Here is a 71923-nt window from a genome sequence, read left to right on the forward strand (position 1 = left end):
TGTAAAACACATTTTAAATTAATTCTTCTATTTCTTCCCCTCAAATGCGTTTCTCCCACCCAAACCTTCAAAAGTATCCAATATCCAAAGAATTAAAAAAACCTGTATTACCCATGTGTTAGAGCTTTAATTTTTCCTACACAATTTGAGTCCATTTCTCCTTTTCCTAAAATAATCAGCAGTCTTGCCAGAGTAGGGTTGGGATCAAATCCTTTAATTAAAAACAAGCATTTATTTACTGAAGTTTGGAAACAATTAATACTTTCATATTCCCATTTGTATTGGCTAAATAATTGCTTTGTGCACATAAATTAATACACTCTAAGTTAAAATACTATCCTATGTTCTGCTACCCTTCTCCAAAGATAATATGATCTACTAAGAAGAACTATTGTTTCTACAGGAAGTCCTATGACAGGACAGATTTTCATTGCTGGCTTTCATTTCTCCTGGATGTTCAAAGGCAACACCCTCTTCTTTCCACCTCTTATTCATTTTTAAGTACCTCTCAACAGTTTGTAATCCAGGAACTTGTGTACATCAGCAAATCAAGTTGAACTAATAGTAGTGAATATGCAAAAAAGTAGACGAAAAGATTAGCATTTTTCAGTACTGCTTTCGTTTCATTTCAACATCTGCATACAGCATTTCACTAGAGTGGATATTTCTTTATTTTTCTACCATGAACCCAGCATTTTGCCATGACTATCAGTCCCAGATTGCTCGTGTAAGAACATAGCATTAAGGCAACTAGTGACTATTTATCTTCATTTAATAACAATGAAAATTGGATAGCATAGAGCAACAGGGGATGAATTGTGCCATCCATTTCCAGGAGAGAAGCAGCAGGAACTCATTACTTCTTACAAAGAGTTTCTGGCTTTCAGAAGATGAAGGGCCTAACACACTGTCATTCAGTAAGTACACTTTTACATTTATCCAAAAATTTTTAGAGGCAGCTGTTTCTAAGAAATAATGAATTTCTATAGGATACTTTGAGCATTTGTATGTCAATTAAACAAAAAAGGAATACATAGTTTTCTTAGTATTTGAAGTTATGCTGTACTGAGGCTTTTTAAAATAATTTCTTATTAAGGTATTTCAAGAACAATGAGAGTTTAATTAGGATGCTGTCCACAGACAATCACACAACTTAAAGAACACACTGTGTATCTACAACAAAAATGCCAAGTGACTCTGTCATTGCTAGTTAACTATACTCTTTCCTAAATGGAAAATACAAGTTCTGAGTATAATGGCAGTACAACCTTCAGGAGCATATAATTGTTCTCTTATGTATCTTTTACAGATAGCTTTTTATCTGTGCTCCTCAGTCCATTTGCAGACAGGGAAACAAATGCACCAGGAGGTGAGGTGAATTGTTCAGAGTAGCAGAGAACGGACAAGAGCCCATTCTCCTCACCCAGCCGGTAGCTTGATCCCCCCGCTACACACTTTAGATGATGCCAGCTCAAAGCAAGCATTTGTTCAAGTAATATCTTAGCAGAAGTGGGCTAATTTTATCAGTTCTCTTCTTTTAAAATATGTACATATGTTCCATTGTATGAACTGACATTCAAAGCTGACTAAATTATACAGTGATCTTAAGATATTTTTAGTAACAGTTATTTTACAGCTGGAACATGCCTCACAAATAGCCTGCAGAAGCTTTTCAGCTCAGACCTTACTGTAGTCCCCCATAGTTTTTTTGGCTCCTTCTTACCCTTTATGTCCTTGTGTAACATATTCAAAGTCAACTGTGTTTGATTTAAAAAAAATAAAATAAAATTAAGAATCCAAATTCACACACGGAAAAGCTTAATTTCTAATGCTCAGCCTGAGTACCTTTTTAAACCCGGCAAAGAGCCTAATTCTCTTGGGTTTCAATAAGATACAGCATACAGAGTGCTCAATATTCACCAGGCTTTTTAAAGACACAGATTATATCCATAAGAGCTTCCTGGTTGCTCACCCACTCTTGGGACAGAGGGTGGGAGATAAATTTGAAGGTCTGCCTATTACTATTATCTCCATGCTCCTGGGTGGTCACCTGAAAGGAAAAGAACCAGGCAAGTATGCTTCCAGGCACATAGTGGAAGAAGCTGGTGTCAGAGAGCGAAGGGGGCATTTTCACTCCTTCCAAGAATGTCCAATAATTCCAGTCTCAATCTGTCACCATGCCTCGCACAGTTTTAATGTTGCTTTTTTAGCATCTTTTTTCCCCCCCTTTTCCTTCAATTTATTGTAATGGAAGTAATGCATTAAGAAGCAATATTCTGACAAGAAAAATCAAGACAAGACTATGGAACTGTTCCTTTTAAAGTAATTATCAAAGTCCAAATTCATTTCAGCAAGGAAACCTGAGCTTTAACCTGGTAATTAATGGAGATGATTCTAGAAAGAAGACTCATTTTTCACATAGTATAATGACAGATCTTGTTTTCCATAAAAAAAGTTGAGAAGGTTTGTGAGCATTCTTCCAGGTTTCAGCCAACAGACTGTTTAACACCAAGGCTTCTAAGTAGTAATTTTATTTCCTATCTTTACATGCAGCTGAATTTTCTCCAGGGCAGAGAATGCAGACAGACTGTCAAAAGCTGGGAGTTGCAAAATCCAGACACAGCACATTTTGCTGTATTCAATTTATAACCCTGTTTTTAAAAAAAGAAAAAAATGTTGCTGAAGGTGCAGGCAGATAATTTAGTTTGTGCTATTTTATTAGTTTCACTTTTAGTTGGGATTGTCAGTTATAAATGTGTACAAGGTCAAAAGGTGAAACAAGTTCGTTACTTCTGTGGAGTCAGCAAAAGAATTTTCTAACTATACATTAGAGCAACAGCCATCAAGAGTCACATAATGAGTTCACATATGTCCCAAGAAGAAAACAGCAGGTTATTAACACATTTAGTTTTAGTAATATTTTCTTACATCTACTTTTATAATTGAAGTCAATGAAGTTTAACTGCAATGCAAGACCTACATGGAACTGTCACCTACAGTTGCTATTCTCCAGAACACACAAGTAGGTAAACAACTGAAAAAAAAGCCAAGAAAAACATTTCTAGTCCATATGAAAATTCAGGTCTAATGTTCTAATGATAGTGTCCCCATTGCTTTGATGCCATTAAAAATGAGAATGTTAGAAACCAGTCCACTGCAATCAGTGGAGCTCTATCAAAGTAAAATGTCTCTGAACATGGAGTTCATCAAGCACTCTGCATGACACAAAGATCATTCAAGTTTATACCTGTCCTATAGCAATTCTCCCTGGACTGGAAAAGTCCCATTAAAGTAAATTGCAGAAGTGATTTCTGCCACGAAGAACTGGGGAAGAGAGGGAGAAGAGAAGACATCAGTAAAGTACTTAATAAGGATTTCATTGTGTTACATACTTCTAAAGTGACTTGAAATGATGTTCACCACCACATTTCTCTTACAAAAGCAAATTCAAGACAGAAAATTTCAAAACATTAAAAAGCTCAAGTCAGATCTCTGAATGCTTAGAATGATATTGTATTTTCCAGAATTGAGGGATCTTGCAAGAGATTTAGGGCTGTATTAGAAGTTATTTTATCCCTGAAGGAGAGTACACTAACATCTGTTCAATATGCTTTCATGTGGGCATACTGATTTTACACTTCTAATTGCTTCATGCTAAGCTTTCTGAATAAGTCTTAAAACATTTTGGGTCAGATTATATGAACTATTATAAGTGAACTCTTAGCATATTTCCCTGCAACATTCTTTCCAGACTCTCTTCCCCATACTATTCCCTAACAAAAGCAGAATGCAAATTGTACATAGCAAGCCAGGCAAAGGAGATGAGCAGCATCAATAGTGGGGGGAAAAAAAAACCCCAACAACCAAAACCTCACACAGATCGTAACTCTTGCTTCTGCCCTCAAGAGCTTGAGCTCTTCAAGCAAGAGCTGTGTGCATATGTAGAGATGGAAGGATGGCTGTGAAAAAGCTCTCTAGGCAACTTGGCCTTCAGAGCCTGCCTGAACTCCAGCAGTATCTCCAAACCAGGGTACGGGTTGCAGTGATGCTTAGAGTTACCAAAGTTCAGTGTTCTGCCTCCAACCTATGACGCTTTTATACAGTGCAGCATAAGGAATCTCCATGGGCAACCTTCCAACTACCACCCCAGTTTCACGCTTGAGAAAATTTGCCTACTCCCACCTCTACTCTGGCAACATGGAAGAGACAGAGCAGAAGGGCAGTGGTCTCGTCTTGAGTCCATGCACTCAGTCTATGCTAGTGACCTACAATTTCTAGACAAAGGAAGTTGAGAAAGCAATCTTTACTTTGTACACACAATCAGATAATGATGTTCTCACAGGGACTGATTATCCTCCCAGGAGGCCTGGGCACTTATACATACTGGAAAAAGTGAACATTAAATGCTGCCTTTCCATTTTGGCAGTGTTTTTTTCCCCACTCTACATTGATGGAAATATTGGCCATAGCATTAGCCCATACAGCTCTCATTGCCTTGCACTAAGTGCAGAAATGAAATTCCAAGAGACTTCATTACCATTTATCCTTAAAGCACTCCATGCTTTTATTTGTCTCTTATTATAAGCTAAGGAAATGCATAATCAGTTGCCTGGTACCTGTACCTTGCAGAGAATTGCATCGGTAAGTATACACTTTAAAATGCTACAAATAAATAGAAGATGCTAGAACACAGTTTGGACACATTAGACCACAGACTGGAAAAAACAAGCATCAGCTTAACACCAGAAAACAACTAAAGAAAATTGTAAAGGGTCTCTAGAAACATGGATATTTCTTCACATAGATTTGGAAGCAAGCATTCACAATGAAGGGAGAAAGAGCCACTCATCCTACTTGCTGCTGTAGACGTGCCTCATGTGCATCTTAGAGACAGCTGAACACTTGGGAGTAAAATCTTGTGGAGACAAAGACAAGTAAAAGGACTCAAAAACCTACAGTTCTACTAAAGAGAAAGCACATATGCCATTCACGTATAAGCTCACACCACACAAGAAATCTCAGTCAAGATCAAACCTCCCCAGGGTTGTGGTAGTCACCACAACTGGAGGTTTTCAAGATGCAACTGGACAGGGTGCTAGATAATCTCATCTATGTTCCCTTTTCCATGAAAGGCTGGACCAGATGATCTTTTGAGGTCCTTTCCAACCTAGGCTGTTCTACAATTCCATTATTAAAATAGCCCCTTCACCTTCTGTGAAGGAGAGTATTTTCCCACAGTCTTACAGTGACTTAGGGCTTGATTTGTCACAGTTCAGGGCCAGAGTTAATTCCTTGTCATTGTGAAGGAAAATTGAGAAAACCTTCAGAGTCTCAGGAACTGCAACAAAGCTGCTGTTCAGACTGAGGCTCTGCACAGCAAGAGAGGCTAGCAGTACCAGCAAGGAAACCAAGCTCAGTCTAAAACAGAGTGTCATTACTAAGGTGCCAATAACCTAAGAGAAGCAAAACCTACTTAGCAGGCGGTGCTATCTTAATTCTGCTATCCTGTAATCAGCTGTTGACAAACTGTTAATTGACTGAGCACAGCATCCACTAACACAAGCAAGCATTGAGGAGGACATGGGTTGTCTAACTGGATGCATTCCCAATCTGTCATCACATTTTCAAAAGATAAGCACACAACTGGTTCATCACACAGAAATGAAAATCACACCTGCTCCAAGCTGTCATTAACATACTACAATGCCAAGTAACTGGGAGAGACACAGGAAATGCAAGTTGCATTTGCATCTAGAGCAGGCATTTGCTTCCACTTCATAAATCAGCAACCCAGATTCCACCACAGTCAGTGAAGCAGCACTTAGTCTACAGAATGCTAAGAAGGAGGGGGAAGGAAATAATTGTCATCTGTTTCTTACAGTACTAGATCTAAGAGGCAACTCGCTGGTTATGAGGCCACATGTCTTAAGCAAAGGAACTATTTTTGTGCTACAAAGCATAATTATTTTGTGGAACTTACTGCTAAAGCATCAAAGAACTATGGACAAGTTCAAAGAGGGGATAAGCAAATTCACAGAAGTCCATTGCTGACAATTAAAGGTAAATTAAATGCTTCAGAAACCCGTATTGGTACCAGGTGTTTCCAAGACAGAAAAAGATGGTATGCACAGCCTGAGCTTGTACTCTTTCCCTAGGAATTTGTTGTTACACAGCATTAAGACAGGACCCTTGGTTTGAAAGAAATCTGTCTGATCCAGCCTTGCAATTCCTATATTTAGGTTTAGCCAGGAGCCCAGTCTCAGAGTCCATAAACAGGTAACTGAGGGAAATCCCACAAATTCACTTAATCTTAGAAACTTTTTTCAACTCCATACATTCAGGATGAGTTGTCACATGGTATTTGCTATAATTTAAAGTTTGTAAGCAAGCACAACAATAATATTAACATCTCTCACTAGGGTATTCTGATACACAACTGTTTTTAAAGGCATTCAGCTGTACAAAGTGTTAGTGATGTGTACAGTGTTAGTGACCAGTAGGAATGAAGGGGAGGTATTGGGAAAAAAACCCTTAACTCACTTGTAGCATCATACAGCTTGTCAAGTACATCAGAACATAGAGGTAGAACACCCCCCAAAAAAGCCAGTATTTTTCAAACCAAATTCCTACATCCGCCAGGAAAACCTTTCCTGAGGACAAAATAAAAAAATAGGCTGCAAAAATCCTATTAGCAAACACAACAATACAGCATTTGTCCTTACATAAAGGATGGCTATTTGGAAACTGAAGAGCAGTAGGTATTTGTTTTGTCCAAATAAATAAAGTACTGAGAAGACATGCAGAAAACACTACTGGGTTGTTAGAACAATACAATGAAGGAAGAACATTTAACTCGGTTCTACTGAGATGAGCTTGGTGACCTTGGGCTGCATCAGTCATTCTCCATCTACATCAGCTTCACTAACCTTACTGAGATGTTCAGGTTAAAAGTATATTTAGGGTGTGTGTTGAGGATTTCTTGGCTGGGCGAAGGCATGTGAGCAATCCAGCCGTTAGGTGGGAATGAAGCATAAGTTTACAAAGTGCTGGAGCAGACAAGGACACTGTGTCCTTGTACGCTGGGAAAAAGGAAGATAAGAAGAGCCTGACAACACCTGGATGCTGAAGAATGAGATAAGTAACTGCTGGACACCTCGTGAAGAAGCTTGCACAGCCAATAAAGGATAAGATAGTGTCGCGTGAACCGGGGTATTGTACCAATTAGAGTATTGTATAAGGCGCGTGCACAAGCACGTAAGATATATAACTGTGTCAAACGTTGTAGTAAATGAAATTCACTTGATCACATTGGGCTGTGTGTGATGTCCCCTGTGGATCCTCCGCAACAGGTGTGCACACAGTATTATGGGTAAGAGGGCTTACACAGAGCTTTGCAAGACTCTTAGAACCAGAAGCTACAAAGGAGACTGTTTAATTTGCAACTGTATCTTCATTAACATTAAACCCCTCACAATGCTACTCTCACCTGGATGCTTGAGAAACAGACAACTGAACAGAGACTGCAAAGCAACTCAAAGATAGCAAGACATACTGCTAACTCCTACAAAACAGCAAGATGTGCTGTAAAATGTGCTGGCAAGAGGGAAAGATACTTGTTTCAAGTCAGAGAGGAAGGAAATTTTGATCTGAAGAGATGTTTTTACTAGGCAGTCACCCTTAGAAAGTAAAGGCAACTTACACACTCCCATTGTTTTCTCATGCATCAGGAAAGCTCAGAAGTCCAAATAGCCCCTCTAACTTTTTTTTCCTCCTTCCAGCTTGTATTTTAACAGTCTTTCCATTTCTTCAGAACAAAAGTAGGTTGACAGTTAAAGCTGTGAAAGCAGCATGGCAATCTTATTAAGCATGCCACGTTTGCTATGCTACCCTGCAGAAAAATACAGTGATGCTAATTAGATTTCAACCACAAGTAGCTGGGTGAATCCAATTCAATGCATACTGAAACTGCAACACTTTCAAAAGCTTTAACTGCATCTGGCTAGAGATAGCAATATATATACATTCCTTATCTGATTTCTCCAGGAACCTGCTGCTGGCCATTCATGGAAACTAGATATTCCGCAAATGGGTGTTTGGTCTCAATATGATACTTGTATTCATACTGTCCAATCAAGCATACAAGATATACAAAAAGCTCGTGCTACAGACAGCACTAAACACCTCACTTCTCAGCTCTCTTGTCATGAGGAAAAGTCAGTAACCTCCATTCCTCTCCAAACTGAAAGTAAGTGGGTTCTTTCAGAAGATTAGTTTAGCATCCAGTAATCTGTTTCTCTAAACAGCCTATTCTGAACTACAGAAGCAAATCCCACTCTCTATAATCCTGTTGGTTTCATTGACAGGAGCCTGTAACAAGCATACATCCTATTGTAACAAAATACCATGCAACATTTGCCATTTGAGAAATACTACTTTCTTCCCTTGTTTCTTAGGCCAATTAACCACTAAAAATTTAATGAGGAAAACTAACTTTTAAAAATGACACTAACTTTTGCTCTCTGCAGTTTCATTCCAGCCCTAGTCTACCCATCTTCCCACTTAGCCCATCAGATAGCAGCAAAACCAATGCAAACCCCATTGGTAGGGCTGAGGCAGGACCTGAAGATGATCCCGGTGCAGACCTAACCAGAACATCAGCCTGCAGGATCTATCTGAACACAGCATACAGTACCAGTTGTAGACAACAAGATCCATCAACAGCCCCAGACACAGCAAGAGAATGAACCAAACCTGTAAGCCATCCAGGCAGCCCAAACAAGAGCAATACAAGACAAAACTACAATATAAATACTGAAGGCAACCATAAAACACAACTAAAGACTAGCACTCCTACAGCACAGCACAAACCAGCACATGGTGCCCAGGCCTGAGCTTAAATGGGGCCCAAGGGCCTATGGACAGGGATCCCAGGTAAGGCTGATCAGGGCCAACAGAGCTTATTAAGTGCCCTCAGGGCCCTGATATAGCTGTTTGTAAGAGGTGGACTCTCTGGAATAGTTGGTTATCATTTAAGTTTGTAAATATATAAACCTGAAAGGCCCTTTTTATCTGGGGAGACAGAATTCAGGCATGTAGGGAGCAATTCAGTGTATGGTGGGCTGCAGCTCATAATAGGTTTTTGATGTGTTTTATTGAAGTGTAATTGAGGCTTGCTTTTTTTCAGAGCTGTGTTCACTACTGCATTCAGTGAACTTTCACCTATGTCAGTAGTGATGAGCTCTTGCCAACAATCTTGGTTCTCACTGTTGGTTGAACAAATGTTAATTAATTTTATAGCTCTGGGTAGGAAAAAGCTATTTTCTAACTGCTGTGGTTCTTCACTATATCTGTTGCAATAGTTTTAACGTAGGGTTTTTTTAGCTTGTCCACCTATCTACAGTGGTCTCTGCCTTTCCATGGAGCCTGGATTAGCAGATAATGCTCTGCATATTTGGAGCCTGTAATTCTAAGGCTCTCTACCTAGTCAAATAGACTTTAGGAAGCTAAAAGTAGTGCTTGGATTTGTTTGTTCTTAAGCCCTTTCTGTAACATACTTTTTTTTTCTGTCTATAGAAGGCTCTGGTGGTTACTTTGCTGATAAGCAAATACAGCCTACAACATGAGGACTGGCCATTTACAAGCCATCTGTACTTCTACTAGAAACCCTTGGAAAATAAGAATAGAATGTAAAAACAGTAGAAGATTAGTGCTGTGGTAATCTCAAGGGAGGGGCTACACCTTCCCTGAAGCCCTTGAGCATCACTGAGATTTGATATTTTGTTTGATATTTATGTTAAGGGATAGTACTGAGCCTCAAAAGAAATTTTAGACATAAACCCCACAATCCTTGGGTGGAGGAAGCAGTCAGCACCTCTTAATAGCCAAAAAGTTGTTCTAATTGTCTGGCCTTTTGTTCATAGTACAGATTTTACTGGGAAATTACTGAACCACAAGTAGCAGCAAATGGTGGGCAGAGAGTTAAGAGGACTTAAAAAATGTCTGATACATTTCCAAATGGCAGCCCTCTGTTTTAGAAAATGACAGCAGAGTTAGTTTCTTAGGGTGTGGTGGCACTTGGGTGACTCCCTGCCATTCTTATGGCTTTTTTCTGCCTTCTGCAACCGAAATCATAGGGTTGCATTTAAGAAATTACTTGGAGGGTTTAATCATTTAAAATCATTTTTACTGTTTTCTAAACTGCAATAAAGTATTTTTTTCTTCTACCTCAACAAGGCATGTATGAATTACATGCTTCTTCACAAAGATGTGTGAAAGGAAGAACAAGAGTGCTGTCGTGTTAGAAGTTGTGATTTAGCAGGACATATTCTATAAGTATGGATCTGTATTTGGATCAAAATGAAATAGGTAACTTATAGCTATATCCTAACAGTTTGCCAAAAGTGCAACTCTCTATGAAGCCAAATCAGAAAGTAATCTTTCTATTATTACGGCCAAGGCTTTGTTAGTGTTACAAGTATAAATGTCTGCTCAGCCATTTAACATGGCTGTTCCAAGACAACTTTGGCTTCAGTTGCCTTCAGGTTTACAGTCTTGGTGGTTTTCTTACATTAATGCATCTCTGAGACAGAAGAAAAATATCTGCCTGTGGGGTTTAGTTGTAAACTGAGATGACATATTAGGAGGTCATCACTGTCTTATGCTTTCCCATTTTTACCTATTCATTTATCATGGAAAAATTCACAGAAATGGGAGAACAAAACATAAAATATCAGCTTAAAGAATATCAGTCACTTATGCTCCAGAAGAAGTTGGATCAAAAGCTGTTCTGCTGGGCAAGGCACAGAAATATGAATTCCACCGCTTCCCAGTGTTTTGAGCAGTGGGACAGTTACATTCCCATTGGGTAAGAGAGTTGTGATATAAGCTGTAATTAGGGTCAAGTATGCCAAATGGTATACTTGCTTCACAGACAGGGCTCTGTGGGAGTGACCAGAGAGTCACAGGACTAGAATGCAAGACTTAGATCTACAGTCATCTTGTCAGAGACAGGAGGGTCTAAAACCCAAGAGGGACTCGCTTTGGCAGTTGCTACTTAGAAGGTCCCTACTTTGCAACTGCCTCCTTTCTGTGCTTAACTGTATGCCAATAGCAGTTTATTACAGAGTCAGGTCTGGGCCCCCGAAAACTACTCTTCAGTAATTTTGATATAATAAAATACATGCCATTTGCAAAGCAAGATAACTTGTTTCTTAGTCAGCTGATATGGCTGGAAAAGAGATGTTTCAGGATATGTAAACCTTTATAAGTGCACAATATGTTTCAGGTTTCTCTCAAGGGAAAAGCTATCCAGGAAAGTCAGGCTTAAGAGCTTATGGATGAAGCTGAAAGACCAGGAGCACTTTTCATGAAATGGTTCCCATGTAGAAAGCTGCACCATGGCTAGGAATATTTCAGCAATAATAATGAACTTTCAGTACAGGGCTCTTCTGGAATGAGCCATTTAAGACTACATATTTATATACTTAAAGCATCCTTTAGATTGTTACCTTACATAATCCACTTACTGATCATATCCGTTTTTTATTGTCTACTTGTGGACCTGAACAGTACTTAACAGGAAAAGGCTGGCAAATAAGGTTCTGAGCACTTACCAACTTCAACATTCATATTTCATACAAAACATGCTATTTCTAGATATCTGCTAGTGCATTCTTTGGCAAAAGGGTAGCTTTGAAAGAAACTTTTAAATTAGCCCTATCATCAGCCCACGCTTCAAATAAATGTGCACACCCTACAGTTTTTCTTCTTTTTTTCAAAAGAAAAATATTATCTTCACTTTGTGCCTGACACCCTCGTATTCTAGGGCTGGAACACACAAGTGCTCCGCACAGGAGCCCCCCAGAGAAAAATCAATAATTTTCTTTACACTGATCACCTTAATTATCAAACCACATGTCTGAAAGTTGTAATAGACTTAAATATTTATGGACACTTTGGAAGTTGCATTTAATCACAGGATGATAACTGGTTGCTGATTGTATATTTGAAGATTTTTGTAGCCTTGGCAAATAAAAGACTAGAATTTCAGCTTCCTGGAAGCTTGAGTAGTCTTTTTCTCAGATAATTTGCATTTAAAAAGACTTCTGCTTTCATATGTCCCAGCAACAAGATACAATTTCTCAATCTAACAATCTGTAGCCTAATCCAGCAGTAACTCTTCAAGCAAAACTCCTGCCAAATCTAACAAGAGTTTTGCCTGAACAGGGACTACCCCAGCAGGCCCGTGATCACTGTCCCACTACCTGAAAGGCAATTGCAACCCCCAGATGACAAACTGCCTAAAAGGGTCTTTCAACAGCACCAGCATATGAGCCTCTGGCAACTGTCACACACAAGCAGCTGCAGTGAGCTATGGGGATGTTCTGTACCAGATGGAGACTACGCTGGAAGCAGAGTTATGTGGGTGGCCCATTTTCTTTGACACCTGTAAGAGCATTTAGTCACCAACAGCAGAGGCCCATTCATAAATATGTCTTTGCAGAGGCTTATTGATCTATATGCCACCTCTTTTTGGAGCAGAGAGAAGTACTTCTATAGCCACGTAAATGACTACAAAATGTAAGCAATCTTCTCATTCCATTTTGTAGCAATGCTGCAAATCACCTTTGTTCGGCAGGCTCTTCATTCATCTGGATTTTTGGTTATGAAAAAGACATTGTCAGGACCAAGAATTTTGAACTCAGCCTGCTTTACATTTCAATACAGAAAACTTTTTGGATTGAATCCAATTTTCATTCAAGTAACTAACCTCTGTAAAATCAGTGGGGTGATTTTATGACTATAACTGAAAGTGATCTTGTTCCTACTACTCTAGGAACAATTTGAGATTATTGTCCAAAGGATAAAGGGCCTGAAATGTCTGTTGGACACTACTGAAGCAAGATAAGTGATGAGATAAACTCAGATGATATTGCAATGTAATTCTTCTTTCAAGTAACTTATTTTAAACTGTCCCTGGGAAAGGGAGAGCAAGGAGAATTACACTGGCAAAGCTATGGCAGAATATAGTTACATAATTACATTTCTTACATTCATTGTGCATTTCAGGAAGTTCCTTTGTACAGATAGATTTTTCCAGTGTCTTGCAATGTCTTGTGTAGTTGTTTACCTTCTTTAAATGGTTGCCAGGAAAAAAAAAAAAAAAAAAGACTGAGCATTACTTGTCCATTGTCCTTGGTCGACATAATGCACAGGTCAATGGGAAAGGAACAGGAGAAACATGCCCAGGGTTGTAGGTAATCACTGGTTAAACAGAAGGTCAAGGGTAAGGATTTTATACCTGTTTTGTAATACTAAAGGAGAGAGATGAACATTACTTTACTAAAAGTTGGAAATTATTAGAGACTACCCCCAAAGCCTCAGAAATACTGGCATAAATATCAAGCTGGCATACCCATTAATTGTTCTGATGGGGCCAGAAATATTATTTTTCTCTGAATTTAGATGAAGACATTTTCTTAGCGTGGGAGAGAATGACTAGAAACTCTGAAAAGGTACTGCAGATACAGCAATACTTTGGAAAATATTTGTTTCATGTATATCCTGCTGCTTTCATCAGAAGTTGCTTATCTCAGCACTAAATTCAGATTAATATATAAAGATATTTGCAAAGGTTGGAATTTTTGGAAGCTTGGCTTGAGAACTACATGCAATGGCATCTGGATTTATGGCTCCGCTGCAGTATGTCTTTGAGACGCTTATCCAAAAATTGACTACAAGCAAGAACTTAGCTTATGACATGACACTTTTCATATTCTCAAACATACCATCTTTTCAGGTGAGCTTTTATTCTTTTTGCAGGAAGTCTTGAAGTATTGCAACCTTTAAAAAAAATTACAGCATATATTTTGTGTGTTATAGACTGCACAGTAGATACTCCGCCATAGAACATCTGTGAGCTTAGCCTGGGTTTACATCTGTGCCTTTGGGCAGCCTGCTTCACTGCTGAGCTCCTGCAGCATTTGGAGCAGGTTTAAAATGAGTGCGACATGCTGTGAAGAGAGCTGCCTACTGTTAGTGAGACTACCACTCTGCCTGGAATGGAAGAAGCACTTGCTGTGTTCGCAGTACCCAGTGCAGCTTTCAGATACCAAATTCTTGTGCAGTCCCTGCTGAAGTCAGTAGGAGAGCATCATGTCTACCTGACTTTAACACAGTTTGATTCACTTTTTTAACACAACATGCTTCACTTTTTTAACACAACATGCAGCTGCCAGAAAGGAGCCAAAAAAGGGTTATTTTTGAAACAAGAAGTCACTGATGGTAAAAAGCCATGTATAAATAAATATCCATGCCATATTTAACAAATCTTAGTCTTGTGATAAAGGCCTGAATTTTGGATTCATGTATTGTATAAGGAAGAATAACTCCTTTGCCTTTAATAGCATTATTTCTGATTTAATTTGGGAGCACAGTCAGAATTATTCTATGTCAATGACTGTTTATGTTGTAAATCATGCCCTATGTACACCCATGCCCTTCTCACAACTGATAGAAAGGAACCAGTATCACAGTAGAGAAGAATACTGACCACAAACAGAAACACGTATGAGAGTTGTATTTGGCCACAGATGTTTGTACTAGATTTACTGGCTGACAAGCTAGCCAGCTTTAGCTTGCATCATAATCTAATAAAAACCTAGTAATACCTTTTCATCTAACTTAGCCATATTTATCAGGCTTTGGAGGTGTCAAGTCTAAAAAAGAGAATTATACTTCTGCCTTGGAGATATTTTTATTGCTGAGGAAAAAATATATTGCAAGAAACAGTTCCTTGCACAGCAGAAGAATTCCACTTTGGAAAATAAAAAAGTCAGGCAATAAAAATTCCCATTTCCTATCAGATCTGTCCTGATCAGATGCACTCAAACTTGAAAGTTTCTTCTATCTCTTGCAACTTCTTTCTTTTAAATTCTGAAGAGGCTTGACAGGCAGAAAATGAACAGATGCACATTAGAGGTGGGAGATGATCTTGTAGGAGGTCTATGCTTGATTTATGCAAAGATGATGATGCGGAGGCATGCCTGCATGGTGGAGCACTGTGTGGGTAGAGGAATTGCCCAGCACGCACCTCTTTACAGGACTGGATATTACATAAGGTTTGTAAATTACTTCCTGTCCCTCCATTCTGTACCTTGGAAGATATGTAAAGATACCAGTACAGAGACATTTCACCAGAAACAGGCTGTCCTTCAGGTTCCAAATCTCATTCTTTCTGTCCCAGTTTCCCTGCTGAGCAGTCTTCTTTTCAAAGCCAGCAAGCAAGCTGTACCTCTAGCTCCCAGGTAGGTATCGTATGCTTCCAGAACCAGGTTCTCTCCGGCATCTCTGCTCCCTGGAGGTTAGGGATGCCTCTGGCTGCAGGAAGTACACTGAGCACTTGTATTGGCTTTGTGTGGCAAGGTTTTGGTAGTGGGGGGGGTTACAGGGGTGGCTTCTGTAAGAAGCTGCTGGAAGCTTCCCCTGTGTTCGAGAGAGAGAGCCTATACCAGCCGGCTCTAAGATGGACCCGCCGCCGGCCAAGGCCGAGCCAATCAGTGATAGTGGTAACGCCTCTGTGATAACATTTTTAAGTAGGAAAAAAAGTGGGGACAGAGAGAAACAGCCACCGGAGAGAGGAGTGAGAACACGTAAGAGAAACAACCCTGCAGACACCAAGGTCAGTGAAGAAGGAGGGGGAGGAGATGCTCCAGGCACCGGAGAAGAGATTCCCCTGCAGCCCGTGGTGAAGACCATGGTGAGGCAGGCTGTCCCCCTGCAGTCCATGGAGGTCTACGGTGGAGTGGATATCCACCTGCAGCCCGTGAAGGACCCCACGCCGGAGCAGGTGGGTTCCCGAAGGAGGCTGTGACCCCGTGGGAACCCTGTGCTGGAGCAGGCTCCTGGCAGGACCTGTGGATCTGTGGAGAGAGGAGCCCACGGAGCAGGTTTACTGGCAGGACTTGTGACCCCATGGGGGACCCACGCTGGAGCAGTGTGCTCCTGAAGGACTGCACACCGTGGAAAGGACCCATGGTGGAGCAGTTCGTGAAGAACTGCAGCCCGTGGGAAGGGCCCACGTTGGAGAAGTTCATGGAGGACTGTCTGCCGTGGGTGGGACCCCACGCTGGAGCAGGGGAAGAGTGTGATGAGCCCTCCCCCTGAGGAGGATGAAGCGGTAGAAAATAACGTGTGATGACCGTAAACCCCATCCCTGTCCCCCTGTGCTGCTGGGGGGGTTTGGTAGAGAAATCCGGGAGTGAAGTTGTGCCCGGGAAGAAGGGAGGGGTGCAGGGAAGGTGTTCTGAGATTTGGTTTTATTTCTCATTCCCTTACTCTGTTTGATTTGTAATAAATTGAGTTAATTTTCCCCAAACTGAGTCTGTTTTGCCCATGACAGTAATTGGTGAGTGATCTCTCCTGTCCTTATCTCAACCTGCAAGCTCTTTGTTATATTTTTTTATATTTTGGTGGGCACCTGGCATCCAGCCAGGATCAACCCATCACAGCACTGTTGTACTCTGGTGCACTCCAGTCTCTGTATGACAAACTTCACCTTGATAGCCAAGTGTCTTCTGTGGTTGGACATGCAGGCAAGATGAAAAAGCATATTTTTCCTGTTATATTATTTAGTACTACAAGATCACAAGAGCAGCCACACAGGAAGGTAGGGTAGAACTGTTAGTGCACACTAACATACCTATAGTGATGCACGTTAACTTCCCTGTGTAAGAAGCATAAATAATAAATGAGCAGTGAGGTTTTTTGATAATAAGATACATTTTTCGATGCTGAACACCTTTGATAACTTATCTTCAGATTGGAGTGCTTGACAGGACAACTCTAGTTCTTCACACTTACGCAAGACAGCAAAACTCAAAGTTAGTCAGAGATGTTCTTGAAAACTACATTTAACTAGAAGCGTTATGGTTGCAGTACCCTGACTGGCTTTCTTTATGAAGGTGCAAAGTATGATTTCCTCCTGTCATTTTATACCTATCTGTTGGTAGGTAGTCATTAGATTCATGTGAACTTGCTTTATATGAACAAGAAAGCTCTTTATATAGTTCTTTTAATATTCCAATGAATTTTGTAGTCTTATTTATGAAGGACAGATATGAACATTCCTGGTCAAAAGTCAAACTGTTGTATAAAAGGTTTTGTTCATTTGAAATAGATATCAAGGGCAGAGCAGTGGTGAGTTTCCAAGTTAGTTACAGTACTGTGTATTTACTAATCTACCTATTTGAAACTACAGCATTCTCCTTAAATAGAACAAGCTTTAAGGTTAATAAATCCATGTTAGAACATGCATGGAATACTTATTTCTGGCCATATATTGTTTATTCTCTACTACATTATTTGTCTGAAATTATAAACCAAGTTTCAAATGCTTTTGCCATTCTCATAGTAAAAAATATTTGCAACTATTATTGTGTTAGGTGCATGTACAGATTAAATGAAAATTGGAAGTATCAAAATTGCTATTGTCTGTGTGTTAATAACCTCTTATTTTCTGGTTTTACAAACAATCCATCAAATACAAATTCCAAAAGTTTTTAGGAGGGTAGTTCTAGAAATCCAGTATAGAACTGAAAAAAATACATAGATGGTGATATTAGGTATATTCTAGGAAAATGAGTGTTACAATAATTTATTCTGCTCTAGGCAGTGTTATGAATCCATCATGGCCCACAGTGAAAGAAAACATGTCAAGAATTCTGGAATACCTTTCTTTACCATGAGACACCCACACAAACTAATAATAGGACAACATTCAATAAAGTACAAAATAAACCTAATAGAAACAAACTTACAGAAAAAGTTTTCTAACTATACCCTCTATACCACACACCTAAAATCAATGAGTTTTTAATTCCCTTCTTTTTTTCCAGTGGAAAGCCACACTATCACAGGAGGCTAAATTTTATTTCAGTGAACATAAAGACTTGACACAGAGAAAATACTTATGGAGCACAAAGCACAGTCTTGTGCATGTCTGTCAAGAGAAACACTGAAATTACTGCTAGGGAAGTCTAGGAAACAATGTATTTTGGTGGTGTCCTCTGTGCAGAGCAGGGACTGGTCACCAAGGTAAATTGTCATTCCAGTGTAGAAATATTTGTGACATGAGTGCCTGCAGTATCAGAGAACAGGAGAAAGACAAGTTATTGGTGTCTTGCCCTTCATTCAGGTCTACCACACTTATTTGTTCTTTCCATACTATAGTTGAACTTTCCATTTTATAACCAAGATTAAAACAGCTACAGAAGTGAACTCATAAACCTTTTTTTTCCAAATTCTGTCCAAAACTTAACTGTGGCTAATGGATACACTTCCATCAACAGCTGTCAAAACCTAAACTGACTGCTTAATTCCTAAACCTTTTCTCTAACAGCAGTGGGACTATGGAAGTTGGAAAACTCTAACTCTCAAGATCTGTGCAAAGCCAGCAGAGCAACACACACATATAGGGTGAAAGTTGAAGATGTACAGATTTAACAGAAGCCCAATGAAGCTAAAGGAGAGTAAGTTTTGTAAGGGACAGAGTAATTGATGTAATCATGAAAGCAATAAATGGTCTGGCCCAGACAGCTGTCTTTTCTAAGTGGCCTTCCTTGTTTTCTCTTTTTATCCATTTCCTGTTTCATGCTCCTAATCAGGTTCAAATGAGGTGTATCTTCTCCATCTTTGCAAGCCTGACCTACTTCAGAGGGATTAGCAGCACAGTGACATGTCTCCCCTGTTTTAGGAACACCCTGTTCTGTTTTAGGGATGAAAGCAACTCTGCATTGTTCCTGAGCAGCCTTTGCCTGAACTGCAAACCTCCTCTGTGTTGAATGTGGCTAGAAGATACTTATAAATTACTTATAAAGTAAGTCTTTTGCTCTTATCATCCTGGTCTTTTTTTCCTGGTCCTTTTGAATTCACAGGAACACTCCCATATATTCGGAGCCATCATTTTACATGTTCCTTCTTAGCCACTTCATGGAAATCTGCTTTGCCACCCCCTTCATTTGCATGTTCTCTGAGGACACAAATATAACTATTTGGCATCTTGTACTAAACAACAAAATATTCCTCAACCTTCCCTTTTGCACATCAGCTCTTTGTCACATAAATTCTCCTAATTTGGTTCCACCAGATCTCAAACCTCTCTTGGTTTTGCTCAATCACTTCCTGCCCCCCCTGAGAATCTATAGAAAAACTAGCATGTTTCCCTCAGGTTTCCCAAGTTCTTACTGAGCAGCAGAAAAAAGACCTTTCTGTACTATTGCCTCACAAGGGAACTTCAGCCAAGTGTGTGTCTTCTCAAATAACTTCTACTACTGTATTTCTTTCTGTTCACTATGTATCTCAGGTCTAAACACTGCTAAAATACCACATCCAGTTTTCAAACTATCCATGCAGGAAGGGCACTGATAAGTTAGACAAGTTTTTTTTTTGTTGTTGGGTGGTTTTTGTTTTTTTTTTTGTTTCTACAAACCACAAGAATAGCTAAAGGATTAGAAAAATTGTAATATAGAGATTTTTGAGTTCAGTCTACGTGTATCACATGGAAGATATTAGAAGATATATGTGTTCTGTGAGACTCTTACTTACCTAATCCTCAGCTGGCATTAATTGTGGTGGCAAGAAGCTTATGGCTCAGAAAGGCAGGGAACTCTACAATGCTGGGAAGCTGTCGACAAAAATCTTCTTTGGTAATGGCAGGTACTATTTGAATACCTAGTGAGGAGAGAATATCACTGAGTTATTGGGAGAGGTGACCTACTCTTGAGAAGTAGCAAATGAGGAAAATTGCTGTCACTGTTTCATGTCTGCACAGTGTGAGTGGTCCTATGGGCAGGTCTGTCTCCCCGCTTGCTTGGTGTTGGAGGAACAGTGGAAGCCCATAGTTGCTGCTAAACTCCTCCTGACTCCTGACTTTTGCTTTTGTCTCCAGATGCTAATGCTGAGTGCACTTCAGTGTCAATAAATAAAGGCCAGGCCTATACTAGGGCTTTAAGGAATGGTTTGATCAAAGCCCAGATTCCTACAGAGAAATATGGCAGTAGTGTAAAGGAGCCTCGTAAGACAAACTGGCAAAGTGTCACAAAATCCAGAGGTGGTAAGTCCTACTGTTTCCTCTACTGAGGGAAAAAAAAGTGTGTAAGTGTTTTAACAAGAGAGCTTATAAACTTTTGGAGTAACTGCTAGAAAATTCTTCATCACAAGTTACTTCCAAGCCAAGATAGCTTCCAGCCAAACAAGAACTAATTTCCCTATCAGACAGGAAGGCAGCTCAGGCCTGTTCAGTGATCTCTTATTTTTTCTGGTCAATTTACTAGGCTAACTAAGGAAGTTGACTGTCTTAATTACCATTGAGAGTGCAGTCATTCCACTCAAGGGCAGGGCTGCTGTTCAGAGGGACCTGGACAAGCCAAAGGAAAGGGGCTGACAGAAATCTCATTGAAGTCAAGGAAAAACACAAAGTCCTGTGTCTGGGATGGGTTAAACAGTGCATTAGGATAAACAAGCTGCCAGCCTGGGGCACACCGTCCCTTGGGGCCCTAGTGGACGCTTGAAACGTGATCCTGCAGTGCAGCCCGACAGGGCTGGTGGCTAACAGCATCCCAGTGAAGTGAATATCGCTTTTTACTCAGCACTCATAACGTGGCACCTTGAATAAGGCATCCCGTTATGGGTGCCCCAATACCAGAAAGACTCGTTAACCTGATCGAGTGCACTGAAGCCACGGCGATGGTGGGGCCGAAGCACTTGATCTGTGGCCCTGCTTGGAGCGGGAGCTCGGTCTTGAGTCTTCAGCGGGGCCTCTCCCCGTGAGGGGAGGGAGAGTCTCCGGCAGCTGTCCGCAGCACAGCCCGCCTCAGCACCCGCCTGACGCCCCGCACCAAACGGCTCCAGCCCAACGGCAGCTCCGCGCGCCCCCCCCGCGCGCCCGCGCAGGCCCCGCCCCCGCGGCGGCCGCTCGCGCCCTCACTTCCTGGGGCGGGTGGGTTGAACATGGCGGCGGGCTGCAGGGGCGGGTGGCGGTTCCTCTGCACCGCGGCCGCTCTGCTCCTCGCAGCGGTGCTGGGTCCCGCCGCCTCCGCCTCCTCCTCCCGGGCAGGCAGCCCGGGCGAGCTGCGGAGCCGCGTGCAAGTGCTGGGCGGCTCCAACTGGAGCCTGGTGTTGCAGGGCCAATGGATGTTGGAGTTGTGAGTAACGGCCGCTTTCCCGCCTGCCTCAGAGGCAGCCGGTGCCGGGGGAGGGGGCGGCTTTCCTGTGTGCGGTGTCCGGCGTCTCCCGCCTCAGCTCGGCGCCTGTCCCGGGGGGCGGGCATGGCCGGTAACGCCTGTTCCAGCGCGGGGAGAGGGGGGCCGGGCGGTGCCGGCCTTCCCACCCCGCGAAGGGAAGTGCGGGAGCTTGCAATGGCTGGCCCGGGGAGGGGGGGGCACGGGCGGAGGCGGCCGGGCGGTGACCACGCAGGGATACCTAAGGCCTATGATCCCCTCTTCCACCGAGCGTTGTCAGCCCTGAGCTTCCAGGTACATGCTCACCTTATTTGAGAGGATCTGATAAAAGTAGCTTTCCTTCAGGTTCTCGTCCTGTGCGGGTACAGAGGGCCCGAGCGCCCCAAGGTTAAACCGGGCACATTTCAGTGAGCCTGTCAGCGGTGTTATTTGAGAGAACTACCTGCTGGGGAGTAGTGTCAGGCACTGCACCTTGCACTGCTTACCCGTTCGGGACTTTCAGTGGATTCTGTGCAAGCTAGGAAGGCTGAGTTTGGTAGGTAATATTTAGCAGGAGTAGGTTTCCGAAGTGGTGTTACATAATATGCCAGTACGCCCTCACTTCCAGCTGCCTTGTTCTAGAGTTCTTGTTCAAGAAGATGCATCAGATTTCATTAACTTTTCAGTGCTGCTGTTGCTTTATCCTGGTGACAGCTAGAGAGGTCTGCCTATTGCCGGCTAGCGTTTTAAGTGCTTCCAACAAACTGTAGTGTCGTGGCTTCACTTGTGACATGATACTGTTCTTGAAACACGCATGATGTTTTGCTCTTGGAGTGTAACTCACCTGCTTGTATTTAGAAGGGGGAGAAGGAACTTGAGGGTTTTTTTTAAGACAGCAGTTAAACAACGTAGTATAAGTAGGCTGTATGCTCACGTGGTATCTGTGTGCTGTGCAGCTATGAAATAGGATTTTATTGTGGCATGTGTGCTGCTCCTCTGTGGAAGTGCTTGAGTTTGAAACAGACTGAGTAGCCTGTGAAACAGACTAGGTTGCCCATCAACATCTGAACTTGTGTTCCCTTATAAATACTTACCCAGCTGCTTTAGGTTTTGTTTTAGTGTTGAATTTGAGTTATCTTCAGTCTCTTATTAGGGGGAGGGACTGTCACTTCCCCTAGGGCTTTACTGCTCAGGATCCTACTGGACACCTGGTATTAATCAGTGAATAGATGGGAACAGTCCTGAAATAGCTGATTGAGAGACCCAGGAAGGCCCACTGGTGTGGCTAAGGATTTGGGTTTGACTTTAAGTCTCTTTTTTTCCCCTTTAAATTTATTGTGTTCTACAAGGTGGGGGAAGAGATGATCTTGGAGTGGGAGAAAATAAATTTATTTTTTTAATTGAAATTTTTCCATTTCTGACATCCTAGTCCTATGTGGACGCTATTGTATGAAAGTTACTGATGCATACATGAGTTGGTGAATCTTAAGGAGCAGAAAGGTTATTTATGGTGACTCAAAGTTTTTATTTCTAAGATAAAATATTTAAATAATTAGTGGTGCATGCCCCTGAGGAAGAAAGAAGAACTGACTGAAATCAGAAGTGGCTGGGATAGCGAACAGTTAAAATCCTTTGGGAGTCTTTACTCCACTTGAAACACTGCACTCTGGATTGGAGTGACAGGTAGCTGACAATAGCAATGGTGGCAAAGTTAGCTTTAGTGCTAGCGGAATACAGTACATGTTGCTTCATTGCTTAAATTAGACTTATTTTTGTTTTATGTACAGTGTTTGATGTGTGAAAGATCCTTGGTCTTCCATGCTACTTTCTGTGGTATGTTTCTAGCGCTTTCTGCTTTTCTCCTAACTGAGAGGGAACCTGTCTTTACTGAGGATGCTAACTCAATGCTGCTGTTCCTGAATTAGTGAGAGTTTGAGATTCCCAGTTGTGTTTAAACAGGAGTTTGAGATCTACTATTGATTCTTACGATTCTTGCAGCTGTTTTCATGCTGATGGATTTTGACTTCTACTGATTTTTATCTGGTTCAGAGCTGGTGATCCTGACAGGAGTCCTGCATGTCAGTTCATTGATTCCTTCCATGCTGTGTGATAGATCAGTTGGCAAGACTGCAGTATCATTCATCAAAACCTCATTTTCACAGAGAACCTCCTGTTTGTTTATAAGACCTTTGTTTTCCAGCAGTACTTATTGTTACGGGTTTTTTAATGCACATGTTATTATAGGATCTCAAAAAAAAAAAAAAAATCTGTCTCCTGCTTTAGATTACTGGCTTGAAGCCTCCTGCCCTGGTAGGAACGGGTACTAGTACTTCTGTTTAATGTCAGTTTTTCTGTTTGTGAAAGTAGTGTAGGCAAATTATTGCATGCTACCACTTTTTTGTTGTTCTCAGGTGCACAAATAGAGAAACTTAAGTCAGAAATTACTTGTGTGCGGGGTTTGCAGTGGAAATAGGATTTTTCTTCCTTCATTCCTCCTAGCTAAAGAGCGTGTACTTGGCTGACTTTTTGTAAATATTCAATTTTTCATAGCTGGCAAAATTGCAGCCACTGGAAGCACTGCTGCATTTCATTGATAAAAATGTTCTGGATAATTCTGTGTCTCCAAGACATTGCAACACTTTGCTTACTGTTACTATCGCAGCATACAGATCTGTGCTGAAGTGCTGTGAGTGTGGTACTGGAATTAACTGTTTTTAAAGGTTTCCTTATGGACATATTTCTACTCTGTAGCTGCAAGAAATGATTTGTTAAGATGAGGAGTTTTCTTTTTTTGTCTTTATTTTTAATATTCTGTCTGTTAAGAATATAGAAAACTAATTTCGGGTCTGTTTATTTAAAAGTGCATTTTGCATTTGTAAACATAGCTTGTTCCAAGCTTGATTGATCTTAATTTAACATCTTCTTCTTTCTGAAGTAGATTAAAACAAACAAACAACACACACATACATTGTCATTTATTGTTAAATGTTGTCCTGCTGTCTAGCAGGCCAGATTATCACAAGGGTTCAGTCGTCCCACTAGCACTTTTGTCTGTAGTTTCAAGGGAGTGTGCTAAAAATGTAGCTGAATGTTTTGGTATTTGCATAGTTTAATGCTTTTAAATAGTTGGCTTGAAACACTTTGTGTAAATAAACTCCTGAAGAGTTCCACAAATTATTTAACAATTACTGTAACTTAGATTGAGAGATCAATAAGATTGGGAATTTTCTGTTACTTCTTCTTGATTTGTTAGTATCCAGGCTTTTCTTTGTCATATTCCTAAAAAAAAAAAAAGCAGGAGGGAATGAAAAACAAGTTACCGCAACTCTGCTTTGGTTCTGAAGCTTCTACAGCCCTCCTGACTGAGTTCTGAGGAAGTGACCAAATTATCTTTGGACTCTTATTTAATAACCGAACACATGGCAGATTGCTGTGCCTTGGCTGAACAGAAACTGAGAAAATGTGAAACTGAAATATCCTTGGTAGCAGATGCTTTACTATTATAGAAGGGGACAAAACCATTTAGAATGATGGAACTTAATCTGCTGAAGTTCTAGAGGATTTCACATAATCTTTCAGTGATTGGCTTTCTATTTTAAAAATAATTTCTCCATATTTAAAAAAAAAAGCTTGAGATAGAAAGTTGTTGGGGTCTTTTTTTTTATTATTGCAGATGGTACTGTTATCCTTTTCTTGTTTTTGAAACTAGAGAGCTGAATAACTATGATATACCCTGCTTTGCTTCTCATCTTGTTCTTGGAAGTTTAAAATGTTACCTTACAGAATACAATTTGTTTGGCTTGTAGTGCATCACACCACAATGGTATACAGTTACTTTTCCCCTTTATTCAGGTATTATTGGAAAAGAGATGCATGTCAGGTTACTGAAGTAAATAACAGCAGAATGGGAATTCATAAGGTTGAGCTTGCACGCTGAAACAAATTCCCCAGAACAGTGCCTCGGTGTATGTCGCTTCAGCGGGCCCATCTGTGATTTAAGGCATTTAAGTGAAACTTGGCAGGAGAATCCAGGGAAGAAACCTCCTTTGCTCTTTGAGGTAGGTAGGGCTTTGACAATTTGTAAAAAAAACTTGTTTAACTTTTGTGGAGCAACTGTTTTTGGGTTGGGAGGTCTTGCCTGTCTTGTTTTGGAGGGGTTTTGGCACATGGGAGGAAACTTCTTGTCAGCTTCTGGAGCATGTATTATTATGAGATAGATCTTGGTAGATTACAGGGACTAACTTCTGTATCTTTGGCTACTACCTGCTTGCTTGAAAAGTAGACTAAAACCATATAGTTGACCTTCTGAAGCTTATCTTCTGTTGAAATTACAAAGCCGCCTATCCTGCCTCAAGACCTATCTGTATTTAGGAACAAGAATGAATTAAATGATAGTCTTAAGGTAACAGCCAAACACGTCAGGCATGGTCTTTTTTTGGTTTTTTTTTAGGTATGTTTATGGAATCTGTAGCAATAAGGCAAAACTACCTAAAAGAATAAAAGTAATAATTATTTCATTCTGATACTATTTTTACCATTCTATTAGGTACTGTTTCAACATATGCACCTCTAATTTTAATAGTACTCCCAATCTGAAATCCAGCAAATAGCTTGGTTTACTATAAGCAGTACCTTTTATAAAAGTTGTGTGCCTTGAATCAAGAAAAAGTAGACTGAAAGGGGAAACTTTCATCTTTGCCTATTTTGCTGTTTTCTCTTCAGCAAATTCTCTGATGCCTGTATCTATAAGCTGTTTCTCCTTTGTTCCTAGATCCTTGCAACTTCGTGAAATTGCCATCAGAGCAATTTGTAGAATGGTATTTGAGGTTACATCTGTTCAACACTGATAGTTACTGATAGTGAAAAAGCAGATAAAAGGAGTCAGTTACACTCATTTTCAAATGAGTGAATTGGTGAATTCCCTAGCCAAGCAGTTACAAGAAGAGAGATGAGTGGCTTGGAGCCGGAAACTGTGTATCAGTAAATCTTAGTAAAGTCATTCTGTGTTTTCTGATCAACTCTGTAGTGATGTGGCTGAATGGCATGTTTGCTTTTACTGGTTTTAGGTATTTATTTATTTTTTTTGTATTGCAGCCATCAGTGAAATTACTGGTATTTGAAAGCCAAAGCTTGGTCTTTCATGCTTTAGATCAGAGATAGACACACACTTTGCTTTGACTTTTTAAGAGTTTAAAATTTTGCTTTTGGATTGCTTGCTTTATGCCTTCTGAAAAAGTTTCAGGTATTGTAATGGATTGGAGTAGGAACTGGAAAACACCTGGCTACTTTGAAATAGTGATTTTAATCCACTTAAGTCAATTGTTCTTTCAATGGACCTGACCAGAAGATAGATGTTAGTTCCCTTATGTATGGAGGGTAGACAGTGTATGAGGATATTTCAGTTGTAAAACTTTGTGCTATGTAAGAGAACTGGTAATGTCAGAAATGAGGTGTATGTTGAGAAATGTGTGATACCTGCTTGCAGTGAATAACTTGGCAGTGTATAATTTATAGGTATGTGCTGTTTTCAATCTGACTTTTAAATGGTGGAGATCAGTAAATAGCTTTTTAATGTGTAACAGGCTACTGAAAACTTCCTTTCCTTAACCAAGTGCCCAGGTCTTGATTTAAATTCCAGTGGACTTTGATTTTTAAATTGGAAAGACCTGAGTGCTGTATTCTTGGTGCGCTTGTAGGGCATAGGGCACAGCACAAACAACAAGTTAACAGCTAAAGGTACCCCCTTGTGCAAAGGGAGAAGCTAGAGGAGTAACAGCGCTAAATTTGGTGGTGTTGACAAGGTGCTAATTGTTTCCTGATCTGCCTGTGGAGTAGAACAGAATCATAGAATCATAGAGTATGGCAGAAGAAATTTGGTTACATCTGCTTTTGTGAGTGACCTGGTCTTGCATCTTATGACTTGATGAAAAGTAATGGAGACTGGTTTCACAGCACACACATGGATCTACTTTCCTGCTCTGACAGATTTATTTATTTATTTACTTTTTCCCGGGGAATATAAGAATGGTAGCTGTACTGTGACTCCTGTAGAAATACAAATCAGCCACAGTTCTAAAGGATTCATTAGAAGCCTGCATTGAAATAAAGTAAGTCCTTAAGCTTCAATTCTTCAGGGTGCAAGAAGTTTTTTGAAGCTTTTGATAAAGGTGACCGAAGTATGAAGTATGTTACACTTCTGTATTGTGTTGAAACAGAAAGTGTAAGGGGAGGTATTTTAAGACTGAGAGGGAAGCACAATAAGGCTTTGGCAATAGAATGTTTTTTGTTATTTCCAGGAGGCACTCCTGAATTCCATAGTGCTTCAAATGCTGCATAACAAATGCAGACAGTAAAGCTTCAGAAAAGTGAGGATGTCAAAGTAAACAGCAGTGATAACTCTTCGAAAAATCTGATGTCTATTTCAAGTTCATTCTTGTATATGTGGGGACAGGGTGTAGCCTGGCTGGCAAAAATTGAACGTGTAATTTCAGGAATGTAAAGCAAATATTTTAAGGCTGATTGTGCCGATGTTCAGCTTGAGTGGCTGGATCTTGTAGCATCACATGTGGCTGTTGCCATCCCACATCCAATATTGGTAATAAAAACTAGGAAGCCAACAACTAAGGCTTTTTGTGAAGTTCATTGTTATGTTCTGTCACTGCCAAACTTTGATACGGGTGGATTTTAATGCTTCTTTAAGCTAAAGAAAATGTTTATAATCATATAAATGTTAGCCATGTGTATTGAATATTTCACTTAATTTCATTTAGAAGAAAGGCTTATGAATGTGAAACTTAAGCATAAATGTTGATATGGGCCAAATTTCTATTTCAAGATCAGATAGTACCTTGAACAGGCTAAAGGGTGCATTAATCTTTAAAATCTCATGGCGTGAGTTTGACACATCTAGAGAAGCTGGATTTGGAAAACATTCTGACTTCTGTCTTTAATTTTAGAGCAACATCAGCAGCAGCATGTGATGGATGTGTGCAGTTTCTTACCTACCAGTCAAGCTACTGTAATAAAATAATACTCAAGTACAGTATGTGTCAAAATATTATTAAAAGCCTTCTGTAGGCCAGCAGCACAATGGGAAACAGCTCTACATGTGAGACTTGTTTCCAGCATCTTTTTAAAAGATACTGAGGGGCTATTTCTTGGCAGGGTAAGATTTATGGACTGTTTTCAGATACACTAATGTAAAGTGATGTTGATTCAAAAAACCACAGTATTAGCTTTCATACTTAAAATCATAAATTCCTAGTACAGTAAAATACAACACATTTTTAAATTGTATCTTTAACTTCCAAATGACAAGCTTTCCTTTTTTAAATACTTAGGTTTCAAAACTACCATAAAGCATTCAGAGTAAATTTGATTCCACCTCTTCTGTGAGAAATTACCTGGTTTAGGTTCAGTCTTATTTTCATGAAACATTTGTGGGTGGCTGGAGAGATCTCAGTCTGCAGCCACTAAGTAAGCATTCCTGATCAGAGGACAGCCAGAGAATAGGAAGTGCCACTCTTTAAGTCAGATAATAGTACTGGCAGACAAGCTGAAGGAGTAAGGGAGTTCCTTGTAGAGGTTCCCAGTTAGAGTGTAGTGGTTATGTGGACCGTTAAGGATATTGGCCTTTGCCCATAAAGAAATCTGTTTCTATTGTTAGCAGTGGATGAGGAGTGTGGTAGCATATATGAAGTAATGTGAGAAGTAGTGTGTCTCTAGACCTACTATTTTTGCTCCCTTTCATTTTAAAATATCAGAAACTTGCACATATACATTTCCACCTCTACCCCCCCAATAAATTAGGTTAAACCATGTAAAGGTCTCTTTTCATTTGTAAAAGGGTAAGTCTGTGTATGGGCAATTGCCATGGCTTAGTTACATGCTATACCTAGCTGTTCCATGTTACCTTAATTGCGTATATTGAAAGCTGCACAAGTTTGACACAGACTTTGTGAACCAAGTTAGGGTAAAATACATAAAGACGGCAAATGGGGTTTTATCAGCATTTAAGCGTTATCTGATATTATCCTTTCGTGTTAGCTGTTCTGTCTCCATGTTGATATTATCAATAATAACTGCAAACTTAGTTTGCTTATCCCAATTGGTAGTATTGAAAACTCGGCTTTTGAAACATGCTTTCTTACTTTGCTGAAATTAATTCTGAGAAAAAACAGGAGAAAGACAGGCAGTATGAGCAGTAGGAATTTGATGTGCACTCTTCAAATCTCTAAAGAGTGCTATCAAAAAGGGCATGCTTTGATGTATTGAGTAGTGGGCTAAGGCAAATGTAATTTCTGAAAGTTCTGAGATGTGGGAAATCAATACAAAATGTTCCATTGAAGGATACCGCTTCAGAGGACAGCCTGGCTTCAATAATTTAGATAGCTGCAATGGAAATGGATTTATTTCATATGTAAATAGAATAAATCATGGGTGGTGGGGGGTTTGGATAGGAATTTCTCAAATCTGTGGAGATTTGTGTTTGTTTTAATAATGTGAGGAGGAACGTAGGGCTTGATACAAAGCTACTTGATCATCTTATTCAGTACACTTGATTAAGAAAAACTGTAGGCTTTTTCCTTTGTGATTGATGTGTTTGCATTTTCTCTGTATAGTAAATAAACTTGAATGTCTGTAAGTGTAAGGATATTAAAATATTTAACCTGTCTTCCCCCTTTAGCTATGCTCCTTGGTGTCCAGCTTGTCAACAGATTGAATTGACATGGGAGAGTTTTGCAAAGGAAAGCGAACGTCTAGATATCACTGTGGGAAAGGTGGATGTCACTCAAGAACCAGGTATAGTATGGAATAGACTGTTTTAATAAAAGGAATTATTCAATATAAGTACCACTTAGTATCTGGGAGTGTGCTTTATTTTACTGGAGTACCTGGGATACCAGCCAAGTCAGATAAGAGGTTTCTAAATAAAAATAACGTTATCCACATTTTGTTTGTCCTTATAGTTCATATCTGTGAGCCTGAGTTTATAAACTCAGTTTGAAGGATTAAAGAATTGGGGGAGTGATCTGGCTTAATACTGTATTAAAAAGGGCTTATTCTCTATTTTAATCTACTTTGCTGAAAGCTGTTGCCTGTCTCATTCCTCTCTGCTCCAAACTGTCTGCAGAAGAATCCAGTTCTGTAGCCTCCAGTTACGGAGAGTTTCAGGGTGTGGTAACATTACCGCAGTGTGAGCCTGCTTTAATAAGTTCTTAACTGTTTCCATGATGGTGCTGTTTTCTTGTCTTGTTTAATTGTAGTGGTGCTTTAAAGTGTAGATGTTATTGTTGTTTTCTGTTGGTGATGCACATATGCAAATGTGTTTACAAAAAGGGTTTCCTAACTATCCATAGAAGCATGAACACAATCTTATTTATTCCTTTAGTGACTCTCTTAAAAGTTTTGCATCTATGTTTGTGTAAGCAAGTACCAATATTGTTTAAACCTCTGCATCTCTTGGGAATGCTTCATGCTTGTTTTGGCTTCAAAGGGATAAAAGATTTTATCAGCAATATCAAAAGACTGAGAGAGTTAGGAAGATGTTACTAAAATAAAAAGGGCTAAGCTTTACTGATTGTCCATTTTATTATTTGAAAACATGCTGAAGAAGTTGGCTTTATCAAGTTAACAACAGGGAAATGACTTAAACTCTGGTCTCAGAGCAATTTAAGTTCACAAGAAAATGCCAGCTGTTCTAGACCTGTTGTAGGCTAATGTTTTGTTAAAAGTTTAGAAGTATACAAAAACTCTGATGCCAAAAAGCTGTTGATGTGGGGCCCTCCTGTAGTGCATATATTAATCATTTACAGTTTATTAAACAGATGAGTTTGAATATTAAAAATTTTTGCATAGATATAAACTTAAAGTCAGCTTCTGCACATAAACAAAGTAGTGGTTACTCTGGAGTTAAGGCTGCAAATGGGGATCCGTTATAATCCTATCTTGTTATTTTCTCCCAATTAGGGATTTTTTTGCCTATGCAGTGTTCAAAAAAAAAGGATTTCAGTCTTGATTGTGGCATTTGGATGTGACTGTAACTTAAAAAAGCACTTTCAGAAGGCTGTAAAAATTAAATACTTGAGATCTTGAATTATTCTTCCTGGTAAAGAACTTGAATGGAAGTATTGGGACCTGGAGGGGACAGGTACTTGATACTTTCTTTTGGTCTAAATTTTTCTGACTGCTGAGTGATGTCAGATTCTTAAGACCTTAGATGTGACTTTTAGCCAGAGATTCCTTAAATATTTGAATTTCTAATGTTGCTGAGAGTCTTGACCTCTGAGGATGTTTGACTTCTGCATGTCAAAGCACTGACCCAAAATGATGAATTTGTACTAGAGCATGCATAATATATCTACAATATCCAGTTCAGCACAAAGCATGAAAACCATAGCCACTTCTGAAACTAATGAATACTCAAACTGGAAAACAAAGATTTATTACAGATTTAACTTTTGGTGCTGATGTAATGTTGAATGTATATGAGCTCCTTTGGAAGCTCTCCAAAGTTATTGAGGTATTTTTACTATAGGCTTATGCTTCAGCCTTTCTTGGTGTGCTTAAGTGCTCTAGCTCCTGTTTTTGCTTGCTCAATGGTACCTTAATTAGCTTTAGTTATGTAACCCCTTCATCAAATTGAAAGTGGTCAAAATGCATTAAATTAGGGGAAAACCACTAGATGAGTGCAGAGTTGCGTAAAATTGCACTTCCAAAACCTTCAGGAGAAGGTAACCATTCATGGTGCTTAATTACAGGAGATGCCCAAAGAATAAATGCACCGGAGCCTTAATGGATTTACAGCATATTTCAGTCACTTGATGTGCTAGTCTTAAAGTGCTTATTCTTTCCTCATCTTTTCTATTGAAACGTTCAGTATTTCAAGAGCAAGTAATAGAGGCACTTCTGGATCTCAAAGTTCTGTATATTTGTGGTGCCTTCTTAAGCTCCCAATCACAGCATTCACCTGTGATTTAAAACGAGACTTCTGGTGTCTTCTGTAATCTTTGAGTACTTGTTTGATGAAAGCAGCTTTATTTTTGGATGGCATCTATAGTCTCTGTATTTGGGGGGGGCGGGGTGCAAATACTGAAGTTTTTTTCCTGTTCCTGATTATATGTTGACTTTATAATCGATATATGTCACATTTTTATTTGCAAACAAAAACAGATGCTTAACTGTATTTCAAGTTAAAACTACTAGCCAGTTCAAGTTTGTATGAAACACGCACCAAAACAATTTACGGTCTGTTCTTAGCTTTTTGTAGCTGGCTCATGCCTGGTTTTACTGATCTAAGGAGGTGCCTTAGGTAAGCAATAAACCTCCAACTAAAGTTTTGGGGATGCTTAGATGCATTTTGGCAACAGATTTTATATTTTATAATTTATGGATTTCATTGTTCATTCTGAGACTGTTGGTACTTGCTCTAGGATAGGCTACTGGTAAGAGAGATTTAAGCTAGCTATTTTGTTTTCTGGGTGCCTGACTAGCATTTGTAAGAACTTCAGAGAGCCTTTCAGTGTTCTCATAATTTTTGCTGCTGTTAAGCTTATTGTGTTCTTTATGGCTCTCCACCTAGTTTTTCTTGTGCAGCTGTGCTTCTGCTTGATTAATTCTACTGTTACACTTGTGGTTTTGTTTACTTCACATCTCCCTGTGCTGGCACAGCTTTTAGCTGTTTTATGAAGTTTTCCACCACACTGCTTCTCATAGCAATAAAGGCAAAAAGCTGAAAAGTTGAAATAAAGATGACTTCCTTTTTGGAACTTTAAAGATGCTTGCACCTGGTTTGATTTAAGCATCTTAAAAAAAAACAAACAAAAAAAAACCCCAGACCAAAAAACCCCCCCAAACCCAAACAATAAAAACCCCACAACCCTTTTTTGCCTGTAGGGGAATTCACGCTAGAAAAAGCATTACTGCTGAAACTTTTAAAAATACCTGGCTTAGTTCAGTCTGGCACATCTCTGCCTCCAACAGCAGAAACTCTTGCTGTAATGCTTTTCCATGGTTAGCTTCCTGATGCAGAAAGCTGTTTACTTTATTGAAAGCTGAATAAAGACTTAGTTCCCCAAAAGATTATCACAAACTTTATAAAAGCAAAAGTCAAATAACTGATTTGTACTCTTTACATTGGTACTTTATATGAATGGCAATTGCTAGCTAGAGGAATGTAGCCCTTACTAATGGAATTATCAACCCCTAGATATGCAGTCTAATCTCTGATGTCTGCTGTATTTTTTTTGCCAAAACAGACTGCATTAGTAGCACATTTTTCATTTCTGCAGTCTTTAAGTTGGATGTGTTGAGTAGTAAATAATATTACTAAGCGCTAAGGTGAGTTCTCCCTCTCACTTGCAGGTTTTCTGACTCTCAGGAGGTGGTAGTGTCAACTAGCCCTGACTTTCCTCAGATTTGGGAGCAGGGAGAGAGTGATATCTTCACCTGACAACTTAGCTGAGTCATACAGACAACCTGCTTATGAGATGTTCAGGAGCTTTATGCTTCTTGGCTGACTCTTGCAGTGAAGGCATACACTGGGACATCTTCATTGGTGTACCTAACAGAGCAGTGAAGCTGGAAGCACTTGCATCTGTTATTCTGTAGCAGTACTTAGTGCAAGGCCAGAGAAATTCAAACATCTTTTCCCCACAAGCTGCTTTTTGATGATTTGGATAATTTCTCTGTCCTATGAGTTGCATTATGTTGTCACTGTCTAGGGTGATACTTGTCAAAAGATTATTATGTATTTGCCAGTCAGTGGGGATCAATTCCAGTCAGCCTCTTGAAGTCCTACTTTAGCCTTTCTTTGTCCTTTCTGCTGTCTTCTGTCTGATGATCAAAATGCTGACATGACTCACCCTTCTGGATGGTGTAAAAAATTATTCTCATGGCTTAAATTTGCAATATTTTACAGAACAGAATGCTGAGACATCCCAAGCTTTATTATAAATGTGTTGGCATACCACTTGTGTTTACCTAGAGAGGAATAATGTATGGGAAGGAAGGAAAAGAACATAGAAACATTCAAAACATTGTCTTGCTACAGTCATGTTTGAGAGAGATTGAGCCTTCCTACAGAATATAAGAACAGATTCGTTGTGCAGTATATGTGCATTATTTGGAGGAAGCAAACAAGCAAATACAAAGATTAATTTATTTAATGACTTGAAGTACTTGACATCTGAAATGTGCAGCTCTAAATCATTTAAAATCAGCTAGAGGCTGAAAATCAGGGGGCCAGAGTTTGTAAGCCTTTGTTGTCACTGCTATCATTAGTGGCCCAACTTTCTAGATGAAACAAAGGTTGTCTGGATGAGACTATGCACAGACACAAGCACATAGCATCCTGGAATATAGGTGCATTTGTGTGGCTCTTTCTCTTGGTTGGAGGTGCACGCTGCTGGTCTGGCCAAAAACTTCAGCTGTGTGCAAATATTGATTAGGGAGATATGTGTAGAAAAATTACTTGTAGGAAACATTCTTCAAGGTATGCATTTTTTCCTAATTTGTCAACAGTATCTAGTCTCTGTTACTGTTTGTAGCATTTCTGAACACAAACTGTAAACCTGTATTTACAAAACAGTAGTAAAAGCTATGCAGTCTGCTGCTTTCTAGTCTACAAATACAGATCTGTAGGTATTTATAGATAAGTCAGAATGCTGAGAAATTTCAGTTTTACTTAACCGTTTGATGTGGGTTTTTTCTTCCCTTTCTAGGCTTGAGTGGTCGTTTCTTTGTCACAACACTTCCTACAATTTACCAGTAAGTGTGTCATACTAGAAACAGTTGTCTGTTTCAGTATATGTTCTTTTTTCCTGTCCTGTTTGAACAGTGGCATGGAAGATGTACTGAACAACTGGCTTATTTCACTTTTGTCAATCCCTAAAACATTTTTCAGGAGCTCAGTGCACTAAATGAACATGAAGTATGTGTTTTTAACTTATGGTGGAAGGTTCTCCTATAAACAGTTTTGTACCTAGATAAGAGTGATGCTTTTTTCAGTCTGGAAACAATATTTAATAGCATTTGTAAAAACTGGTGCAGGTTTGCAGTATTGCCTTCTAGAAACCTGACTGTATGTGAGCAGATACACTTGACTGTATAGAAGTGTCACTAAAATTTCTCACTTGAATAATGGACTGCATAAGTTGCATGTAAAACAGTACAGAAATTTTCCACTGTTTGTTGTACTGCTTCTGTGTACTGCTTAGAATTCTTCATCTATTGACTTAGTACCAATATGTAGCTGTTGACTCCTACTTGCCACTTGTTTTAAACTGTAACTCTGAAACGCAGGGGAAAAAGAAGGAATACTGACTTTTGATTTCAGTTCAGGTTAGTGTTGGAGCTTTGATTGTATGATAAAGTCCTCACCTGAGGCTTTTCTTTAGTTTAAGTGACTTTACGAAGTTCCCCTGTTATCAATGCTGTTAAAAATGGATCAGAAGAGGTGTTTGCTGTATATCTTCTCCAATAAGAAGCTGTCATCCTTTAAATATTGAACCCTTTATTAAGTCATGGTATTACGGGTAGTGCATATATACACACACAGACACACACATATATATATATGCACACTTTTAATTCTGAGTTGTGTCTGAAAAATGGTTTGGTGGTTATCCTCATGTGCTTTGTATTTGCTGTAATGCAAGTGACTATTTAAGAAAAATAGTGGTTTTAATAAATGGCAAAAGCTCATGCATTTTAAAAACTGAGACCTTCCATCATGGATTACAGTTTTAAAACATACTGAAAATGCTTAGGTGTTCAACTTTCTGAGCAAGTCAAATCTATAATGTATATGGATTTTTGTTTGGTTTGTTTTTTTTTTTACCATAGATACAGTTTAAGGGATATCTGTGTTATTGTATATTTCTGTTTTTTTAGTGCAAATGATGGAGTATTTCGCAGATACCGAGGCTCACGGACATTGGAAGATCTTCAAGGTTATGTTTTAGAGAGAAAATGGGAAGCTGTGGAACCTGTAGCAGGATGGAAGTCTCCATCTTCTATAGTGTAATACTTTGTTTTTCTTAACAAGAAACATGTTTTGTAGCTCATTATTCATTAAGAGTGCTATGTTGACAGCTTCAAGACAAAAGGCTTTTATTCCCTAGACATGTAGGCTTTGCAGAAGCAATCTATATTGACAGCCTGCTTTCCAGTTTCTCACCTTTAAAAGCAGTTTATTTTCTGTATCCGCTTTTGTTTGTGCCTGCTAAGGCTTGTTTATATAATCTTTGAAAATATATAAAGAAAAAAAGTACAGCCACTGAGCATTATATAAGTGTCTTTTTCAATATCTGCTAAGTACTGGAACCAAATGCATGTTTATGTAAATTATTACTTCATGACTTCTGGCTACTCGGGGGAGGCAGCCTTTAGCTTTAAGGATTTCTTGTTTATTTGTTTAGAAGGAAGTCTTGTGTCCTCTCTTGGAATAGGAAACAGTGTAGTGCTTACACAGTATATTAGAATTGTTTTTCAGAGCATTGAATTTGCTTTGAAATAGCATCGAATGCTTGTGTGATATAAAGGATGAACCAAAGATGTGAATGGCCTGTATTTGATTCTGGCTAAAGCTATTATGTGTAAATTCATGTCAGACATCCAGTGAGTGTCCTTATTTTTCATCTGACAATGAGGAAGAGCTGTAGGATATTTAGTAATTGGGAGAGGAGCTACAGGGCTGCATGCTGCTGTGAGTTGGGGAGAAGGTGGTTACAGCTGCACAGGGTTAAGCTGTGGAATTGCTATTTCTTGATTATGCTCAGATGTCATCTTTCAAGTCACTGTTTCAATGCTTTGCATTGAGCTGGCTTAAATTAACATAATTTTGTTTGCAGTAGCCTCCTTCTGACAATTACTAGGGCCTGAATGGCTTTGAAAGTCTATAAATCTTTTTCTGGTTTCTGTGCAGTTTGTTGTGTATCTCAACTCCTGTCTGTCTTGTAACCTGTTCCTTCCATTTCTTTGTTTTTTAGGATGCATGGCATGGCAGGGCTATTTCACCTCTCTGGATGGATCAGGGTAAGTAACTATGTAGTAGTGTTTTCCATACCCCCTTTTTATGCTTAGAATAATCTGCTTAGAAGTCAAAACCTAACTGAATATTTTTATTAACCTTTTATCAGAGTTAAATTTTCCTTACATTTACTGTACATTGGGTGTATAGTATCTTTGCACTATAAATTTTGTGGTACTAATGGACTATGCCAAAAATGGCAGTTTGATTGTAAAGATTATCATCAATACTGAAAATACTTACTATTCTTGTTATCTTGGTATAGTTAAAATGTTCTACTGAAGTGTGCTAACAGGATAAATTAGTTTTTTGAGAGCTGCAGCAAAAATGGTTGTAAACATCAGGAATACATTTAGTATCTACCAGGTTCTCTCACTTAATACTATTACTAAAGATTATATCCAGGTTCATTTTCAGCATTGTGAATCGTGCTCTTCTGTAGTTTGTTTGCATCTAGGGTATTGTACAGGAGAAGAGAGGGTAATGGTTTTATTTTTTAGTAAGAATTTCTGCATCTGGATTTCAAACTGTCAATGCCATTCACACAGGAACACAACAAATTTGGACGAGTAATTATCAGAAGTAAAGGAGAAAGGCTTAGCATACACTGAAGTATGCTTTGAACTTAAAAATATTTCAAAACCCTTTCATTTGGGAGCTATCAAAGTTTTTCCTGTAGCATGCAAATACTGAGAATTTTCAGACCTTTCCAATTTTGGTCAGGAAACGTACTCTTTCTTAAAATCATCAAGTGTAACCGAGATTGAGAGACTGTCTTTGTAGCAAAAGGTCTTAATACTGTAACGTGCTACAAAAAATAAAGGTAGTAGAGGGTTTGAACAGAGTTGGTATTGCTTCCAGCAAGCATCTAACTAACCCAGAATCAAACAGAACTTTCAGTTGTTAGGTTTCCTCTGCAAACTGTCTGATTCTTTCTTTCACTGAATAGTATTAACTTTTTATAGCCTTCTGATGTTTCACTTCCATAGTTGCTGTGTAATGATGTTGTCTCTGTCTAGTTTCCTTCCTGAAAGATTAAATGCTCTGGGAAGAAACCTTCTCTAATTTGCTTTCTGCTTTGATGAGTATTTCGGCTGCACATTTCATCACTCTTCTTGCTGTGCTGTCCTTGTATATGCTATAATAAATGTTGGAAGCTGTTCTAACATTAAAAACAAACAAACAAAACCACCCTGGAATTTCGATATTTAAACTTTTGTAAATGTAGATTGTGGTTTGTTTTCTAATGGATATACTCTTAGAAGAGATCTAATGTCATAATTTACTTCCTACCAGACAATCTGACTTGATGTGATGCTTGGTTCAGTCAATTGAATTTGTAGGTTTGAATAACAGACTTCAGTTTCAAAGAAATCTTAATATTGTATTTGGATTATTCTCTTTAAATTTATAAGTGAAATCACTTTTTCAGTGTCTGCTTAGAATGGGTGGCTTCTTTTAAGAACTAAAGAGCTTGAGTAAGAACTATATGGCTTAATTTTAGTTAATGAATGAATTCCCAAATTTAAATATGTATTTTCATCTTGTGCAATTTTTAAGTGTCTACCACTCTGCTTCCCAGATATAATTATGGGGATAAAGCTCTGCATGAAGTTAAATTTTTTTCACTTGGTGGTGTACTTGAGAGGTAGTTGTAAAAGGACACTTGCTTTTAACCTGACTTGATTCTTTTTTGGTTCTGAAATGTTTAAGTTACCTTTTTTAAATAATCAGCTTTGTAGACTTCTATGGGTGCTGTGGCTATCATTATTGGGCACGTTTACTGTATTGTCTCCTTCCTACAACAGAGGCCATAAGAACAAATGTACGGGTTCATGCCATGGGTTCATCTAGCCCAATAGTCTGTCTCTGACAGTTCCCACCTTCTTACAGAATATAATGATCAAGAATGTTGTGATACTTTCCGCTATGCTCTGAGGCTTCATACATTTATCTGCAGTAAGATTACATACGGCATCTCTAATGCTGAGTACCTTAGGAATAAGGAATTGTGCATCCTTTGCTTAAAAAGCCTTTTAATGTGAACAACTCCGTAAAGAACAACAAGGTTTAATGGTGTCAAAAGAATTACAGTATGACATTTAAGGATGACTAGGGCTTGAGGGGGAAGACTTTACTATAAATACTGTTAAATGAAAGGTCTTAATTGGATATCAATTTATGTAATGGCGACAGCAGTATCATAAGTGTTGTTAGGTATGAAGCTATTAAGTATCTTCTTCTCATTTCCAGCAAATTCATAGCTACCTCACTGGTGCTCTTGGGATTAATGTTTGGATTTCTTATGCCATCTTCATCTTAGCTACCTTATTGATTGGCCTGTTCCTGGGTTTGGTAAGAAAGCATATTACTTTATTTTTCTCAGGTACCTTGAACTTTTGCTTTGCATTAACTTGTGAAAAATAGAATAAACTTCACTGATAAGATGTACTGAAGTACCTTATTTTAATGACATATCTCTTCTCCCTGGTATCCAGTGATAAGACACACGGGGGTGGTTCAAAGCTGTGCCAAGGAGGTTTAGACTGGACATTAGGAAGCATCTCTTTACTGAGAGAGTGGTCAAACACTAGAATAGGCTTCCTAGAGAGGTGGTTGATGCCCCAAGCCTGTCAGTGTTTAGGAGGCATTTGGACAATGCCTGTAATAACATGCTTTGACTTGGTCAGCCCTGAATTGGTCAGGCAGTTGGACTAGATGATTGTTGTAGGTCCCTTCCAACCAAAATAGTCTACTCTCTTCTATTAAAATTCTTAAATATTCAGTACTGCAGATCCACTCTCCAGTGCTGTTACCTACTTCTGGTAAAGGTTAAGACTGGTTCACTCAAAGTTAACCTTTTTATGAAATTCATGCTTCAATTTAGATTTGTTTAGTCCATCCACTAAATAAGTGATTTTTATATTGGCCTTTTGTATCCAGACTTTTGTACTTAAGGACTGAATGGATGCGTGTGGTCAGAATTGTGTTAAGACTCCCAACTTTCTAAAAACACAGGCTTTGTGGAGAGATTTTTATTAGCTGGAATAGGATTGTATTTGTGGGAGTTAGCAACGTAAGTATGCTGCTGCACTGTTATTCAAAATGAAAGGATGAAATATTTTTTAAAGGCTTTGAAGATTTGGGGGTTTAATTGATTTACTCTATTCCAGGGCATAGCTTTGTGGTTACAGCTTGGTTTTAATAAAATCTGACTTAAATTCTTTCTCCCCTGTGATCTTTTGGTTTGAGTTCTCATTAGTAATTGAAAAATCTGACCTCTCTTGTTACAAACTAGAACTGGTGTGTTGATATATCAATTTCCAAAACATCAGGAAGGTTATTAAAACAAACCTGTTAGTTATATATGTGAATGTTAAGGACTATATCCTGAGCCCTGTGTTGTTTCATCAGTGGAAACAGTTCAAAGTTGCTTTACCTGTGGAGCTGGGATTATTTCCTCTCAGAATATTTGAATGATGTGGCTCTGTGACCTCTCCAATATCAGTATTAAATGAGAAACTGAGCTGGAAAAGGAGATATAGATGGGAATAGAAGTTCTTTCAGACTAGTTGCTTGGTCTACAAGCATGTTCTGCAACTGCAAAGACAGTTTAAAACAGTTATGCTGATAACTGTTTAACTACCTGCTAAGTCACTATTCCACGTAGGAAGTGTAAAGGTTGTTTCTGGCACTTGGAGCTCTGCCCTTCAGCCCAAATATTAGTGTTAGTGAAATGAAGAAAAATGGTGTAAGTATGTTTCTCAGTAGTATGGGGAAGTGATTTCAAAGCAGTGTGTGTATTTAGGCAAAACCACGTTTTTATACCTAATTGAATTGGTATATATGAGCAAATGTCTTTCACTGTACAATTTAAACAGCTGCATTTTTCTAGATGGTAGATTTTCATCCCCAAATGAGTGCAAATCAAGTTAGTGTAACTAGGAGCAAATTAATATGATAATTTAAAAAAAAAAACTTCCCTTCTTCCTCCTTCACTAAAAAAAACCAAACATGAAAAAGCTGAAAAAACGTAAGGTTAATCTTTCAGCTTTTTCTAAAAAGCTTTTCAATGATTGAAATATATTTCTTTTAACATGGTATCATCTCTTTCTGCTGCGTTATTCTAGCACATGACAATAAGACATAAATATCTTCTTGCAGTTTGATTGTATGTGTTCGACACTAGGCTGCTTTGAATAACAGCAACAAAAAAACCTAAAAGACAAAATCAAGCACAAAAGGTGGACGTACACATCGTGGATTGGGGAGTCACGGGTAGGAATTGAATAACATCCCAAAATACAGAAAATTTTGACAAAGAAGGTTTCATAAGTTTTAAATAAATAAAAAAATCTTCAACTGTGTTCTGGGCCTCTCAAGATGCAAGCCATTTCAAAACTGAGTAAATTTAGGGAAGTAGGAGGCAGAAAATTTGGAGTAGAAAGCAGAGAATGTTGGCTGGTATACACTGAGAATGCAGTTTTTCCTGTCTTTTTATTTAGCTCTTATCTCTGAGCAAGAAAATATAATTTTCTAACTTTTATTGTATGTCTATCTAAAAAGGATGAGTAGGAAAATACTTAATAGTGCAGGGGCTGCTGGGATGATTTGCTAATAAACGCTTTTTTTTCCTTTACACAGATACTGGTTTTGATTTCAGACTGCCTTTGCCCATCCAAGTCAAGATACAGAGCTGAAGCATCTGGTAAGAACTCTTAAGTGGCTGGGATACTGTAGGTTTAAATGTGAACTTGCAGGAGGGAGGGCAATACACTGTCAAGAACTTAGATGTGAGCCAATAATCCAGGTATTCATTTTAGTCACACTGACAAAGATTGGTATGTTGGGCTCTAAAATCCTGATGTCAAAGCATCCACCTGAATGGTAGCAAAGCAGACCAAAAAAAACCCACCGCAGACCAACAGTAATTTGTTCTAGCTTCCACAGCTGTGAAGAGGCTAAATGCATTCAAAATGAGGAAGTCTTGAAGAAAGATACTGGAGTTTGTGTATTTTGTGCAGGTGCATATTCACTAGACTTGTTGCTTAAATATAGAAAGGAATTTGCTTTGGCAGGACACTTCCACATCCTAATATGCACTCTGTATATTGCATTAGGAGATGCAACATTCTGAATCTGTAAAATTCTCTACGTAATTTGTGGTTGGGGAAAGGAGGAGATAGAGGGAATCAAATTAATCTAGAGACTGCAGCTGTGGGGATGGGGGAAGGTGTTGCATCTCCTTCAAATAAAACAAGAAAACATATCTTCCTGATCCTTAGTGAAAGGGCTTCGGAATAGTATTCTGCTCCCTACAAACATGTGAGGCAAAAACTTGCACACGAAATAAAGTCTCTTGTCAGCACCATATGTGTGTTAAGCTCCAGAACACCTTTTGGTATGTTTGTGCTATTAAGTGGAGTCAAAACTCGACTGTAATTAAAAACTTATTTTTTAATTGCATACATTTGTGTGCATTGGTTTGCTGTTGAAGAGGAAGGTGCATTTGTGACACTGGCCAATAAGACTTTAGCCAAATCTAGAATTTGTAAGTGTGCAAAATTACCATCTTCAAAATCTTAGATGTTCATCACTATCAAAAGAAAAATGCATCTGTGCATACTTGTGCAGTATGCTATCCAATTGCCTGGTTGACTCAACAGCAGCTGTTACCTGACAGAGCTTACCAGTATCTTATCACTTTCCCACTGATTTCTTTGATAATTATACCTCTTCAAGGAGTCGGGTAAAATTGATCTTTCTTTAGTTTGTAACTTGGTGGAACAAAATGGAAGCTATCTATGCCTGATATGCAAGAAAATCAAATGAAAATGGAGGAGAAATACTACTGACGATTTATTTGAAATAATTGAAAAATAAGGAAAATAGTCCTGTACAAGTTTTCAATAATAACGTTTATGAATATTTCAGAATACATACACAGTGATGTAACTTGAAAAGACATCGTTCTGAGATTCAGTCTAACTTCAGTATTTGAAACTCCTCTTTTCTTTAGAAGAAGCAATTACAAAGGATAATGTGGAGAATGCAGCATTAGAAGAACCGGAGGAGGCTGCAGAGCTTTCCGCAGATGATGCGGAAGAGACTGCAGATGTAAAAGATCTTTCAGATGGAGAAGATGCAGCAAATTCAAGTGCTGATGACTCAGAGGAGGATTTAGCACTTGGAAAAGAATCAGGGGAAGAAGAAATGGAAGACTTAAGTGAAAAACCTTTAGCTGATCCAGAGACTGAAAGCTCAGTAAGACAGCGTAAAAGTCAGGTGGCTGATAATGGACTATAGTTTTTTCGGTGGTGTATTTTGTACACTTGGACCAAAGAAGTATCAGACCCTGGGTCTGAAGTTGAAGCTTACACTTGATTTGTCATTTGTGTTTACGCAAAACCTCTGCTCTGTCAGCAGACTTCTCTTTTTTTAAACTAATACTTGCTTACTTTGTTTTATAAGCACATATGCTGTGTGTTGCATTAAGTTGCGTAACTTTAGCCATGACAATCAAAATAAGTGTATTTTATCTCTTTGAAGTCTTCTAAGAGAAAAGGAGTGTAACAGCCTCAGTTCACCAGCTGTAAAATGGTAATCTATGCTTGTGTTCCTTTAAGTATTAACCTAAGCAAGATCAGGAGTTTTAATTCTTTACAGTAGCTCGGCAGGACTGTGACTTTTCTGTCTGAATGTTTATTGTTTCCATATGCCACAGAAACACCAGAGAAGTGATACAGTAGTGAAAGAAGGCACCTTACTAGTCTTCTATTAAAAATGTTGTGTACGATGTGTTTATTTTTATCACTTTCAACTGAAGCACCTTTCTCTTTCATTTTTATTAATGTTTGCTCTGAAAGTTTATCATAGAGTATGCACCCAAATTTTTCAGTTTTTGGTAATTCAGAGGCATGTTGCACAGCTCAAGCTTGTCAGCTGAGTTTTTTGACCCAAGGAGTTTAAGTAATTGAAAACCTCAGGCCGAGAAAGAGTGGCAGCTAAATGTTTAAAATACGTTTGAACTTTTAAAAGGTTTAAAGGAAATTATTTTGGTCAGGGGGGATTTTTGCCAAAGCGTGACTCTATCTCCCCGCCCCCCGCCAAGAGATTGTAGCAAGAAGTATTCATTTTGCAGTCAGTAAGTTGTGTATTTCTTGCCAATACAAGCTTGTCATATGCAGTGCAGTTCTGCCATTTCCAACTCAAAATACTTTTAGCAGAACTCAAACTGCTTTAGTAATATTAACTGAAGAGGCACTTAAGGTTTTACCTTTGATTGCATTTCTACGTTTTGTCACTGGAATCGGCATGTTAAGAAAAGAGAGGGACATGAGTGGGTAGTGGGGAGAAGCTTTTGGTTTTGCTACTTATATCAGGATAAACATGGGTCTATTGAACTGTGTAAAGTGAAAATGGCTTGCCAGCTAGACAGCATTAGGTATGATTAGAAGACTTAAGTCATTAGAGATATCAGTATTTCCCTCCTTTGACTTGGTTAATATATAAGGCTTTTTTTGGTAAGGAATCCCTACAGTGAGATCCTGTATGTTCCTACTTTGTTGATGTGTGATCATGTGCATAAGATGTCTTAATCTTGATTTTTTTTTTAAATGTGCGTATATATATATTTTGCATAAACCTTGATAACATGCATGAATTTCATCTTGTTCTTCAAGAATAAAGAGTAATCAGAGATGAAATCATCTCATCAGAAGAGAAGTTGCAAGTGCAAAATGCTGGTTTCCTTTGAGACTGAGATTAATAGGGCCAATTTGTGTTGAAAGTTGTTTTGGTTTGGGTGGTTTTGTTTTTGCTGGTTTTGTTTTTTTTATTTAATAAATGCTCATAAAGAGCATATTTACTATGAAAGCTTAACTTTTCCTGTCTGTGTCTTGTTGCATACTGTGTCTTGGAACTATATGGTAGAAACTTTGCATTTGTCTGTTACAGCTGTGTAAAGAACAAAATTACACTGCATAGATTGAATATGAATTTTCTTAAGGAACTTTCTCAGTCTGGAGCTTGAATTTCATATAGTGGACACATGTAAGTATGCTTTCACATTTGTGAAAACATATAGTTGATAATATATATAAATTGCACTATAATGAGAAGAATTTGTCTTGTGTTATTTGGGTGCTGTCCTATGTAACTGAGCAATTATAGAAGCTTACAGAAGAACTCAGTTGAGGTACATAGCAGCTTTTTTTTTTTCTCTGAAAAAAAACCCAAAACCAACCCAAAAACCAACGCCAAACTCAAGCTAAGCTTTTATTTGCAAAAATTAAGAAAACTTTGTGGCCACTGTAGTCTGTAGGGAAGAACTGTGTACCTAAAAGCTCAGAGTACAGATTAGTTGTTTCCACCATGTGTTTGCTTTTTTTCATTATCTGTGCATCAGGAGCTCATAAAAGTCTAAAAGAAAAACAAGACTTTAACCATATTCCATGAGACAAGCAGGAGTCAGTGTGTGTATATTCATTTACATGAACTTGCATAAGACAAGAATAGACATATCCCCTCAGTCACAGATCCAAAACTACCAGATGCTGAAAAATATATGGGACTGTATCCAGCACAGATTGAGGGCAATGATGGCTTTGATTGTGTACCAAAGAGGATATTTTATACTGCATAGGGTCTTGTGATACTCAGTGTGTAGGAGGGGGCATGTCAATATTAAATTTTGATTCAATTTCTCTTCACTTTTGTAATATCATGGAGCCAGTCATCTAATATCCTCTTCAGCTGTTTAAAGAGGTTTTAGCTTTAAAACATGCGGAATATCCTTATACCTCACAATGGCTTTGTTGTATGCTGTTGGAAATATGAAGTATTAAAAAGTCAAGTGTACCTCTTTTCAGTACTCAAGATATGAGGTATTTGGGCTTTTTGAATGTTCAAACAAGGTGTTCTCACAAGAGTTGCATTTCATTACAGTGTCTTTGAATTTAAAAAAAAAAAACGAACAAAAACAAAAACCACAAATGATACTTTGTCCTGTAAGATACGTGGTTTATGAGATGCTGTGAGAAAGATCAGAAGCTCCTTTGCGTGGTGATTTTCTGAAGTATCTGCTTACATTTCCTCTGTTTTTCCATGTCACTGTTAAGTTTGGATTATTTACAATGAAGATATTAAGTATTTTCCATCATAAAAGACCTATCTGTAAGATCACTCACTGATGAGCAGGGATTAAGTAAGCAGGCAGCAAGTGACAGTAGTTCATCTCTTTATAGATCTGTCTTGTAAGTCTGGAAATGAGCTGTACTAGGCTTTTAAAGTTTTTTTGAACATAATATGTATGTCACTGCTCCTGTGTTTTCATTCATAAAGTAGGGAATATTAATGCTAACTTGGGTTTGACTGTATTTGACATGCATTGGAGTACTATGAAGATCACTAAATTGTGATTAAGACTAGAAGAACAGGTGCTGTGCAACCATTGATACCTCCAACTTAGTTTTATATTTGTAGGAAAAATATTGTAGCATGATACTGGAGATACTTAACTTTGATTAATGTTTATCTGGCAAACAACAAGTAGCAAACACTGTAAAGGCTAAATTTGTGTTTAACAGAAAGACCACTAGCTATGCAGTAGAAGTGTAATGTTAATATACTTTCCAGAATCAGGGCTTTTTCCACTAAAAAAATCATGCAAGTATAGTACTAATTAGACTATTATGATAATATTAAACTTGGTGTGTTTCCAAAAAAAAAAAGTCAGTATCAACCTTTTGTGCAATCTGAGTGTTGTTATCTCTGTTCTGTTGTGATTAATTAAAAAAAAATGGAACGTGTTCTTGCAACCTCAGTATAGACAAAATGTCCTTGGAGAAGCTGCTGCTACCGCTGTTAAAAATGTTTTGATTAAGGATAGGGCTGCAAGGCTTGTAAACTAGAGCTGTATGTCAAAAATTACTTAAGGTTTTTGAGAACCAATTTAAATTTCAAATGGGATGCATGCCACTCTGAAAACCAGTCCCTGATGGATCTGAACATGAATGCTTAAAAGCAAGTAATTAAAAAAATCCAGTGGGTTACTTTTTAAAGAGGCCGGAAATACATACAGCTTTCAAAACTCTTGTCCTCGAGATCTGTGTAAAACTTGTATGTGTATCTTGGAATACTCTATATATGCTGCACCCGTGCTGGGCAACACTTGTTATGTGGGCTTTCTTCATGGAAATGTTGAACAGGATTGTCTTTTCTGTGAAAGTGTTGCAAATTTATACTGGAATTCCATATAAATTTTGTATTTATGATAATCTTGTAGTTAGTTTTTATTTTCTCAGTGTGTAGATGGCTCATCTGTGTACTTAAGGAAAGGTTATTTTTTTAATACTGATTTTCCAATTAATAATAGAGGTTGTGACTTGTGGATTTGTGAAGATTCCTTAAACTCTTTAAAACAAACCTGTACACTAATGAATTGCTTCCTTGTTACATGAGTGAAAAAATGCTTGGAAGAAGCATACCTAGATGGAGGGTTTTACTGTAGGAACTCTGGGCTGAGCAGTACACTCTTGAAGGTATAAAATGCAGCTGGGGTTCAAATGCAGGCTGCCAGGCAAAATAGTGTAACTCTGAATCCCTGAGGGCTTCACCTCAGTACCTCTACGTTAGGTTAGCTCTCCCCCCTCCCCCCTCCCGCCCTGAGAAATCCACTAACTCTGAAAATCGTGTGCGAACTCTGTCTGGGATTTGGAGGACAGCAGTACATTTCTCCCTACTGATGTGGTCAAAAAGAAGTGTATGGATCTAGACAGCACATCTCACTGTAGTTCACAGCAAGCAGTTGTTGCTAAAGATATAGGCCTTAGGGCCAGCTGTGCTGTGGAGGGAGAAGTGACTGCCAGGAACCATTGCTGCAGTGTATTTGAATGATGTGAACAACAGCTGGATCCAGTACATGGATTCATTCTCTTAGGGTGAGTTTCCTGAACTGCCTTTCACTGTGAACAGAACTGCTGCATGGGTTGGGTGATTTGCCATTCACTTCAGTTTTCTTCTTTTCCATTGCATTGATTTCCTGATGTAAAGTTGAAGGGGGAATGGTATCAAATGAAGCCCTTGCAAGCGTTTTGTTGTTTCACTATTTAATCAGCTACTTCTTGTTCTGCCTCATGATGTGAGAATATGAAATTTTCCCCATGAAAACAGGCAGGTGGAATACTACAGGCAAAATCTGGTTGGGCTTTGAAAATTGCTTTGTTTAAGCAATCAGACAAACATAAGCTCCATTTTTATAGAGGAAATATGAAGATAACTGATGGCTGTACTGGAGCAGTTAAAAAGCTTAAGTTTCTACCTTGGAATTTTGAACAGGACCAGTGGTAACTCCCGGCTCCAGCAATGGGGCTGCCGAGTAGCATGTGCTTCCTCCTAGGAGCTGATCACACATTGAAAATGAAAAGCTGCATGGCTTTGCAGCAGGTCTTTTGGCTGCAGTATGGTAGTGGGAAGCAAACAGATCCCCTCCTTTTCCCTCTTCTGAGTATTAACCCACCCCCCCACACACACACAGAGGAAACACCAGGATGCTTGGCTGCAAAGGGCTGCCCGGGAGGAAACAGTGCATGTCCCTTGTGATGCTTTTGCAGCTTTTCTCAGGAGCTGCCTGCCTCTTCTCCAGTTTTCTGCTTATCCTTCTACTCCTAACCCATCACGCAACAGCGGTTCATTTGTAAGCTTGCTTACCAGGGAGCCGAGTCTGCTGATACCTTTCTTTCATTCCCTTCCCTACAGGGGAATAAAAAGTGTTGTGGTTTACTTTAATGAAGACTGTGGTGACTGCTTCTTTTAATGAAACATCTTTATTTCTTTCCTAGTAGAAAAACGCTTTAGAAACTGTGTACTCTTTTGTCTTTACTGAGAAGAAAGCTCTGTATTTAAACATATGGTGAACAAATGGGGATTTAGTAATCAAATATTTTCATTAAATTTCCGTTTTATATGGAAAGGCCATTTTTGTTGACTCGTTAGAATTTCTCGGAGCCTGCTAATACTTCAGGCTTTTCTATCTGTTAATCTGAATCCCAGCGGGGTGTGAGAGCTGAACCTAGGCACCACTGATCGTCTTGGCACAGGCTGTGCCAGTAGCTCACGCGCTTGTGGAGCATGCAGAAATGACAGTGGTCATTTAAAGTGTTTGACTGTCAGTCCTATGTCAAGGACATGAAAAGATCATGCTTGATAAGGGCACTTTTTTATGTCTGGTTATTGCTGTGCGGCTGGGTGGCCAAAAATAGCACTGAGAACCTCTTTGTAGATCTCTGCTGGATTGTTTTCATTGTACTCGAAGTCATCCAGATTCTCCCAGGAGCACTGGTCCTCCGTTTGATGCTCCAGTCTCCCTCCACCCCAGTGGTTCCCAGCCTTCCCAGCTGACTTCCCAAAATAGACATTCAGAGGCTTGTTAGGGCCACCAGCTGAATGGCCAGGAAACTGTCCTCATCCGTGCAACAGGTCCATTGTTTTTGACTTGGTCTCATGCTGAAGTTGCAGATGGCTGCTGGGAAAAAAAAAACCCAAGTATTTTCTGTTGATTCTTCTGACTGACTTGGAGGGGCCAAAGTAAACTGGTTCAGTTCTAAATGATGTGAGATATTTGCTGAAAACCCTTCATCATCTGTAAATCGGTATTTTTTTGACTTTATTTGAAGAAATTTACAAATGTTCGTGGGGAATTTGGAAGTCAAAATAACCATTTACTTATGTAAGTTACTTGATAAAACAGCTTTACATAACAGTCTTAATAAATAGGTAATCACTGGGACGTTGAAATATTTTAATTATATACTGCAGTTAACTTTTCCAGTTAATCTTTACTGCAGTTAACTGAAGTGAGAAAATCCCAGCTGACACATCCTTCACCTATGGAGGTTTTTGCATGTTGACAGACCATTGACACTGCTCTCTGATCCTGTGGTAGGACACAGCGGTTCAGACTCAAATGCTGTGTAGCGATCTCCCTCTCCAGCAAATACATTAGGACAAGCATGTTGTGATATGTCTTAGAACACTTTTTCGGCTTTTAATTGGAGCACTTTCTAAGCCCAAAGTTGTATCTTGGTGTTCAATAGCCCTCTGTGGGGTTTTCCTTCCAGAATTTGCCAATACCCCTTTTTGAACTAAAGTGCAGAGTTTCCTTTGCAGAGCCTGGTTCAGTCGAGCTCCAGTTAAGTGACGCTGTTCTCTGTTGGTAAGTCTCCGGTAACCTGCCAAAGGAACAAGGGAGAAGCAGTAAATATGGGAAAGGATGGTAATGCTACCCTGATTGTGGTGTTTGTTTTGTGGTTTTTTTTCTCTTCCCTCTGCCCTAATCGCATGTGAACCTTTCAATTGAATTGCTCGTTGACTTTTATCAGTGAGGTTTGTCATGGCTGCTTGGGCACTCTCTTTGCTGTTAAGTCAGATGCTGTTCTTTTGCTTCAGAGTTAAAGTTCAGACAACCGATGTCTCATTAAGTGCCCTGAGGAAACCTTTGATCCAGAGAGATTCATTAAAACAAGGAGCCAAGTATTTGGAGGGAAGTGGTGTCAGATGTGCTGGGGAGATGTTGGCTGCACTCTCCTAGGGATTACACCCATCCTAGTTTAGCGGCAGATTAAATTTCTTGTTTTACTTTGTTTTGCTTCCTTTGTGCTGATACTGGTACCCTCCACTGCAGCCCAGCTCATAAACTGGCCAGCAGTGGGAAGGGGGGGGGGGAGGGGGGGGGACTAGAAGAGTTTCCAGCTCCTGGTGGGCTTCTGAGATCTGTGGAGCTTCCCAGGGCACATGGGCTGGGCAGCAGCAAGAAGTCGGTGACCCTGGTTGGGCTTTGGTGTGTGGTTGGCACGTTTGGGGGGATCTGCAAAGGGTGGCATGTGAGCAGCTCCATGGTAGGGGAGGGAAGAGGAACTTCTAGCCAGAGTGGCAAATAACGACCAGTAAAGTAAATCACTGATCTCGTGTGAATGTGGCAAATTAACATATAAGTGGAGAGAGAAGGATCAAGGTGGGAAGTGTTCTGAAGAGCTTAACTCTTTTTTTAAAGTGAATATAGACATTACAAAAGGGGGTGGGTGGCAAGACCAGTGGTGAAACTGTATTGTTACCTTCAGCAATTTTTGTGGAACTTTCCAACATTAAAATCTTTTGAATTCATTAAGGTTGAATTCAGCTGCATGTATTAAAATGTTTAGCTATTGTGCAATGCCTACTGTCTCATACTTGAGGATAAATAACTGTCTTTAGCATAGGCGATGTAAACTTTAAATAAATGAAAGCAGACGTGTCCCCAGTTTTGTGCTGGGAATGCAGAGAAACGTCCAGTTTGCATTTAAATTGTATCTGACATTGATGTGTGATAAATGCCTCATGGTGTAATTGTATGTACATTGATACTAATTTCCAGTAATTCATCCCATGAATATTATAACTGGTTAGAAAAATGACCCCCTACACACCCCATACAACTTAATCTGAGATGCCCTCATCTAGGAAAGCAGTTAGAGAAATAGCTGCAAATCTCTCAGTGCCATCGTTCCTTCTAAATGATTCCTGAGCTGGCACCATCCTTCCTGCCTCAGCCCCCGAGATATCCCTCCAAATATATTTGACAATCTCCTTTGAATCTTAAGCATTTTTCTCGCTCTTTGCGGAATATTGCATTCCCAGTTGTTATTTATAAACCAGCCGCAAGGAAGATGGCTGTGGTTTTCACAGAGGTACATGTACAGTTAACTTGATGTTATCTGAATTCTTCAGCCTTGCTGAAGAATGAAAAACCAAGTCACTTAAAGCCCCAAATTATTGGAGGGAGTGAGGCACAGCTGTATATGTATTGCACTGCATCTCTTCGTCTCGGTGTACCACAAATAATGAACAGTGAGCAAAAATACAGGCTCTCTGGTTTGCTTGCACCAGAAAGAGGTGTGCAGTGAGCACAGTGCATGCTGCTTTGCTCCTGTGCACGCTGCAAAGTCTGCCACATCGTGCGCTATGCTTTGGGGGTTTGTTTCCAGTTAAGGTATCGATTTCTCCCTTCTTCCCAAAATCTGGGTTTAATAAAATGGCGTTGCTAACTGAAATGGATGGAAAACTGAATTATATACATGTGATAAACTTGTAAGTTTTCCTTGTCAAGTAAATACTATACACCTGTTGCAAATGATGTAATTTGTGAAAATTTAAGTCGAGATTCCATCAAGAAATCTTAACTGACTCTGTTACACTTTGGATGAGTGTCATCTCTTTGATGTGCTAGTTTTATCTCCAGCTGGTAAGTGCATCTGACTTTGTAACATTTTAAGAATAACTAGAGCTCTCTGGGTTGTGGAGGTGGAATTACCTTAAAATCAGGAGCCGTTTGCCTGAGGATGTATTAGATACCTGAGCTGCCTGGCAGCTGGGTCCCTGCAACTTGACTCGGTATCCAGGATTTTAATGGAAATAACTGGAAACTTGCTTGTGTTAGGTGTTGTCCTAAAATGTTCATGCTGGGACCTGCTTTTATAAATCACCTAAATCAAGATTTTGCTTTTTGGGCATAAACAGTATCTTTCTTGTTTGAGTCTCCTGGATATTTTGGATGATGAAGACATACACGAGAGACTGTACATTCCTGTTATTGCAGGTTTAAGTCATGCATGCTGCACCTACGTATTTCTTTCCTTGCCAATTCATTTCCTTTCTTTTTGCCATATTTTTCTCCATTATGTTCTAGGTTGGCCTTGACCACATGAAATAAAACACGGTGCTGAAGTCCAATATGACACAAGTTGGTGTATTTTTTTTGGTATGTAGGCAAGTTGAATCCTGATGAGGTCCTGTATTAATGATTTACAGACAAAAATACAGAGCTTAAAAGAGAGGGAAGTAGGAATAAACTAAACCTGTGAGATCTGCAAATATGTCTGGAAAACCAGTTTGCATTGCTGATTTTGAAGAGTATGCTAAAAAATTTCTCCCCAAATCAGTGTATGATTATTACCGATCTGGAGCAGATGACCAGGAAACGCTAGCAGATAATGTAGCAGCATTTTCAAGGTAGGAAGATGATGTAAGGCTGAGGTGGGAGGTAGGGGGTGTAAATTCTTCTTTGTTAGTAAATGTGGTGCAATATTAGATTTTTCTGTGTGAACAAAATTTGATTTTTCTGCAACTTCCTTTTTTAGCAAAGACTCTCAAATAATTCATTTTCAAAACAACTGCCTCTCCCCTTTCACTCCACCATTTTCTGTCAGAAAGCTGTCCCTAAAATCCATCAGCATCTTTTTAGCTTTACCTGCATTTTGTTTCTTTTGTTAACATAAATTCTCTAAAGAGTCCTTCAGCTTCAATATTTAATCAGCTGATGAAACTGTAATTTTTACATCTTAGGCTTAAATGCTGGCAAGGGATTCTTGTGGTGGGGTTGTACCTTTTAGGTCCTGAGTCAGTTTTGCCTTTTGCTCCTAAACTGAATCAGTTACGCAGCCTTCCCTGGTAAGTGCATGTGCAGCATTGCTAGATCAGAGCTGCATAGCCTAGCAGAAAGGAGTTGCGTATCCTAGCTCTGGAGCGAGCCATGGAAGGTAGGGCTCAGTACTGGGTGGCCAAGCCATGCTCGGGGGGGTCTCCAGCAGAAGGTCAGCACTTCACCGGGAATATTGTAAATGATGGCAATGATCATAAACCAGTTTTGACTTAAACTGGCTGCCTGAACTGTTGTCAAAACCTGGACTCAGGTCACCCTTTGTCTCAGAAGTACGAGGTCAACACAAAGTAAGTTGGTATTTGCTGTCAGATTTAGCGGAAAAGTGTCAGAACTCATGTGAAGTCAGATGATTCCCCATCTCCTGAATCTCTGCTGCTGCTCTGTCCCCAGACCATCAGCCCAAGTGCTGCAGAGGAAAGAAGGCAGCTGGAAGCTGATCGTCTCAGCCTGGCTGAGCCCAGTCAAACTGCTTAAAGAGCTGTCAGCTTCCCTTTCCTTTGGGTGCTGTGTTGGTGCAGACATTTAACCCCCTGCGCTTGTCTGCTATCTCTAAAGGCTTTGTCTTAAATCCCTTTGACTCTAACAAACCAAAACAAGATTTTGGGGCTTTATTTTTAGTCTTTCTCCCTCCCCACTTTGCTCTTCTGCTTTAGAGCAGCAATCCTACTTACTGCTCCAATTGCCTTTCCATAAGCTATGAGCAAGTCATCTGGAAATCCCACGCAACTTTAAGACTGTAGGAAACTCATTGGTAATTCATTTAGCAGGATCTCAAAGGTCAGATCACAGAAATCAACTCTGAATCTTAATTTTAGGGATGTGTATGGAAAAGTTTTGTAATGGCAGGAGAAGAAGAAAACTAAGCTTCACTGTGACCACTTATTCCAGACCTCTTAGCTCTGTGCAGAAGCCCCCATCACAGACTGGAAATCGCCTTGTGCTTGGGGCTGCTCAGACACAAGCCAAAGGACTGCTCTGGCTCTGAGGAGTAAATAGGAGCAGGACGGAATGTAGTAGCGCTCACCTATTTTTTATTTTATTTTATTTTTTTAATGCTTCCAGATGCTAGGATGTTATTTGCCCTCATAAAAACAAAATGAGATGTTAAGGAAAGGACACTCAAAGGAAGTGCTCAGAGGCAATAAACTGTAGTAGTAGTGAACTTTTCACTACTAACTGCTAGAGCTAATCATGATTAAGCAAAAGTTGGATCTAAAGTGCCCAGACACAGGCTGGCAAAAAGCTGGGTATGTCCACTTGCTGGTTTGGTATTAGCTAGACGTTAGCAGTGAGATAAGAGCAGCTCTGCTCTGAAGCTGTTTCCCACCGCAGGGGCAGACTCCTCTGATAAGACCATCTCTTTGCATTGGGCTGGTCACCTGTGGGGTTCAGGCTCACCTCCTCTTTCTTGGCATCTTCTATCACGTTCTCAAGAAGAGCCTCCAGTTTTAGGTGTTCAAAACTGCAGAGCTTGCAGGCAGCCTGGAACTGAAGGAGATAGTAAATAGTAGTGCCTTGAGCAGCCTGAGACCTTAAAAGGAAGTAAATGAAATTTCCCAGGTCCTGGTGTGGCTAAAAGGCCCTTGATGATGGGCTTCTGCTCCTCAGCAGTGAAGGTATGAAGGGGCTGGAAGCTGTGTTTCTGTCTTTGCTCCCCCTCCCTCTGTATATTTCTCTTAAAGAAAACAAGATCTAATTTCCGCAGTAGCTTTAGGCCACTTAAACGTCATCCAAAAAGGCAGTTAATAAAATCTAAAAGACTTGACAACGGGGTTACTCTATTAAATCGTCAAACAACAGAACTTATTGACAGCCAAAGAGAGGGGTCACGAGGCAGAAATGTTGAAGTTGCTTGTTACCTTTCCATCGCTCTGCATCTACGTCTCTTTCAGAGTATCCACCAAAGCACGGAGAGGTGTGGTGATGTGCTGATGGTCACCCAGCAGATCAGTGGGAGAGCTGGGGTCAAAGCCTGAAAGCCAGCTCCTCTGGTCACACGCACGGTCCTCTCCTTTCTGGTCACTGCAGCGCCAGCACAGCCCTTCCTGCAAGGGTGGGCATTGCACCTGAAGTCATCTGCTGGCACTTATCAGCTTTCCCTGTATGATATGGAAAGGATGCAGGGCTGGAGCGGGGATATATAGTGATTTACAGCTTCATGGGCAAACGTGCCCTTTTGTCTGCTCGCAGGGAGATGATAGTAAAGGCAGTCAGAGTTAAATCAGCCCTTAGATAGCACTGAAAAACGTAAGCTAAATTGTTTTCAACTTTCCTAGTGCCTTCCTGTACCTCTCTATTTGCAAACTGAAATATTTCCAGTACGCAGTGTGCCTTTGCTGCCTGCAGTTGGAGGGACCTTCCTCTCTGCAAAGGTGAGGCCCTTTAATGGGCTGTTGAAGCTTTGTGGAAGCCCGTTGAGCACAGGGCTCCAGGGGCTCCATCTTGATAGCTACAGCAGTCCCCACCTGTAGCTGCTGTGGGGCACCACGCATGCTGTGGTGGGTTTTCTTAGCACAGGGGATGCTAGGGTTAAGAGTTTATAAGACTGTGTTTACAATGGCTTCCTGGCAACGCACCTAGAAAAGGTAGAAAGAAACCTGGTATAAAGATTTCACAGTATTTGGGTTTATAAGACCTGTTTGACACCAGCAACTTTTAAAATCTTTCATTTTTTTCTTTGCTGTCGGAAGAAGCGTGGCCTAACCATTAAGGATGCAGGACTGCTTCTCACTCTGACTCTCACACAGTCCTTGTGTGTTTCTGAGCATATTACTAGTTTTCTCCCTGGTCCTGTGGGTAAATATGAAGTAAGATGGACTTTACACACCCCCCCCGTGCCACACAGTCGCATGACTTTGTGAAAGAAATGACTACGTTCAGCTTCATTTCCCACAGCCAGAGAACTCCTGTTGATATCCATTGTCAGAAACTTAGTTGCAGGGTTCAGCCTGATTAAAAATGTTTACAGTTTATTTAAGTATTTACAGATGTATGTTTAAATGGAAGAGAAGAAAGCACAAAACTGAACCAGAAGCATGAATTGGTAGCCCATACTTTTGTGGTGCAAGATTATTCGGGTAAGCAAGACTGCCAGCACGGATTGTATTTGGAGGAAAATCAGTGTTGTGTTTGTCTGTGAGCTCTCTATTTTTTGGCAACCGAGTAGTTGTATTTATGGAGAAATAAATAGATTATTATTAAGGACTAATCTAGCAAATGAATGGTTGTGTCGATAAATGCTGCAATACCTTTGGAATGGCCCATGCAATTTTTGGAGCAGCGCAATCCATACTCATTAAATTATAAAATGAATGTCCTGGCCTTTTGACAGCACAGGAGCTTAAAGTACTTTGGGCCTGTAATCAGATACCAGAGTACAAAATGCTTCCAAAAAGCCAGTGTTTAAGATAAGGTTAACACCAGCTACAGTAACTCTCCTCTAGCTTCCAGTTCTTCTGGGACTGAGGGAAGAACCAGAGCTCGCATATCAACATCAGTGTGTTCCTACTAAGACCAGACAATTATTTTTATTCATAGTTTTCAAATGATGTGGACATGGCTCTGGTATAAGTGAGGCATTAAGGCTGGAAAAGATGATTTGGGATGTCAGAGCATACATTACTCCCCATGGCATCTGACCATATTCACCTTGCATTTGCCCTGTGTCCCAAAACACCGTGTGTCCTTCCTGCTCCGTGCTGTCTGGCGGTTAAATTCACTCTCAAGTTGTTAAGGAACCAAGGGGCCTGAATGGTGAATAGGTTTTCTGGCAAGGTCGGGATGCCTTTAGCTTGATGGTGTTCAAGAAATCAATCTGAAATCTCCCCTTTTGGCAATGTAATGAAGGGGGACATCTGCATGTGTAGGAACACGTTTCTGCTAATCTGTTGTGACACATTCCGACACTGATTCCCCGGCGGCCTTTGGAGGAGATGCGTTTTGTTGTCATGTACAAGGAACAGCAGTCACTTGCTTATCAGTGACAGCATCAATGCCTATTTTCTGCAAACCTATCGTCATCTTGTAGCTAGGTATTAAGGACGTTAAAATGACTGGGCACATAAATAATTTAAATACCAGTTAAAAAAGCAAAGCTGAGAATGTGATGGTGTCAGACAAGCATGTGAAGTTGGGGGGGGGGGGGGGAAAAGGAAAGGAATGCCTGTAATAATAAGTTGGTTACATTTCTGCGATGTCTTTCACCTTGGATTCGCAGAGTGCTGTGAAAAGAGTCACTGTGTAGACAGCAAGACACCCTGGGAGAGAAAACTGATTTTCCTCAAGCAAAAGTAGCTGTTGCTTCGCCTTGCACAGCACTAGCACCTGCCCCTCACAATGGGATGTGGAGCTGTAGGGGAGATTAAGGCAGCAAATTGGGTTGAAGTTGGAATGGAGACTTTGCCCGAGCAGTGCATCCTTTCCCAAGCGTGTTGCTTGTGATGCAGCACAGAGCGATTATTCAGTCTAGGCTCAGAAGGGAAACGAGGAGAGCTGCTTGAAAGTGTGTTGCAGTTTGAAAATTTCAGCATTTTCACAGCTGAAAATGAGTGGAGAAAGCGGTGAGTGCTTCCCTCTTACCCAAGTGCAAGATAATTTACATTCTGAAGTTTTTGAGCATGAAGGGAAAACAAAAACAACCAACCAACCAAACCAAACCACTAATCCCCCCTACTTCCCTTTCATCCTTCTTTCAAAATGGCATTTAGCTGAAGTGACCTAAATCAGGAGTGCTTGCTGCCTTCCCCACTGTGGCATCTCCCCACTTCCAGCTAGGAAGAAAGATGTACTCACTTGCAATTGCTGGTTGCAGCACACAAATGTGGACTTGGCTGGAAAAAAACATGGGTGATGAGGAGATGGTGAATTAAAAAATCAAGTTTTTTACAAAATATCCAGGAAATGTTTTCACTCAAAGACTAGGAGGAAGCAGGTGGTGTGTCGCAGCCTAATGAACGCATGCTCTGCATACTGGGAAGTACTGCTCTGGGGTTTTGCTTGCTGTTGTTAAGGGCATTTCCCTATGGCTTGTCCAGAAAATGTCTCACTTCAAGTGTCTGGCAAACTCATGGCTGAAAACACCCATGTTTCCAAAGCAAGATCAGGTTTTGTCTAAGAAGTATAATACTTGAGGTAGTGATCCCTTTTGGTGTCTTTTGTGGGACCTAGTAAATACTCAGTTATGAGTATTGACTTGATGTTGGTCTAGAGGATGTGACCTGATAAGGTACAAGGGGAAGTGAAGCCACAGAAGATGTTGGAATAGACATTTATGTTTAAAGTTGGGGCTAATGAGCCTTAGGACCCCAAAAAGCTTATGGATGGAGTAATCTGATGGTACGTAAAGGTGAGTTGGAAGGATGCTGTTTATTGCTGCTTAAAGCAGCATCCTTTTTCTTGCATACGCGCTTGGGAGGATTTTTGCTCTTTCTGTTTCTTTTCCCAGCTAAAAGCACTATATAAGTGTTGGTGTTTCAAGACTGATGCTTACGTGTGTGCTTTGAGATGGCAGTGGTTTGCATGAGGTAAAAATCTGACAGGTCTGGGACAGCAGAAAAACTAGGAGGCTGGGGAAGAGCAAGATACTTCACATACTTATGCTTTTGAGTTTGACCATAAAAATGTGCAAGGTTATTAAAAGATTTTTGTTTTCTCTATATTTGCTGGGAAAAGATGTCTCAGAGCTGGGAGAAAGCCTTCTGAAGGCTGATTAGGAAGAAAGGGGGAGAAAAAAAGTGATGTTTTCTTTGTCCCACCCTCAGCCCATCCTCCCCTGAAAAATAACAAACCAATACAATAGCATGAAAACAAGTCTGAGGAGACATACTTGCAGTATGTGTCTTGGCGTTGAATAATACAGCTGACTCCCACAACTACATGTCTCCTTCCAAGCATCATGACTATCTTGCTCCTCCCTGGGGAGCACTTCCTGGAGAGCTGGCATGGCCCTGTGCTCTAGGGCTTCAGAAATTTAGGTCTTGTCCTGGCTCTGTCCCAGGCTTCTTATGGAAATGTCTCTTCATCTTTCTATAAAACAAAGAGATTGTGTCTTTTCTTTTTCTTATAACCTGTCAGCTTAATATGCAAGCTTAAACTGACCACTACTTGCTGTCAGAGCATAGTCTGCGGGTAACAGTGGCTCTGGTTGCTATCTCCATGCTAGTAATAATAATATTATCACTCGGGCATTCTAGTGCTGAGCAGGTAGTCAGGTTCAGCAGTAGTAGAGCTTAAGCTTTTAATTATTTTCTGTAACTAAAATTCAATAGCCATCAGAGTCCTTTCAGAGGGAGGGGTTGCCTTAGTGAGAAGTAATGTGTATCTTACTACCTACCGCTTGCAGAAAGGGTTTGGCCTGGCTCAGTGCACAGCCCCTGCTGATGCACCCCCTCTTGTGGCTTGTAGTCAGAGTGGCTGCGCTGCAGCATCGCCTGCGTGGGCAGAAAAAGTCTAATTTCACAGGTTAGCCCCAGGAATGCGACCCTATTAAGATCAGTTTGGATACTGCTGTGTCATCTACTTGACCCCACCATGAGGGATCGCGATACTGTCGTGCTGCTGTTGTGGGGGGAAAAAAAGATACATCTCTGTGTGTGCAAGCATGTAGTGCCCAGCCTGACTGCAATAATTTGTAATTTCACATTAAGCGTAGTTTAGTTTGCTCTGTTTTGGAGTCAGGTTCCATTTGTACCCGAGCTGAAGAGCCCAGTGGAGAATAAAGCCCAGCTCTGGGCTGATGTGGTTTCTGGCGGACACGTTGAAGGCAAAGCAAGGTCGGGAACAGTTGAGCAGATGCTGGGCCACATCATTCAAGGACTAGACCATAATTTGCCCCATTGGGAAAACAGTTGTGCTACTCGGTCTTTTCCCGCACCAAATTACAGTGGCCATGTTTGGTCTTTTCCTGGAAGTCTGCAGTCCCTGCAGTACAACAGGCTGTCCCTGGGGTTGCAGCTGTAGTCTCACGGGCTACGTGTTGCACAGCAGCTGGTGACTACTGGGGACAGGACCTCTCTGAGCAAAGTGACTTGGTCTCTGTGCGAGCAGAGATGTGGTGCAGTGGATTTCCACACCCTGCCCGAGCTGATGAAAGCCAGGGCAGCCATCCTGCCTGCCCACTTCCCACATGGCAGCTCATTTCTGTGTAGTCTCACTGCAGAGACCTGTAGCACAGGGACAAGGAGGGCTAAGCATGCTGGCCAGGCTAGTTTTTTCCAAAAAATCCCATGTCTTTTGGTTCCCTAGTCCATACAAGGAATAACTGAGGGGGAGCTAATGACCTCTCCTGTTCCTGCAAACCCTCTGTTATCCAGTTCTGCCCCAAGGCTTTCGGGGAGGCTGAGACTCACTGTGAATCTTAATATTTTGCAGCTCCTGTCTTTTCTTTCAGATGATACCAGCCAATAATGTTCAAAGGCTCTTTGCCTCTTTCACCCTCCATGGACTTCAGCGCCTCCTTGCCCGCTCCCTCCTGGCTTTGTGCATTTTGTAGGTCCTGCTGCAGCTCTGGGTCACACAATGAGCTTCTGTTCCAGGCCCAAAACAGATTTCACCATGTTTCTCCTGACGGGAGAAAAATCTGCTCTTGGCCGTTAAGAACTGTAAATAACCCCGATGATGCAGGGTTTTTATTCTCTTTATTTGTCTCTGTGTAGATGGAAGCTGTACCCCCGGGTGCTCAGAGACGTGTTGGTAATGGACCTGTCAACCTCAGTCTTGGGGCAGAAAATCAGCATGCCAGTCTGCGTTGGAGCGACCGCTATGCAGCGCATGGCTCATGCTGATGGAGAGACGGCTACTGCTAAAGGTAAACCGTGCAAAGTGCCTTCTGCAGTGAGGCAGAGATTGTTCATCAGTAATACTGTGCCTTCTGGTTGTGAAGCCTGGCTTGCTTTCTTGTTCCTGATGCTGTGGCCAGGATGGGCTTGAGCTGCTGCTCAATCTGGTTTATTTTTAGTTTTGTTTTTTACTGTTTTCCTTTGCCTGTTTTGTGTGCAGGTTCTCCCTCGCTATGAAACAAGGATGAGAAATGGAGTATGTAAGAGGGGAATAATTTGTAACAAATACAAAATTGAAAATGACATCTGTATACATATCTTTCTATATGTTCTATAAATATAACTATATATATTGTCACGGCAACATTCTTCCTGTTACAGAACTGCTTCTAGAAATTCAGAAGCCTTTGCTTGTTTGGGAAAAATACTTGCTTTGAAAAGAGCTCTTTGAGAGCATCCCAGGGAGCCAGTGAGATAAGGGCCCCTCTGGGCTAGATGCTGCACAAAGATGTTGCCAGCATGGAGGCTGAAGCCTAAAAGGCTATGAGAAATGAGACATTAACCAGAATTCAGATATGAAACTGTTCCCTACTCCTTTAACCCAAGCTGCAGAATGACACAAAATCTAAGAAAGAGGTCACGCTGTGCCTGTTGCATACAAACAGCATTGGGCTATGCATGTTGATGATCCAGCACCAAATGAAAAAGGATAGAAAACTTAAACAGGCAATATTAAAAAAAAAAAAAAATCCTGTGCGTGGTTGAGCTATTCATATAACAGCATTTCCATGACCAATGCAGCAAACGCTAGTGTGAAGTGAGTCTAATTATCTGCCCTGCAGCATCGAGTCTCATTAAAAACCACGTTGCTGTGATGTGCACCGTGATCGGCTGCAGCACAACTCCAGCAGCAATTTCTAAAAAAGCGGATTTCTCCAATTTTATATATAGTATGTTTGGGGATACATTTTTCCCCTTCCCAAGAAATTTATTAGGAAGCCAAAGATTTTATGCCTATTGTATATGCTGGCACGTTCCACACGATGGAGCTCGAATACCTTGAATTGGTTTGCAAAGCAGAGTCCGGCGGGATGCCTTGGTGCTGTCCTGTCCTTTGGTAACTCTTGCAGATTACTTCTGGCCCAGGTTATGCTGGGAGGAAACTCTGGAGCATTATACTGTTCAGTGCAAACATATTAATGCAATGTTAAGAGTGAGATTTGAAACACAGAAAATTCAGGATGTTCCTTAGCAAAAATTCCCACCAGTGCTATAGCCTGGCCATGGTTTAAGGCATAAATTTATAATGGCCTGTAAAGTCGAGTGTTATAATAAGGCTGACTACCAGGGCTGAGTTATGATTGTGGTAGATAACTTAATGTTGGAGTTTCCTGACTTTTGTGCACTTACATTTTCAAACTTATGGCATATGATTATTGTATTTAATGTTCTTGGGTTTTCAAGCTAGGATAGTTTGGTGTACTCGAAACAGTTTGAATGTGCGTTCAGGTAAACATATCTATTGGAGTTGATAAATTTTTCATCACTTTCAAAGGAGAGCATAATTAAAATCACACTCTCTGTGTTGCATTAGCACTTCTTGTAGAAAAAATACAGCTTCAGTTTTGTGCTCTGTTAGAATTGGAGTGGGGCATTTGGTGCCAAGCTTTTCGTTTGACCTTATAAGATGACAGGGATTAGCTATAAAGTACACATTTGGCTTAAAGGTTCCCTTAAACTTGGGACATTTGGGATTGGGGGTTTGCCACATCCAACTTCTCTTAAATTCTGCCATACCTCTGAAATATAAGTAAGCAGATTTTTGCTTCAGCTGCACCAATTTATGCAAGGCAAGAAAGTCTGATCCATAGTCTTGCGGCTTTTGCAAACCTGGTGTGCTTCGTAAGCTTGACTTTTGGCTCAGGTGTGTAGGAAGCAACGTATGTGGTGGTGCCTCTGCTGTTGCGATGATCTTTGAAAAGCATGACGTGGTCTGAATCTTGCCCCTTCCTGGCCAGGGAAGTAGGTGGTGTGTGCTCTGGCTCATGTCGGGGGAGATGGCAGCTGCCCAAAGCAGCACTCAGTGTGCATGTGTGTGTGTGCCCAGGCACCGCTCAGCAGGTCGTAGAATCATTTAGGTTGGAAAAGATCTTAAAGGTCGAGTCCACTATGCCCAATAAACCATGTTCTGAAGTGCCTTGTCTACACATTTTTTAATATCTCCAGGGAATATGACTCAGCTACTTCCCCGGGCAGCCTGTTCCAACACCTGACAACCCTCTCAGTAAAGAAATTTCTCCTAATATCCAACCTAAACCTCCCTTGCCGCAACTTGAGGCCATTTCCTCTCGTGCCACAAGCCACACAGCTGCCTGGCTGGGGTTAAATCCCAAGAGATAATCTTGGGTTCACACCATCCTTACCTGCAGAGCAGGGCGGTGCAGGTATCAGTAACAACTCCTTCCCCTATGTTTTTGTATTTTGAGAACGATGCCTGATCCTGCCAAGGAATTTCCTTCAGTAACAGCATTTTGCTTTGAACTGCTCTGCTTTTCTAGCAGACCCGCACGTTGCAGCATAAATACCCTCTCTAGGGACAAGGGCATGTCATGGTGTCTCTTGTTAAGTAAAATTCCTTGCCCTCACAACCTCTTGCTTTCAGGCTTGTCAGGATTGTGGGAGCTGCTGCCCCTTGCTGCTGCTCCTCGAGGGATGCTCTCCCGCAGCGACCAAGCTGGTGGAGAGGAGCGTGCATGTTTCCCAAAACAGAGCAAAGTCTGGCAGCTTGCCTTAAAGACACCTTCACTGACAATTCTGCTTCATTATTAAAGGATCTTTTTGGGAAAAAAAAACGTTCAATTGCGATTTTAAAAGTTGCTGGTGACAGGCCATCCAACACAATGTAAGTTATTTCAAGGGTTAACTAACTCCACTCTGAGCAGAATAAACTGTAATAATGGTCAAAACTTGTACAGCTTCAAATCCAGATGTTGGATTTACTTATTGTTCTGTTAGCTAGACTTTAAAAAAAAAAAAGAAAAAAAGAAAAAAGAAAAAAAAGTTGTCTATATAGGCTGTAATAAGTTTGCTCCTCAGTTTTCTTTGACATGTCTGAATGGACCTGGAGTCCTTCCTTATGGAGAAAGTTCTCTTGTCCTTGAAAGTATTACATGGACCTTGGCAGTTGTTCCAGTTTTTCCAGGTCCATCTTCAAGTATATTCGCTAGCATTTTAGTTGTAGTTCATCAGTGTATGTGGCAATTTTCCAAATAATGGATTTTCTGTTCAGTAGAAACTGAAAAACTGGGAGGAAAATTGTTTTGGATTAAATGAAATGTTTAATCAAAACCACGATGTTTTATTTCATTTTCCTAGTAGCTAATGCTTTTAGCCATTGTTCTGTTTTGAAATAAAAGTGTTAGCTCAGAAGAAAACATTTCCATTATGAAAATATCAATACATGACACTTTGACTGAAGTGAATTTTTGTCATCCTTCCCACTCCAATTTCAACCTCTTCTACTAAAAATATTTGCCAAATTTGATGAATAATCTTAGCCACCATTAAAGAGCAAAGGGCTGTTCTCTAAACACTTTTCAACAGAACTCTTCTGATTCTACATGATTTGTTTTCTTGCTTGTCCATCAAAAGAGTCACTATTCCTCCATGCAAAGCTATTGATTTGCCATCCCGAATTCATGCTGTGCTTGCAAACCAATATGTTCCCCTGTCGTCTTCAGTTAGCACTCCCTACAAGTGCAGTAGTACTCAATGCTCCTGCAAATAGGTCCCACCTTCAAGTACACCAAAACAAAACCTTGTGCACCATCCAGCTGCTGAGCAAGAAATAGCAATTTTTTTGAAACCTTAATTAATAATAAACAGATACGTATCATTATTTTAAAGAGGTATGTATCATTATTTTATTGAGATTTCTATTCTGTTTATATTGCTGCTAATTACATAATGCTCTCTTACTGACCGATTACCTTATATTCTTGTGTTTTAGCCCAGAAAGGGTATTGCAATACCTGACTCTCTGACTTGCTGAAAATCAGGCTGAACAGCCTGACTCTGTTCTTGGCCAGATCTTTCGAAAACTTTGAGTGCTAGTTGCTCAGATCTGGTGATTTTATATTTACCCTCTGCAATTGCTCTCAAACAACTTTTAGTTACTGCTGACGCAAGAAGGGTTTCACCATCACCTGTGATGTGACTGCACCATTTGCTTTGCCAGACAGAGAATAGGAATACTGACTGAAAAGCCCCCCCTTCTTCTTGTAGTTGAATTACCAGCAGCTCTATCATTTCCACTGGAGAGGGAACACCACCTTTGTTCCTTCAGCTCTTAACAAACTTCTGCCGTGGTTTTTGTTTGCTTTGATGCTGCTGAGCATCTGAACTTAGGTTCCTTGTGCTCCTCTGATGTGCCCATGACTGTAAAGAAGAGATTTAGTGCTCTCTCGCTCTTTGTGCTGAGCCACAGTGAAAATAGCAGGACTTTGTAACCATCTTTCACCTGTTTCCTATGTGGTGTCTCTCCCAAAAATGTTAACTTTGAGGTATGGCTACTCCAGAGTCATTGAGAGGACAATATTCACGTGGGACAACATGGCTTGGACTGACCTGGCCCTGACTCCCTCTAGAGACCAGCATGGCCAGGGGACTTTCTGGTGCAAGTGTACGCAGGCAATCTGGCATGACAGCCCCCCTAGACCAGCCAGATCTATTTTGGCCACATTATTTTTCCCTGCTGCCTCCAGCCTTCCTGTGCAGCTGACAAAATGCATTGTGTCAACAAAATGATCGTAGGCACAACTCGCACACAGCGTTTTGTAAGGGGTAAGTGAGGTAAGGCTGGACAGGGGATTTCTCAGCCAAGTGTGTTTTGTCAAGAGAGTAATGTTAAGTACTTTAAACAACTCTGTTTCTTAGGATATGCAGCGCCAAGAACATAGGTACTTCTCTCGAGAAATACCACTGTGCCAAAAGGACATCATGTTGATCCCAAGTAATGTCCTCTGGCCCCTAACCTGGGGACAGTGGATTCACCAGTGGATTCAGGGAAAAATGACCACAGTGGGGCAGTTTGGCTGCCATGCTTCAGAGATGCCCCTAAAAGTGAAACGATGGGAATTTGCACAGCTAGAGAAAAATAGCAAGTTCCCATTCCCATACAAAGTAACCCTGACAAAATACGCAAGCTTAAACTGGGCTCTTCTCCAGTGTCCTCCCCTGAAGTACGTTGCCTCTGGGTTGCCCACAGGACAAACTCCATACCCTTCCCAAACCACTTAATGAAGTGATGCCCCATCAGAGGAGGGAAGGAGATTCTGAGGTTTCGGAATGAAAAAAGGGCTAAAAAACCTTATGGTTCTGTTTTCCTGTGGACTTCCCGAGTGGGTTCTGTCCCGTGGTCAGCCTTGATTTGTTGCTATGTAAAATCCTTCAGCTGAGTTCCCCAAGAATGAGGAAAGCCCCATTTTATTGAGGTTTATGTTCCCTGGTGAGAAGGCATGTCCTTGCTTGTGGCCTCCCTGGGCTAAGTACAAGCAGGCAGCAGTGGGGCTGAGAAACCTCTGCCCGCTCAAGGCAGCTGTGGAGCAAAGGCTGTGAGGCTTCCCTTTCCTAGGCACCCCACTATATCCCAATTCTAGTTGCATTTGGCCCTGAAACAAGAGTACAAATAACTCAAAGCTTAATTGTCCTGATGTCAAAAATTTCCCCTGCCTCCTGTGTGTGGCTATTGCCATGCTCTCTGCACTGTCATTGACCTCAGTGGGAGCTTGTGGAGTGTACAAAGGTAAACGTGTGCTTTGGGCAATGCTCGAGAGTAAAAGAAGACCGGGGCGGGGGGGGGTGGAAAAAAAAAAGACTAAAAGCAATCTGAAATGGCATGAGGAAAGGCTGGTTTACTAAAATCTGGTATTTAAACTCTGGCAAATGTCATATATTGCTGCAAGAGCATCCTGTGAGAATATGGATCTAGTAGTACTGATTTGTAATAATAAATAGAGATAGTTGCAGCACCCCAAAGCTGAATTGTAAAATATAGTTGTTGGAGGAAATGAATTGCCTCTGTTTTCTTCAACTGCAGCTAAATGTGCAAGGAGTGGGAGTATATCTTTAGCAAAACCTGATTTGAGGTAGAAAAAAACCAAAACCTGGCAGCACTGCAGGACTATGTATCATATGTTTTGGAAAGTCTAGAAAACTGTCAAAATAAGCTTTAAAATGATCAAGATAAAGTACAGATCAACCCAAACTGGAACTTGAAAAATTTTGTGTGTGTGAACTTTGAATTTGACTGTGCAGATCCAAAATATGCATGCTGAGCTGGTGCTTTACCAAAGAGTCATTAACTTTACAGGACAGACGAGAGGAATTTTGTGAATATGCTTTCGTGAAAATGCCATAACCCAGTCTGAGATAGTTGAACTTTGATTGAACCAAACTGCTTAAATCTAATCTTAAACAAGATGAAAGCATTATTTTCTCTATTGCTATGTATGCAGATAAGTTGAAAGGATATGGTGGTATTTTGTGTTTTAAATCTTCTATTGACCAAATATATTTTACTGTGCAGTTTCTATTTTAATTTGTGCTTTTGCAACTATTCTTGTGTCCTTAGGGCTGTAGAGGTAGACTTGAGAATAAAAGAAAGAATGGAAACAAATGATACTTAAAAGCAGATTGAACTATAACATTTACATTTTTCCTTTATCTGATCTGAGGGTTTTGCAATTGCTGGGTTAGCAACCCTCCCTCTCATTCATGAACTTGTATTTGACAGAGAAACAGGAATGCGGATCCCTTGTTTCTTAGCATTGCTTAATGGTCTTGATTGGGCAAATCACTTATTACAGGATTCACAATAACCCACCACAGCTGATTTTAGCAGGACTTTAGGTATTCAGTATGCATAGGTTCTTTAGAAGAAACTCATTTCTACGTACTTAATCTGTGAGAGGGAACTATTTTCAGTAATTTTAAGGGGAGGAATGAAATGGCTACAATGTAGAGAGTTTTGGGTCATAGCTACCATATTTCCAATGATTGAAAGCTGCCTGGTGGCCCTGGGAGGGTGTAACCAATTTGTTTGAATAAGCTGTTCATAAGTTTCCACTCTAAGAGACTTGTAATCCTTATTTAATAAAATGTTGTCGTAAAGACCCCTTTTTAATTCCTCAATGGGCTGGAGATGACGTTTTGAAACAGAGGTCCATTTACATTAAAAATATGCATACTGCGGTAGACCAAGAAAAATAAGGCTTTATATAATATTTTTGAGTTTTACAGTGTGTTTTCCTTTATTTTACATTAAGTGACAGATTACTCCAAAAAGAATAAGTAATAGATTCATAAAAATATAATTGTATGAGGTTAACTGGTTTGTAGTGCAGCCCAGGTTGGAAATCAGCTTGACCCCGTCTGGGGTTGTTCAATGACATTTAACCTCAGGGCTGCCCACACCTCAGGAGTGATTTCACTCCACAGCTTTCTGAAGGTAAAGGAGGAAAGGTCAAAACACATTGGGTGTGAGCACCCATCCCTTTGGCCTCAGCGGAGACTTCGGAGATCACTTGTCTGTTGTACCTGCTTGTCTTTGTATTTACTTTTGGGGTGTTCTGGTTGGGGACTGCCACTTGGCATGTGTTTCTCCTACTCTCAGTGAGGTCAGAAATTCTACATGTTATTGGCAGAAGTGTCAAGCTATATGAGTGGGATCACACAATGGATGTGGGGTTCTTCTCCTTCAGGCCATGAGACAGGCAGCGGAAGCGTTGAAGCAAAGAACAGTGGAGCTTCCCCCTCGAGGCTTTAAATGAAGTTGTCTGCTGGACTGTGTCCTTCTGTTTTATTATGCCCCGAAATACCCTGTAGGGATGACAACAGGCATTTACTAGAAGAGCACTTCAAGAAATATAGGTTTAATGCCAGTGAACATTTTGAGGGTGGGAGAAAGCAGCCAAAATGCCATGATCAGAATGCTCAAGGGAGCATGTATGGCAGTGGTGAGGAGGACTGAAGAGCAATGTTGAGAATGACAGATCTAAGACACTGATCTGCAGCAATGTGGCAGTGTTCAAAAAGTTGGAAGCCTTAAATGCATTTTTTAAAAATAATTTAAAAATGTGCATGTTTGCGTATGTCCTTAAATGTATGTGCCAAAATCTCTGACAAGTGGTAGCCAGACGCTAGGGGCTTACAAACAGGGTCCCCATAGGATAAAGAATTATTAATATGGGTTAGGCTTAGTTTGATTATAATATCTTCTATTTCCAGTATTGGAGCAGGGATCATCCCAAACAGCATGCAGACAGCAGTCACCAGAATTTTTCCTACAAACACACAGAATAAGCCAGAGAGTGCTTGCAGCAGCCCACCACTGTTAGTAACTGCTATTAATGTAGCGTTCCCTGGAAGGCTGAAAATGCATTAACACTGAGGAAAGGAAGTGTGAAATTATGTGCACCTACACACTCTTGTGAGCCAAGTGCTCCTGTTTAGAGAAGCCTCTGTGTTTTGCATAATCTTGAATATATCTTTGTGTTTCTCCAGCCTGCCATGCAATGGGGACAGGGATGATGCTGAGCTCCTGGGCCACATCTTCCATTGAAGAAGTGGCTGAAGCAGCTCCAGGTGGCCTTCACTGGCTGCAGCTTTATGTGTACAAGGACCGGGAGGTTACCAAATCCCTTGTGAAGCGTGCAGAGAGAGCAGGCTACAAAGGGATCTTCGTGACAGTGGACACGCCGTTCCTCGGCAGGCGCATCGATGACGTGCGCAACAAGTTCCAGCTTCCTCCTCACCTCAGGTAGATGCCCGCTGGTGGGATGTGGGATGGGCATGTGGCAGTGCCACGGTCACTGTGAGATGCTGTGGGAGAAATTTGTCTCTGGCACAAGGAATTTCTTCCAGGTGCCACATGCTGCACTGGTTGATAACACCAAAGAACTGAGCACATACCTCTTGCTGTGCTTGGGCTATGATCTGCTTTGGGTCAAAACTAAGCTTTCTTGGTTGTTTGCAGACTGTAAAAGATGCTGTGTGCTGGGCAACATGAGGCTGCAGACTGAGGAAGTTGGAGAGATGGGGCATTTCTTTGTACATCTGTCAATGTATTCTTGGATGTATTCGAAACTCAGCTGAACACAGCCCTGTGCAACCTGCTCTGACTTTGAAGTTGGATCCAGCTGCAGAGTTGGCTGTACTCTGAATGGGGGCCTGGACTAAGTGGACCAAACGTCCCTTCTGACCGACGTTGCGATCCCTTCTAACCTGTGTTATCCTATGATACTGCACTGGGTCCGGGGCCACATTACTACCAACCTCGGATCCCCTTTCCAAGCAACTTCAACTCTTCTTTTACTCAAATACAGAAACACATGGCTATCGGTCTTTCTAAATTCTCCATGAGAGTCAATATCTCTCTCCATGTGTGTTTTGGGACATTTTCTAAAACTCAGAAGAATTTGTGGCCTCATGATTGACTTCATCACTATATTCTAGTTCCTCTCTACTGCAGGGTCTATGCAGCATTTAATTTTAACTGAATTATCCAGCAGTGTTGTAAGGGCACTGATTTCACTTGTCTTTTGCAAATATAAATCGGTACACTGTAGAGACCACCCTGATAAACATATGCTGAAGCGCTGGCACAGTGTTAGCAGCCAAGGACTGGCTGGAAGAGTATTTAGTGGATGGGATATCCAGGACTTGGGTTTGCAAAATGGAGCTAAAAATCTCACGAGAATCTTGCAAATAGGTCTTGGTAGTGACCCTGGTCTGCCATGGCATATATTAAGACTGCTGTGTTTGCTCTTATTCAGAGCCTGCAAATGAACACAAAAACGGAGAGGGGAAAAAAAAATGAAAAAGGATAGGTGAACATATTTTGAAGCAGATTAGCTTTGATTTGAGTTCTGGGTGAAAGCTAGTTTTGAATATTATCCATGGATCTGAAGTGCTCTTCCTATGTCTTTTAAGACTGTTATGTTATACTATGTACATACCATACGTAACAAGTACATAGCAAGAAATATAATATCACATCCTGAGGTCTGTCTTCTTTTTCATAATATTCAAATTGAAGGTAAGCTGTGGGACTGTGCAATGAATCTGATTCTTTACCTCACAGGCCAAAAACCTCCAGAGCTTGAGGCGTTGGATCTCCCCCATACACTTGTACTTGGAGCGAATAGGTGATATGATGAAAGTTGACAGAACAACCTTAAGTCTGCCTGCGACTTCCGTGTTAAAGTACAATTTTAGGAGGGTACAATCTTATGACAAAAACACCAGAAAACAAAAAATCCCTGACACATCTAACATTAAAATGTAGTACACTTGTATGCATATGCCCCATATAGTAATCCTGCTATAGATCTGTGATTAACAAAATGTTATTGATACACATTGCCATTTT

At 40.2% G+C, this 71923-nt stretch overlaps 2 protein-coding genes across 3 annotated transcripts in view; both read left to right on the forward strand.

Annotated features, from left to right (window-relative positions):
* Positions 1 to 20997: 20997 nt before the first annotated feature.
* TMX4 (thioredoxin-related transmembrane protein 4) lies at positions 20998 to 45073 on the forward strand. 2 transcript variants are annotated; one of them, XM_010574818.1, is made up of 8 exons: positions 20998 to 21200; positions 29902 to 30017; positions 34937 to 34982; positions 36108 to 36236; positions 37205 to 37250; positions 39499 to 39600; positions 41890 to 41953; positions 43265 to 45073. In XM_010574818.1, the coding sequence occupies exons 1-8, from the start codon at positions 21007 to 21009 to the stop codon at positions 43549 to 43551; spliced, it is 984 nt and encodes a 327-aa protein (XP_010573120.1). In that variant the 5' UTR covers positions 20998 to 21006; the 3' UTR covers positions 43552 to 45073. The 2 variants fall into 2 exon arrangements, with proteins under 2 accessions (XP_010573120.1, XP_010573121.1); XM_010574819.1 differs by lacking the exon at positions 39499 to 39600.
* An 8075-nt stretch (positions 45074 to 53148) lies between these two features.
* HAO1 (hydroxyacid oxidase (glycolate oxidase) 1) overlaps positions 53149 to 71923 on the forward strand; it is a 26069-nt gene continuing 7294 nt past the window's right edge. Inside the window, exons 1-3 of the mRNA XM_010574820.1 lie at positions 53149 to 53289; positions 61372 to 61523; positions 70057 to 70312. Of these exons, the coding sequence (XP_010573122.1) occupies positions 53153 to 53289; positions 61372 to 61523; positions 70057 to 70312 (545 nt within the window). The 5' untranslated portion in view covers positions 53149 to 53152. The remainder of the gene's footprint in view (positions 53290 to 61371; positions 61524 to 70056; positions 70313 to 71923) is intronic.

This window comes from Haliaeetus leucocephalus, unplaced genomic scaffold (genome assembly GCF_000737465.1).
Source record: "Haliaeetus leucocephalus isolate CR32 unplaced genomic scaffold, Haliaeetus_leucocephalus-4.0 Scaffold450, whole genome shotgun sequence".
NCBI classification, from domain to species: domain Eukaryota; kingdom Metazoa; phylum Chordata; class Aves; order Accipitriformes; family Accipitridae; genus Haliaeetus; species Haliaeetus leucocephalus.

Excerpts from the sequence above, each read along its gene's own strand:
- TMX4 (XM_010574818.1), top strand. The coding sequence starts at position 21,007 with ATGGCGGCGGGCTGCAGGGGCGGGTGGCGGTTCCTCTGCACCGCGGCC. Across the intron at positions 34,983-36,107 it reads ACACTTCCTACAATTTACCA|TGCAAATGATGGAGTATTTC; the intron begins GTAAGTGTGTCA and ends CTGTTTTTTTAG. Across the intron at positions 39,601-41,889 it reads TTGGCCTGTTCCTGGGTTTG|ATACTGGTTTTGATTTCAGA; the intron begins GTAAGAAAGCAT and ends TCCTTTACACAG.